Source organism: Cherax quadricarinatus, chromosome 7 (assembly GCF_038502225.1).
Source record: "Cherax quadricarinatus isolate ZL_2023a chromosome 7, ASM3850222v1, whole genome shotgun sequence".
NCBI classification, from domain to species: Eukaryota; Metazoa; Arthropoda; class Malacostraca; order Decapoda; family Parastacidae; genus Cherax; species Cherax quadricarinatus.
Genome location: NC_091298.1, coordinates 8,254,407 through 8,309,286, shown reverse-complemented (window position 1 = coordinate 8,309,286; position 54,880 = coordinate 8,254,407). Strand labels below are relative to the sequence as shown.

Here is a 54,880-nt window from a genome sequence, read left to right as displayed (position 1 = left end):
AAGAGAACTGGAAAGAAGAGAGGTGAAATGAAATAGGAAAGGTGATGGAGAGGAATGGAAGAGAAGTGAAGTAGGGAAGATAAGAGAGGACAAAGAAGAAATGAAGAAAAGAAACAAAAGAGAAGGACTAGTGGGAAGAGAAGGGCACAAGTGCTGAAGATAACCTGTTTTACCTGTTCATGGAAACTGCTACAATATTGGCACCTACACAGCCCAATAACAATACTGTACAAACCTTCCTCAAATAAAGACACACCAACACAAAGTTTGAAGCCGATCAATGATACTCTTTAAAGCATTTATACTATCTAGACTGAAATACTGCTATACACTAAGCCTTTTAGGACAGGTGAAATTACAAAGCTGGAAAATGTACCGAGAGCTTTTACTGCCCATATCAATTCAGATAAATGCCTAAATTATTGGCAATACCTAAAATGCCTAAAACTTTATTCGTGGAATGCAGGCAACAACGCTGCATAATAATCATAGAGCGACAGATTTAAAATCTGCACAGTGAAGATACTCCTTTTGAGAATTTGTCTAAACAGATGGCACAAAATACCCCACTGAAAAAGGGGTGCAACAAGTATATTAAGAGACAAGTGTAAAGGGCTCAAGACTAACACCTTCCTTTTAAATGCTGCATTACTGGAATTACCAATAGATTGCCTAGCTGTCTTCAAGACAGAACTTAAATTACACAAGTCGGTTCCAGATCAGTTGTGCCATGGTGACATTTGAATGTGTTGCTAACACCAGCATTTTTTTTTATCAGGCTATCAATACCTGAAATCAGCAACAGGAAGGACCAAGACAAAGTGAAAAGGAGGTAGATTACATGGAAGGGGTGCTGTGTGATGCTGCTCCAAATCTACCATGCCTTAGGGCCCAGTGCCCAGCCCAGGGATGATCCAAAACTTGTGCCCCACCTGGGTTATAACCTAGTGATCCTTCACCATCCCTTGACCACCTTGGTAGTTCCTTACCTCAGTGGATGCCTCACCCTGGGAGGTAGGGAGGAGTTTCCTATTATAATGGAGAGGTATGGCATTCTGCCTCAGTAATGCCTTCAGCAATGGTGCCCTGCCTACTCACGAGCTGCCACCCTCAGAAAAAGCCTCAGTGCCTGACCCCTCACCTTACCACCCACCTGCCCTGTGCAGAGCATAGCAGCTGCTCACTTCACTTGCCTGCCCAACTGTTATCCTCATTGTACTCACCTGAGTAGCCGAGTATCTTGCCTGTCCAACCACTCACTCACCATGCTGCCCAATAACCACCTATCGACAGAGCTGATTACCATCTACTACCATGCCTTGCTGTAGGGCAGCAATCATCACCAGCTGCCCAGTATCAAGGTGCTGGAGTCCCTAGACAGAGTGGGTGTCTGCCTTCTTCCACCCATGGTTAAAATCCCAACTAGGAATGGAAAGCTCATGGAGTAAGGTGATGTCCCCCTGTAGACTTCAACCTGCCAGGGTGGAAATGTCAGCTACCTGTGTAAGCAAGATCACTGTGATACTGAATCGGTTGTCCAGGTTACCTCAAATAATCAAGCCAGAGGATTCAAAATGCACAGGTAGTAGTGTGACTGTGGCCTCCTGATTCATTCCCTGGTTGATGTGCATGGTGGTGGAGCAATATGACTTCCTACTGTGAAGATGTGCAGATGTCTAGTATCTTGAAAGAATGCTGCCCATAAGAGATGCTCTCTGGTATAAGTATAATCCAACTTCAAATGACTAGGCCTAACTGATAAATTAGTAAGAGTAGGGCAAGATGCTGGTGCCCCATTTCTAGTAAAGGGAAGTAATGGAGTCATCTGGATGCAATATGGTCTGTAACTTTAAGGGGTTACACACCTTAGAATCACCTTTATGTTGGTTCACCTGTGAAATGCATGACATGTGCTAAAACCAGATCTTCATCGGGTTCAAAGGGCTGGGAGACCTGTGTGTGTGTGAATGTATGTATTGAGGCAAGGAAGAACTTGTTTATTTATAAGGCACAGAGAAGTCTGCTTACTGAAGAAACCAGAAAATTAAAATTTTAAGGGAGCTTTGTAAAAAAAAAATAAAAGGCAAGATCTCCTTAGGGTTTGATGAAAGTTTAAGTAATCCACTTTCGTATTTAAGAAATTTTTTTATATTCATGCTTTTAATTTTGTTAACTGAGCTATTGCCATTGATGCTCATTTCCTGGGAGGCACCTGCCTTGTTATATTAGGAAAGTCAATTTTTTTTTTTTAATGTTGAGTGTCTTTTAAAGATAGAAAATGAAATGGGAATTTAAAAAATGACATTAAAGTTTAAGAAAATCATCAATTCTCCTAAATTTTTTTTTTAGAGAGGAGAGAATGTGATGTGTAAACCATACCAATCCAATGGGAGGACATGCTAGACAGATGGAAGGGGGCTCAGCTTTGGCCATAGGTAGACCAACAGATAAATGGACGCTTATAAATTTTAACAAGTTAACTGTGGAGGACTAACTACTGTAATTGTAAGTGTACCTTTCACCAGTTTAATTTGTTTTCCCATTTCTCATAGTTATGGAACAAAGACTAATTTGATTATAGTATACCCAAGGTATAGGAAAGTCAAACTGGCGCATGGATCAAGTGAATGTAACCCTAATCTTACTGATAACTACCTCGTTAATACTAAATGTCAACATCCCCACTCAGGCTAAATATACTGACATGCTGCCTAAGCAAGACATAAGAATACTGAGGAACGTACGTGTGTCTCGTGTCAAAATGTGGTGGGTTGTCTGCAAGACATGAACAGGCCCTTACCTTGAGGGGTAGCATGATGTGTGCCAAGGATCACAAACTCACCTGCTGTTCCTTGTTCATACGTTCATTCACCCAGTCCTGGACAGCAGCAAGATCAGCTCCAACCTTGATCAGCCCCAGTTTCCCACGACGCTTGATGAGCTGGTCAGGTTTCACTACCAACTTCTGCAGCACAATAAAACGGAATAAGAAAAATTTCAATGCAACAGGTTTACTAACAAATGTAAGCCAGGTTCTGCTTATACTTACATTTTTAATCATGCTTGTACCCAAAACATTCCTAATTATTTGTTTAAAAGGAATACCTTTACAGTACTGTATATTTAATACATTTACAACTGTAAAGCTCTCCATAAACAGTATTAAGACCCACATATTGTACTACGTGTCCCTCCATTGTTACAAGGGCAGTCTCAACCTCCTAAGTATCACACAATACATATGACCCCTACATGTTACATTGTTTAAATCACCTCTCCCCAATGTGCCACAACATCCAACAAACCATTTACATTACAGACATAACACCCCTCACCTGTTTAAAACACCAACCTCTCCATGTTACACATGCATCACACACCCCCTTACTGTACCATAACACAAAACATAATCACTCCATGTTAAAATACCATCACTCCTATACTATAATAAGCTAAAGTTGTGATACAAGGTGTGTAGTCAGCACATCCTCAAAAAAAAAAAATTAAAATTTGAAATCTATGCTAAAACCATTAAAAAAATTTGAAATCCATGCTAAAACTAGAGAATGCCTTTTCTAATCAGTTTCAAACTTCTGCTGCTGGTGTGCATTCCTGAACACATGCTTCGCTTTGTTTCCAGTCTGCACAAGTCCCAATTTGTCATATGTTATATAAAGTAGATCATTGATTTCCATTCAATAAATAAGAATATTTATTCTGATCAGCTTCAAACCACACTGATACATTTCATGAAATGGATTATAACCAATAAATTTATAGTTTGTAGGTATATACAGTGGACCCCCGCATAACGATTACCTCCGAATGCGACCAATTATGTAAGTGTATTTATGTAAGTGCATTTGTACGTGTATGTTTGGGGGTCTGAAATGGACTAATCTACTTCACAATATTTCTTATGGGAACAAATTCGGTCAGTACTGGCACCTGAACATACTTCTGGAGTGAAAAAATATCGTTAACCGGGGGTCCACTGTATTTGTAAATGTACAAATACAGTTGATGAAAACTGGGAATCGCTGGTTAACTGGAGGATACTTCCTCTGATCGGCTTCAAACTTTCATCATTAGTGTCTTGCTTAGTAGATCTAATACTGTATTGTATTTCATTGGGCTTCATAGCCTCTAATTTCCCATGGTTATTAATCAGATTTTAAGAGTATCATACTTATTCTTCCAGACAAAAAAAATAGGGCTATCAAACTGAATAATTAAAGTAACAAAAGTTTAAACCTACACTATGTAAATTTTTATGTAATTTTCTTTAACCATTTAGGGTCAATTTTATGTTAAACTTTGCAGTACATTATTAGATAGTGAGCAAAATATATTGTTATTATACACTATTTTCATTGGGAAGTGCCAGAACCATAAGTGTGATACTAATATGTATAGTGCTTGGGGAATGGAAAGCAATCTTGCTTAATCCAAGGAAGGTGGAAAACAGCTCTTAATCCTTGGTTTATAGCCCTTCACCAGCATCGAAGCACTCACTTCCTTGAAGGAATTCCTTTCCAAATAATATATAAAAAAGTCAGAACAAATGGATTTGTCAGTTAAAAATAGGAGAGGAGAGTTATTAAATGGAGAGTTAGAGGTATTGGGAAGATGGAGGGAATATTTTGAGGAATTGTTAAATGTTGATGAAGATAGGGAAGCTGTGATTTCGTGTATAGGGCAAGGAGGAATAACATCTTGTAGGAGTGAGGAAGAGCCAGTTGTGAGTGTGGGGGAAGTTCGTGAGGCAGTAGGTAAAATGAAAGGGGGTAAGGCAGCTGGGATTGATGGGATAAAGATAGAAATGTTAAAAGCAGGTGGGGATATAGTTTTGGAGTGGTTGGTGCAATTATTTAATAAATGTATGGAAGAGGGTAAGGTACCTAGGGATTGGCAGAGAGCATGCATAGTTCCTTTGTATAAAGGCAAAGGGGATAAAAGAGTGCAAAAATTATAGGGGGATAAGTCTGTTGAGTATACCTGGTAAAGTGTATGGTAGAGTTATAATTGAAAGAATTAAGAGTAAGACGGAAAATAGGATAGCAGATGAACAAGGAGGCTTTAGGAAAGGTAGGGGGTGTGTGGACCAGGTGTTTACAGTGAAACATATAAGTGAACAGTATTTAGATAAGGCTAAAGAGGTCTTTGTGGCATTTATGGATTTGGAAAAGGCGTATGACAGGGTGGATAGGGGGGCAATGTGGCAGATGTTGCAAGTGTATGGTGTAGGAGGTAGGTTACTGAAAGCAGTGAAGAGTTTTTATGAGGATAGTGAGGCTCAAGTTAGAGTATGTAGGAAAGAGGGAAATTTTTTCCCAGTAAAAGTAGGCCTTAGACAAGGATGTGTGATGTCACCGTGGTTGTTTAATATATTTATAGATGGGGTTGTAAGAGAAGTAAATGCGAGGGTCTTGGCAAGAGGCGTGGAGTTAAAAGATAAAGAATCACACACAAAGTGGGAGTTGTCACAGCTGCTCTTTGCTGATGACACTGTGCTCTTGGGAGATTCTGAAGAGAAGTTGCAGAGATTGGTGGATGAATTTGGTAGGGTGTGCAAAAGAAGAAAATTAAAGGTGAATACAGGAAAGAGTAAGGTTATGAGGATAACAAAAAGATTAGGTGATGAAAGATTGAATATCAGATTGGAGGGAGAGAGTATGGAGGAGGTGAACGTATTCAGATATTTGGGAGTGGACGTGTCAGCAGATGGGTCTATGAAAGATGAGGTGAATCATAGAATTGATGAGGGAAAAAGAGTGAGTGGTGCACTTAGGAGTCTGTGGAGACAAAGAACTTTGTCCTTGGAGGCAAAGAGGGGAATGTATGAGAGTATAGTTTTACCAACGCTCTTATATGGGTGTGAAGCATGGGTGATGAATGTTGCAGCGAGGAGAAGGCTGGAGGCAGTGGAGATGTCATGTCTGAGGGCAATGTGTGGTGTGAATATAATGCAGAGAATTCGTAGTTTGGAAGTTAGGAGGAGGTGCGGGATTACCAAAACTGTTGTCCACAGGGCTGAGGAAGGGTTGTTGAGGTGGTTCGGACATGTAGAGAGAATGGAGCGAAACAGAATGACTTCAAGAGTGTATCAGTCTGTAGTGGAAGGAAGGCGGGGTAGGGGTCGGCCTAGGAAAGGTTGGAGGGAGGGGGTAAAGGAGGTTTTGTGTGCGAGGGGCTTGGACTTCCAGCAGGCATGCGTGAGCGTGTTTGATAGGAGTGAATGGAGACAAATGGTTTTTAATACTTGACGTGCTGTTGGAGTGTGAGCAAAGTAACATTTATGAAGGGATTCAGGGAAACCGGCAGGCCGGACTTGAGTCCTGGAGATGGGAAGTACAGTGCCTGCACTCTGAAGGAGGGGTGTTAATGTTGCAGTTTAAAAACTGTAGTGTAAAGCACCCTTCTGGCAAGACAGTGATGGAGTGAATGATGGTGAAAGTTTTTCTTTTTCGGGCCACCCTGCCTTGGTGGGAATCGGCCAGTGTGATAAAAAAAAAAAAAAAAAAAAAGCAAGATCTAAGTACATAAATCTTTTGTTATCTGCTAAATTACACACATTGATAAGTTAGAAAATGTCCAAAGAGCTACAAAATGCTTACCTTACCAAGAGTTAAAAAATTTATAAAAATTAAGTTCAATTAACTTTTTTTTAATTTCTTATGAGCCATACAAAAGTTCCAGTAGATATACATTTCAGTTGATTGCATTTTTGATACAAAATAATCTGATACAAATGTAGGCACAAAGGAAAGCCACTAATTATGCAATGAATTTCATTCAAGCTAATCAAAAGTGTTACATGCTACGTAAATCTACACCTAGCGCATTATTTAAGACACTGAGTACCAGTACAGCTTGAGTAACACACAAAAAAAACCATACCACGGGCGGGATTGAACCCGGTACACAGGTACAACAAGACAGGTTAATGTCCGAGTTGAGTCTCCTGTAGACATAGCCTGCACAATAGAAAGGGTGAATATTTTGTATGTTAAGCAAATCTCAACTTTTGAATAAAGGGGCGTGTATTGCCTGGAGCCTGAATGAGTGATTATTCTGAGCTGATTTTTTACCAAGTAACAACAGGTTTAAAGTCATTATGTGTTGATCCCCTTGTACATATACCACAGGTGAGGTATGGATAGAATAGGGTAGTACAAAGCAAGCTGGGATGCTTTGGGAATATAATAGCATATTCCTTAGAGAATGACCACTGTTTCAGAATTTTTTTTAGAAATGTTCTGAATGTTTGTGCTGAAATTTTAGTTTGCTGTCCTGGTGTATTCCCAAGAATTTACCCTTGTCCAGCCTATAATTATTACATTAAAGTGGGAGCACTAAACCCATGGGGGTCATAGTGCCTTAGGGAATGGAAGGCGTTTAGACTATTTAGGTAATTCGAGCAAAGGTCCAATTTCATTGATCAAGAGCCTCACTTGCAATAGCTGTGAGCTATGTAATCTCTTATCACTTGTTTGGTTTTTAATGGGCAGTGCCTACTGTAGAGGCTGAGTGCCACTATAAAGGGGTAATTTTGACAAGCTGATGACTAGGAAGGTGGGGTAGTGATTGGTAGTATTGTCTGTGATATGCCTTCTGTTTGAGGACCTGTTGCAGTAGTCTTAAGTTATTTGTATAGGCTTGGTTATCGACAGGATTAGCAAGCAACTGTACATATTATTCAGGGAGTGTTTCTTGGGGTTTTCTGATTGAATGAGGTTGATACTGAAGTCCCCAGCAAATATTAAGTCGTGTTTATTTAGTTTTTTCTTAACATTTATTTACACATCAGGATTTCCACAAAGTTGGTTATACTGTTACGTAGCAACCTGCGCACACCACCTGTAGAAAGTACTATAGGTTTATAGGAGAAAGAGGAGACATAACCATATACAGTGGAACCCTGAGTTTCGACCACTTCAAGTTTCGACTGCTTTTCTCGGCTAAATTTTGTCTCGAGTTTCGGCCGGTGTACCAGACCTGTCTGCCTGCCCACGCCTGCATGCGTCCATGCGCAGGTGTCGTGAGCCAGTCTAGCTTTGTTTATCCTTGAGTGAACATTACCCTGCGTGCTTATCCAAACATTTCACAATAAATTCATTGTGTTTAATGCTTGTTTACTGATTGTGACTGAAATAAGCCACCATGGGCCCAAAGAAACTTCACAGTGGCAGCGAGGCAGTGGTGGAGGCAATAATAAGTCCTCCCTCTCTCCTCCTCCCTATCTTCCAGATGCCAAAGAGTCTTCAATAAAGGTATATACATGTGATTTTAAATGTTTATTTACATGTTTATTTTTGTATTGTATTACTCATTTAATACTACGTATATGTATGTTTTAAGTACTATATGTATGTTAAACTATATTATTATTATAATCAAAAAGAAGCGCTAAGCCACAAGGACTATACAGCATGTTAAACTATAGTTATTCTTCAAAAATGTATTTTTTGTGAATATTTTTGTGGGTCTGGAACAGATTAATTGTATTTACATTATTTCTTATGGGAAATATTGTTTCGACTTTCGGCCATTTCAAGTGTAGGCCTAGCTCCTGGAAAGGATTACGGCCAAAACTCGGGGTTCCACTGTATTTCATAAAAGGACATGAAATATTAAAAGACTTTTCATACCTGTTTCAGGTAACAAAAGGCAATAGATGTAAATTGGAAAAAAAAAAAAAAGCCAAAGGGATACCAGAAAGTCAGACTAATGGAATAAATTAAAAGAGTGGGTACTAAGTACTGTAATCTTACCTAATGCAATAGTAAAGAATTATGTGATAAATCTGTAATTTTTTTTAAAGAATGTAACTATTTTACCCATATGTTCTTTGTTTCACAATTTTATGCTACAAGCTAATGTCCAGGAATGTAACACCACAGGGAAGTGTCCTTGGCCCTCTTCTCTTTCTCCTATACATAAATGACCTACCAAATGCTTCTCAATTACTCAAACCCACACTTTTTGCTGATGACACAACATACGTCTTCTCCCACCCGAGCCCAGTCACGCTAGCCAATACTGTAAATACCGAATTACAGAAAATATCTACCTGGATGAGTACTAACAAACTTACACTAAACATTGACAAAACCTACTTCATTCAGTTTGGTAACAGAGCTACAGATGTCCCTCTTAACATAATGATAACCGGATCACCTATCACAAAGCTAACAGAGGGAAAATTCTTAGGAATCCACCTTGATAATAGACTCAAATTTCATACACATATACAACAAATTTCTAAGAAAATTTCCAAGACTGTAGGCATACTATCGAAGATACGGTACTATGCTCCACAGTCAGCCCTCCTGGCCCTATATCACTCTCTTATTTACCCCTATCTCACCTATGGAATTTGTGCATGGGGCTCAACAACAAGTAACCATCTCAGACCACTAATTACCCAACAAAAGGCTGCAGTTAGAATGATAACAAATTCTCACTACAGGCAGCACACTCCACCAATATTCAATACACTCAACCTACTCACCATACAAAACATCCATACTTATTACTGCACCTATTACATACATAGAACACTCAACTCTGATATTAACCCTCCCCTCAAACATCTCCTTGCCAACCTCAACAGAACACATGACCATAACACAAGGCACAGATCACTCTTTGATATTCCTCGTGTCCATCTCACGCTATGCAAAAACTCAATGCACATAAAAGGCCCTAAAATCTGGAATTCATTACCTGTAAATATAAAAGAAACACTACCTGTTTATAAATTCAAGTCTCTTCTCAAAGATCACTTACTCACCCAAAACCAAATAAATACTGAATAACTGAACCTTATAAATTGTATATCTTAAATGTTTCTCACAATTATATCACATAAATGTTAAACCTAAAACCCAATCTAACTTTATTATTTTTTAAATACACTACCTAACAGAATACAGTGGACCCCCGGTTAACGATTTTAATCCGTGCAAGAGGGCTCATCGTTATGCGAAATAATCGTTATGCGAATTAATTTTCCCCATAAGAAATAATGGAAATAAAATTAATCCGTGCAAGACGCCCAAAAGTATGAAAAAAAAATTTTTTTACCACATGAAATGTTAATTTTAATACACACAAACTGAAAAAGGCATGCACAATTACATGACACTTACTTTTATTGAAGATCTGGTGATGATTGATGGGATGGGAGGAGGGGAGAGCATTATCTTCTTACTGTTTAGAAGGGGAATCCCCTTCCATTAGGACTTGAGGTAGCAAGTCCTTTTCTGGGGTTACTTCCCTTCTTCTTTTAATGCCACTAGGACCAGCTTCAGAGTCACTGGACCTCTGTCGCACAACAAATCTGTCCATAGAGCTCTGTACCTCCCGTTTCTTCAAGACTTTCCTAAAATGGGCCATAACATTGTCATTGAAATAGTCACAAGCACGGCTTGCAACAGCTGTGTCAGGGTGATTTTCATCTATAAAGGTTTGCAGTTCAAACCACTCTGCACACATTTCCTTAATCTTTGAAGTAGGCACAATGGATTCCACAACTGGCATAGGCTTCTCAGGGTTAGCCCCAAACCCTTCAAAATCTTTCTTAATTTCCATACTAATTCTCACCCTTTTTACCACAGGGTTGGCACTAGAAGCTTTCTTGGGGCCCATGGTCACTTATTTTCCAGAAACACCACCGAAAACACTGTAATAATACGAAATATTCCGAGTGTATGCTTGGATGTTACCGCGGAGGCTGGCTGGTAAACAATGGGACGGCCGGCACATGTGAGGGCACATTGGACGCGTCTCGGACGAAAATCGGTATGCGGGTTTTTAATCGGTATGCGGGGCAAAAATTTTGCGATAAAAGTAATCGTTATGCGGAAAAATCGCTATGCGATGCCATCGTTATGCGGGGGTCCACTGTACTCCATTCTACTGAATTTACAACAATGCATGCAACCATATGACCTGTCTTTGTAATACTCACTTGTGCTTTATAGTAATCAGTTTACATTAATGTTTTTCACTGATTTCATCATTGCTTAGTTAATCTTAAGTTAATTTTAAGCCAGCCCGTAATGCTATGCATAGTATAAGTGGCTTTGGCATGCTGCTCTTATCTGTATTTTTTTGTACCTCTGTAAGTGTGCTCAAATTATAAATAAATAATAAATAAAATAAATAAATAAATGGTATACTCACAGAAAGCACTAAATCTATTTGGGTCTTTCAGCTCTAGAAGGAACTGCTATAAGGAGAAATAGTAGTAGTATACATTCACAAAGAGCTAAACTCACTTGGGTCATTCATCACTGGAATGAACCACTCTACGAATAAACTAAAATCAAGTGCAAGCAGCTCATACGAGGCATGTAATTCACTTGTCTTGTAGGCAATATACAGATGCCTGTCTTATGCACAATGGGACAGTGTAAGGCAAACTGCTTTGAATGCACATATTGGGTGGAGGAGTTATATTCACCAAAGCTATTATATACAGCTGGCTTGTCATTTATAAACTACAACAATGAAACAATGCTGTCCTTCACCTCCCTGCCTATGATACAATCAGCCACCTTAACACTAATTTTGGTCTTTAGCTTAACTCTGTCAAAAAAAACTGCACATTTAAAAAGAATGCAAGACCGGTCACTACTTGCACTGTGTCCACAACTGCTTTCATGGTCTATAAATGCTAACATTTTAAGCGCTGTATATTCAGCAACATATTCAAGACATGCACATACTGAATCATGGGGGAGCACCAAACCTGCAGGAGTCATAGTGTCTGGGGAAAATGGAGGCAATCATGCTTGGGCCAAGGAAATGGAGGATACATCAAATTCCAATCTTCTTATGAGCATCAAGGCACCCCTTAACCCTTTCAGGGTTTCGGCCGTACTAGTACGGCTTACGACCCAGGGTTTTTGACGTACTAGTATGCCTAAATTTTAGCGCCCTTAAATCTAGTGAGAGAAAGCTGGTAGGCCCACATATGAAAGAATGGGTCTATGTAGTCAGCGTGCGCAATATAAAAAAAATCCTGCAGCACACAGTGCGTAATGAGAAAAAAAACTTTGACCGTGTTTTTGGATTAAAACAGCGACTTTGCACTGTATTTTCGTATGGTATTTATTGTTGTATTCTAGTTTTCCTGGTCTCATTTTATAGAATGGAAGACATATTACAGAAATTGAGATGATTTTGACTGATTTTACAAGGAAAAGTACCTTGAAATTGAGCTCAAACTAACAGAAATATTCGATTTTTACCAAAGTTCAAAAGTAAACAAATCATGCTAAGCGTCCAATGCACGTCAACTGGTGAGTCTAATATTCTTTCACAAGTGCGCTGATATTATTTATAATATTTTTTACACTAATGCAGTAGTCTGCATAACAGTAAATCTTCTATTTTTTGTGAGAATAAAAATTCAAAGTGGAAAGCAAAAGAAAGTACGAGGGGCGTTGGGACGTGACTAATTAACAGAGGAAATGTCATTTTAGTGCCGGGAATGTCTTTCTTGTTTATTCTGGACCCTATTTGGAAATTGGCATCTTTTGAAATTTGTGTGAAATTGGCAAAACTGCTAAATTCTGACCACTGTATTGGATAGTTGAAATCGGTAAATGGGTGGTTTCTTACACTCATTCGATAGAAAAAAATGGAGTTCTAGCGAAATATTCATGATTTTTGTCGACTAGTACAGTGGAATTGGCCGAAAATGGGGCTCGAAGTGGGCAAAATCGCAGATGAGTAAACATTGTCAAGACCGCTAACTTCGCGAAGGCATAATTCCGTAAGTTTTCCATCAAATTTCATACTTTTGGTGTCATTATGATCGGGAAAAGATTCTCTATCTTTTCATAAGAAAAAATAATTTTTTTTTCTGAAATTTCGGTGACCCTCAAAACAAGTCTCTGAGAGGGCCTGTCGAACCTGAAAGGGTTAATGCCAAACAATTTTTTTTTTTTTTTTTTTTTTTACAATGTAAATGTTCCTTTGGCTTGGCCAAAGATCCTTATCAAGTGAAAACCAAGTGCAGAATCTTATTGAAAACATGCTCACTGATTTCCAATGCATATATCTTTAAGCCAAGCTTCCTTAAAAAATGCCAGTATTGAGGCTAAAGCAAAATTTTAGAGATGAGGCCTCTGCAACACAAAAATTCAGATATGAAACAAAATTATATGGACAATATTTTGTTACTAGCAATTTCTAGATTTCACAAGAAACCCGCATTTAAAAAATGCAAGTGCAGTATTTTGGCATATCGAGATTTATTCTCTACTTTCTAAATCTGCTGGGACCTCTAGGAATTTAACCTCAAATTTATAGGGAGCAATGTATACTACAATACTTCACTCTAGTTGAACAAGCTTGTATGGTTGATTGTGCTTTAAGTTTTGGGTGAAAGTGCAATACAGTATGCACTAAGATGCTTGTCATATCAAGAAATAAATATCTAAAGACCACAGTGCAGACCTAGATTTTTAAGTATCAATAGTAGAGAGCTGTTGAACCAAAAAATAAATGGCAACATAAGTTCCTCAACCTGTACTCCCTAGAATACAGGAGGGAGAGATACATGATTACATACACCTGGAAAATCCTAGAGGGATTAGTACCAAACTTGCACACGAAAATCACTCCCTATGAAAGCAAAAGACTCAGCAGACAGTGCAACATCCCCTCAACGAAAAGCAGGGGTGCCACTAGCACGATAAGAGAGCACAGTAAGTGTCAGGGGCCCAAGACTATTCAACTGCCTCCCAGCATACATCAGGGAGATTACCAATAAACCACTGGCTGTCTTTAAGTAGGCACTAGACAGGCACCTAAAGTCAGTACCTGACCAGGCGGGTTGTTGTTCGTACACTGGATTACATGCGACCAGCAGTAACAGCTTGGTTGATCAGGCCCTGATCCACCATGAAGCCTGGTCACAGACTGGGCTGCAGGGGCATTGACCCCCAGAACTCTCCGGGTATACTCCAGGTATACCTAGGAAAGTTTAATTTATTTTGTATAAAATAGCAAGTACAATACTGATGGTCATTTTCAAATTTGTGAGCCAATACTAACAATTCTAAAAGTACTGTACCTAGGCTAGGACATGGCTGCCGCCTGTGGACCAAGACTAGGATTTTGCCACCAAACTACTGACCCAAACTAGAACTTGACTGCCTCTATGGGACTGTACATGATCACCTGTACAGTTTCATTCTTAGTTAGGGGGGGTCTTGAGAAATAAATGAGAGTACACTGACAAATTTCATGGGGCAGGGATTACCATGAAAATGGTAGAGGGGTAAGACAACATAGCAAGCTTATTCAGAGATTCAGTTCAATAACTTCACATACTGTCTTTGCTCTACTGGTGCAATCTTCTTCATATCATTCATATTTAAAATTCTGATTATCTGATACAGGAGATTAGTGAAAAAACTGCACTTTCACAGTTATAGGTTTACAGAATTATGAGATAAGCTATCACATGTTTGATTTTTAGGAATTTCAACAAAGCCACCAGGTGGCCAGCTGAAATATTTAAGTCTTGTTCTACTCTGAGCATCACTGCCATTTTCATGGTTGTTTTGGGGGGCAATTACATCCTCTTCCCTTACTGGCTCTGCATATCAGTTTGGGCTCCAAACGTTTGTTACCATTTTCTGCACTGCTACTTCTGCATAGCTTTGGGGCTGAGGGGGAGGGAAGCTGATCTTAAGGTTGTATTTGAGGTTGTGTTTAAGAACACTTGCCCCCCCCCCCCCAGATTTGGGCAATACTTCCTCCCTAGAGACCAGGGATCTCAGATGGGATCTTTAAATCCCATCTGAGATGTTGGAGATTGAGCCTCCTGCATTACAAAAGAAACTATTGAATCCCTTATACTGTTTGAAGCAACTCTTCAAAATATTATATGACCTCTAGTCTATTAAAACATCAGCGAATCCATAAAATATTACTGTTTGAACCATTAACTGTAATATTATGTTTATTATGTGCAACTTCAAGATTATTATTCTTATAAACCTCCACCCTGACTACCTCACATTAGTATTAAGATAAAAAAAAAGATTTATTACAAAGTTTATCATTCTTATCTTGTCCAGACTTGGTTATTATGTACTATGATTAGTTTGCCTGAAATCCCCTGGCATGATGGTGGCTTTCTTTATACTTACCAAATCAAAATTGTAATTACACATTGTAATCTTCACAAAGAAATAAAATCTTTTATCTTTTAAGGTTCAGAAGAACTGTTTTCAAGCTAATGTTGTAGATACAGAATCAACTTTTACAACATCAATAAGAGTTTCTACCAGGAAGGGGGGAAGAAAGCACTAAAAATTTTATTTATTACATATTTTATTGGAAAACGTCAAAGTACCAATGCAAGTGATACAGCAAATAAAAAGCCTATGTTTAATCAACTGGCCAAGTTTGGTGCCTGTGGGACTTGTATGATGTACTGTACTGTCGATAGAAGGATTTCAGAGTAACAAACAACTGTCATTTAGAATGGAGTCAAAGGTACTGTAATCATATTTTCTATACATTATATTGACAAAAACTGCCTTCAAGTCTTGAACATGTACTCATTGGAGCAGAGGAGAGAAAGATACATGATATACCTGGAAAGTACTCGAGAGCTTGGTCCCAAATCTGCACACTGCCATAACATCCTGGAGTGAGATATATGGGAGGAAGTGCAAAATAAACCCAGTGAGGAGCAGGGGTGTGGTGGGAACAATAAGGGAACACCATCAACACTTGGGGTCCCAGACTATTCTGATATCTTACCAGAAGATATCAGAAACATGGCTGGAATAAGTGCAGAAGCCTTCAAGAGGAAACTGGACAAGTATCTTCACCAGGTGCCAGATCAACCAGGCTGTGATGGATATGTGGGGTGGCAGGCCTCCAGCAGCAACAGCCTGGTTGACCAGGCAAGCACCAGACGAGCCTGGCCCATGGCTGGGCTCCAAGAGTAGTGAAACTCTCGAAGCTCTTCAAAGGTAAATGTATGGCAACCTGTGTGGGTTATGTATCCTCTAACTTGGTATAACCTAGCATGGAGTAGCAAGCTTTATATGGTAAAGACTGTTGCAGGGGAAGCCTGTATTACTGCTACATTGTTTCATCTAGGGCTGAACTATCAAGTATGATCAAATCCAGCCCTAAATGAAACAGTGTAGCAATAATGACCCCAACAGAAACAGTCACTTTGAATTTTTTGGGTTTTCCTCGGTAATTTACACTATACATGATAATTGTGCTTATGTGTACCTGTGCCTAAATAAACTTACTTGCTTACTTACCCTCCAAAGTATATTATTTTCCACTTGTTGCTTCATGTCATCATTTACATTCAGATTAATATACCAATGAATAAGCTTATATGTAGTGAGGTATACCCACACAAAATCCTTAAGCTATAAGCTTATAACTATATGCCCTTCATTACACAATTACTGTAGAGTAGTAAATTTTTATTCAGATACTGTACAAAGATATGGCACATGCAAGTTGAATAGTACTTATAGTGTACATCATTACAATATTAGTAATAAAAAAAATATACAAAAAGAGGCATTTTGTGACAGCAATTTAAGATGCCCCTACGACTTTTCAAAGGCATTTATATCAATCTCTTTCAGTAAGTACAATGATACAGATCTTACATCCATATACGAGTCTAATTTTTTTTGTCAAAGCTCACAACCTATACCACACTTCCAATGAAACGAGCAAATTTGTACTATTACATTTATGGGGGAGTTCTAAACCCTTAGAGGTTATACAGCACCTGGGGGAATGGTAAGCATTCAGGTTCGGTCCACAGAAAAGATACAGCTCCTTAGATCAAGAACCTCTCACCGGCTTAAACAAGCAAAACACTTCAAAATACTACTAGAATTAACTCATCATAACTTGTCTGGAATGCTGACTCTTGTGATGGGTGTTCAGGGTAAACCAGTTAGCTATGGCTTTAACTTTCTAAAATTTTAGATATCTGGGTATCTGCAAAATACTAACTGCCCAACGTTAATAGCGCAATCCCTCACTGATTTTAATGAGGCATTCTAGATTAAAGCTAGATTATGTACTATATGTCCTCCAATCCATAAAAATTTCTGCTACTCTTCGTAAAATCAATTATAGATTGTCCTAAAAAAACTAACTTGGTAATAAAATACACGTATTCGTCATTTGATCTTAGTTTAGCAAAACCATTAAGAATTCTACGTCTATATCCTGAATATGCTTGCAGTATAATGCATATACAATGTATAAATTCATAAATTACATATTTGCAGGAAAGCCAACCCGAGATGCCGGGTTTTGAGTGTCAGATGTTACACAGTAGTCAATATGTTACACTACACACAGCATCATTCTACCACGCTACACACAAACACCCATGTAACACACCTTACCGGTTATATAGGAGGGTATAAAGGTGCACAATAGGAGGGTGCGAGGCGACGTGAGGTTAACAAGAGCAGGCAAGACACCAACAATCCCTCTCGCTGACTACCTTACACTGATCAGCCACACACACACACCCTGCTACACACACCCACACACACACACATACATACACACACCTCTTCTACTACCTGCCTAATTTTAACCACATACCAGTTCATATTGTATTATACTTTTGTCATGCATTGAAATAAAAAATATATACCGTTCGCTTGCTTGCTCATGGTAAAAGTTTTTTTTAAGCCTGAGTGAAAATGTTATTGTAAACTATTTTCTGCCATTTCCATTCACATATTTTCAAGCAATTTTTGAAGTTCGTTCAGTATATAAAATGTATTTTATTATTTACTTCAAGGCACACATACATACATACTAGGACCCCGGTGTTACTAGGTATGACAATTGTACTTAAGTATATGTATACCTGTACCTAAATAAACTTACTAATGACTTCCTACAAAATCAATCTAATGAACCCTTGGCTGCTTTTAAATGCATACGATTGTTGCATATCTAAAATATGGGAGTCCTCTAACCATTGTATAAATTTTTACTACTACCTTGGGCCTGGTCATGCTGAGGAGCCAATGCCGGGTCACCTTTTGGTAAAGACCCGGGCCGGGGCAAGACCAGCAAACCTACTAGAACTAGAACCTGGTCATGGACCGGGCCGCTGGGGCTTTGACCCTCGGAATACCCTCCGGGTATACTCCAGGTTAAACCCCCTTTCAAGGCAGGCGAAACTGCAGACCTGGAGAATATTCAGAGAACTTTCACTGCGCGTATAAGTACAGTAAAGCAACTACTTTACTGGGAACAGTTGAAGTCCCTTGACCTGTACTCTTCGAAACGCAGGCGAGAAAGATACATGATAATATACATTTGGAAAATCCTAGAGGAAATAGCCCCAAATCTACACGTCGAAATCACTCCCTATGAAAGCAAAATACTCGGCAGGCGGTGCAGTCCCCCACTGAAAAGCAGGGTGCCACGAGTACGATAAGAGACAACACTAAGCATCAGGGGCCCCAAGATTGTTCAACTGCCTCCCAGCATACATAAAGACTATTACCGAAACATCCTCCAGGTATATATGCAAAAATAATGTATTTTTTCTGAATAAAGCTTATATTAGTTTACTGCTAGAAGATATACGTATTTAGGTTAAAGCAAATTCTCAGCTGAGAGAAATACACCTCTCGATAAGTAAGTTACTGCACGTATAAGTTCTGTCAAGCACCTTAACTACTGGGAACGCTTGGAAGCACTTGAATTGTGCTCGTTGGAACGCAGGAGGGAGAGATATATCATAATCTACACTTGGAAAATCCTGGAAGGAATGGTCCCAAATCTGCACACAGAAATCACTCCCTACGAAAGTAAAAGACTGGGCAGGCGATGCAAAATGCCCCCAATAAAAAGTAGGGGCGCCATTGGTACACTAAGGGAAAACACCCCAAGTGTCCGGGGCCCAAGACTGTTCAACAGCCTCCCATCAAGCATTAGGGGAATTGCCAATAAACCCCTAGCTGCCTTCAAGAGAGAGCTGGACAGATACCTAAAGTCAGTGCCGGATCAGCCGGGTTGTGGCTCGTACGTTGGACTGCGTGCGGCCAGCAGTAACAGCCTAGTTGATCAGGCCCTGATCCATCGGGAGGCCTGGTCATGGACCGAGCCGCGGGGTCGTTGATCCCCGAAATAACCTCCAGGTAGAATTACCTAAGCTAACCCACAAAAAGTCAGTGACATATAAATTGGGGTCCCTTTCAAAAAACTAATCATGCACAATCTTCGTCTTCGACTACTTTCTAATAGAAACTCTGAGATCTGGAACCCATACACGACCTTAGAAATCATTCATTTTTTTTTTTAGATTATATTTCTTACTGAAATGTGTACCTCTTCAGTACAGGAAAGACTGTGCTATAACTTAAATTGCCAGGCACACCATCTAAAAGGGACAAAAAGATACAAAACATCCAGGCCATGGGAAAACATGGGCAGCCACAGCCACTCAAGAGGGAGAGGTTTTTTAGTGCCAGGAAGGAAAAAAAACTGGCAGGAAATGGCAGAAATCGTACACCAAATCCAGTCATTCCTGGAGTGGAACCACAGTCGATGGCCTCCACTCCAAACTAACAGATACAGATAGTAATGCCGGGGAAAAAATCCCCCCCCCCAGTACCAACAATACCACCAGTCCGATGACATTCTTCTTTGCAAATATACAGGGTCTAAAGCCAGCAACAAACAACAAAATATCTTTCATCCGTGGACTGCTTGCAGAGGCAAAGGCAATGTTCGCGGCTTTCACTGAGACCCACATAAAGGATCACTTGGACAACGAAATATGGATCCCAGGTTACAACCTATACAGATGTGACAGAGTGAATAGGCAAAAGGGGGGGGGGTTGGCCTGTACATTGCAGAATCACTTGTTTGAACAGAACTGCTTAATGCTTCAAATGATGCAGTGGAAGTTTTAGCAGTAAAGGTCGAGAACCAAAACCTAGTCATTGTAGTAGTCTACAAGCCTCCGGATGCAACATCCCAGCAATTCCAGGAACAGCTGTTAAAAATTGACCACTGTCTGGAAAATCTTCCAGCTCCTGCACCCAACATCTTGCTCCTGCGGGATTTCAACTTAAGGCACCTAAAATGGAGGAATATAGCAAATAATATTGTTGCAGTAATAACACCAGGAGGCAGCTCTGATGAAAACTCACACTCACACGAGCTTTTAAATCTCTGCACAAAATTCAATTTAAACCAGCAAATAATAGGGCCTACTAGACTGGAGAATACACTAGACCTCATCTTCACTAACAATGATGATCTGATAAGAAATGTCACCATATCAAAAACAATATACTCAGATCACAACATAATCAAGGTTCAGACATGTATGCGTGGAGCCCCAGACCGACATAATGAGACTAGTCACGAGGGGAGCTTTCACCAAATTCAACTTCAATAACAAAAACATAAAGTGGGACCAAGTAAACCAAGTCCTAACCGATATAAGCTGGGAAGATATACTAAGCAACACAGACCCCAACTTATGCCTAGAACAGATTAACTTGGTGGCACTCGATGTATGCACAAGGCTTATTCCTCTAAGAAAAAGGAGGAGTAGATGTAAAATAGAAAGAGACAGGCGCTCCCTTTACAGGCGACAGAAAAGAATAACAGAGAGGCTAAAAGAGGTCAATATATCTGAAATGCGTAGGGAGACACTGGTCAGAGAAATAGCAAGCATCGAACTTAAGCTAAGGAATCTTATAGGAGTCAAGAATCGCGGGAAGAACTAAAAGCCATAAATGAAATCGAAAGAAACCCAAAGTATTTCTTCTCCTATGCCAAATCAAAGTCGAGAACAAGGTCCAGTATTGGGCCCCTACTTAAACAAGATGGGTCCTACACAGATGACAGCAAGGAAATGAGTGAGCTACTCAAGTCCCAATATGACTCAGTTTTTAGCAAGCCGCTGACCAGACTGAGATTCGAAGATCAAAATGAATTTTTTATGAGAGAGCCACAAAATTTGGTTAACACAAGCCTATTTGATGTTATCCTGACGCCAAATGACTTCGAACAGGCGATAAATGACATGCCCATGCACTCTGCCCCAGGGCCAGACTCATGGAACTCCGTGTTCATCAAGAACTGCAAGAAGGGGCTTTTCCATCCTATGGAGAGGGAGCATGGACACGGGGGTCGTCCCACAGTTACTGAAAACAACAGACATAGCCCCACTCCACAAAGGGGGCAGTAAAGCAACAGCAAAGAACTACAGACCGATAGCACTAACATCCCATATCATAAAAATCTTTGAAAGGGTCCTAAGAAGCAACATCACCACCCATCTAGAAATTCATCAGTTACACAACCCAGGGCAACATGGGTTTAGAACAGGTCGCTCCTGTCTTTCTCAACTATTGGATCACTACGACAAGGTCCTAAATGCACTAGAAGACAAAAAGAATGCAGATGTAATATATACAGACTTTGCAAAAGCCTTCGACAAGTGTGACCATGGCGTAATAGCGCACAAAATGCGTGCTAAAGGAATAACACGAAAAGTCGGTCGATGGATCTATAATTTCCTCACTAACAGAACACAGAGAGTAGTCATCAACAGAGTAAAGTCCGAGGCAGCTACGGTGAAAAGCTCTGTTCCACAAGGCACAGTACTTGGCAGACGATGCAACATCCCCCCAATGAAAAGCAGGGGTGTCACTAGCACGTTAAGAGACCATACAATAAGTGTCAGGGGCCCGACACTGTTCAACTGCCTCCCAGCATACATAAGGGGGATTACCAACAGGCCCCTGGCAGTCTTCAAGCTGGCACTGGACAAGCACCTAAAGTCGGTTCCTGACCAGCCGGGCTGTGGCTCGTACATTGGTTTGCGTGCAGCCAGCAGCAACAGCCTGGGTGATCAGGCTCTGATCCACCAGGAGGCCTGGTCACAGACCGGGCCGCGGGGGCGTTCACCCCCGGAACTCTCTCCAGGTAAACTCGCTCCCATCTTGTTCCTCATCCTCATATCCGACATAGACAAGGATGTCAGCCACAGCACCGTGTCTTCCTTTGCAGATGACACCCGAATCTGCATGACAGTGTCTTCCATTGCAGACACTGCAAGGCTCCAGGCGGACATCAGCCAAATCTTTCAGTGGGCTGCAGAAAACAATATGAAGTTCAATGATGAGAAATTTCAATTACTTAGATATGGTAAACACGAGGAAATTAAATCTTCATCAGAGTACAAAACAAATTCTGGCCACAAAATAGAGCGAAACACCAACGTCAAAGACCTGGGAGTGATCATGTCGGAGGATCTCACCTTCAAGGACCGTAACATTGTATCAATCGCATCTGCTAGAAAAATGACAGGATGGATAATGAGAGCCTTCAAAACTAGGGAGGCCAAGCCCATGATGACACTCTTCAGGTCACTTGCTCTATCTAGGCTGGAATATTGCTGCACACTAACAGCACCTTTCAAGGCAGGTGAAATTGCTGACCTAGAAAATGTACAGAGAACCTTCACGGCACGCATAACGGAGATAAAACACCTCAATTACTGGGAGCGCTTGAGGTTCCTAAACCTGTATTCCCTGGAATGCAGGCGGGAGAGATACATGATTATATACACCTGGAAAATCCTAGAGGGACTAGTACCAAACTTGCACACGAAAATCACTCACTACGAAAGCAAAAGACTTGGCAGACGATGCAACATCCCCCCAATGAAAAGCAGGGGTGTCACTAGCACGTTAAGAGACCATACAATAAGTGTCAGGGGCCCGAGACTGTTCAACTGCCTCCCAGCATACATAAGGGGGATTACCAACAGACCCCTGGCAGTCTTCAAGCTGGCACTGGACAAGCACCTAAAGTCGGTTCCTGACCAGCCGGGCTGTGGCTCGTACGTTGGTTTGCGTGCAGCCAGCAGCAACAGCCTGGTTGATCAGGCTCTGATCCACCAGGAGGCCTGGTCACAGACCGGGCCGCGGGGGCGTTGACCCCCGGAACTCTCTCCAGGTAAACATGGTCTTAACTGTTCCAAAACCAAGGGCTGGCATGCAAGACACTATGAGGTCAACGACATCATAAAGAGAACCCTTGCTACAGCTGGATGCCCAGCCGAGAGGGAGCCCCGATCACTAGCGGCCAACAATACCCACAACCCAGCAAACCACCCCGATGGGATCACCATCTATCCTTGGAAGAATGGTAAGCTCTTAGCATGGGACTATACCTGTGTGTCCACACTGGCTGACATCTACATCCATCACAGTGTTGGGCGACAGGGAGGAGCTGCTGACCACAGGGAGGAATATAAGATCAGCAAGTATAGGTACATACCTAACAGAATACTCCATTCTACTGATTACACAGCAACACAGTAAATGACCATATGACCTGTCTTTGTAATACTCATTTGTACTAAATTGTTATCTGTTTTACAATAATTTTTGTACCACTAAATATATCATTGCTTAGTTAATCTTAAGTTAATTTTAAGCCTGCCCATAATGCTCTGCATACAAGGGGCTTTGGCATGCTGCACTTTAAAAATTGTATTCCTTGTACTTCTCTGTATCATGTTCAAATTAAATAAATAAATAAATAAATACTGTTTGTACAGCAATGCGTGCAACCATACGACCTGTTTTTTGTAATACCCATTTGTGCTTGTTATCCGTTTAAAATAATGTTTTACCACTGAATACTTCATTGCTTAGTTAATCTTAAGTTAATTTTAAGCCTGCCCTTAATGCTATGCATTCAAGTGGCTTTGGCATGCTGCATTTAACTGTATTCTTTTGTACTTCACTGTATCATGTTCAAATAAATAAATAAATAAATAAATAAATAAATAAATAATAAATAAGGCAACAGTATCAATTTGTCCAAGTGGGATCAGAGACCCTGGGATCACGGGAAAAAAAATGCCACACGTTTCCTCAAAGAATTGGGTTCCAGACTCATAGACACCACCAAGGACCCAAGGGCAGCTACTTTCATGTTCCAGCGCCTCAACATAGCCATCCAGAGGGGAAATGCTTGCTGCATACTTGGCTCGCGTCCGGCTTCAGAGGAGCTGGAGGAAATTCATGATCTTTAATACATTGTACCATTGTATTCAATATATATATATATATATATATATATATATATATATATATATATATATATATATATATATATATATATATATATATATATATATATATATATATGTTATTCCTGCATGGTGCATTGATGTAAAAATCGCTTGTAAGGTCAAAACATACAGGAGGAGATTGAAATAGCTAAAACCCATGCTTGAGGCTCACTGACGTGCCCGGGCTGGGAAAGAAACATGACTTGTGAACCAGGCTGCCCAGCTTATGTGGCATTTAGGGCCGAATGGATAAGAGTGCTGCCTGAGAATGTTGTCCTCTCAGTAGCAGTATCGAGTCCTGCTGACTGCGACCCCCACCCCTCTCTCTCTCTCTCTCTCTCTCTCTCTCTCTCTCTCTCTATATATATATATATATATATATATATATATATATATATATATATATATATATATATATATATATATATATATATATATATATATATATATAACTTAATGAAGTGATTCCTCATAAAAACGCTTCCTTCTATAATATTAAGTTCACTGGGACCACAGCATGCATCCACAGTTTCTGTTCTTATTTTATTTCACATGAAATGTTTTGTTTGAAAGTATTCTATATTTATCAAACCATACTCCGGTCGGGATTGAACCCGCGGTCAGAGAGTCTCAAAACTCCAGCCCGTCGCGTTAGCCACTAGACCAGCTAGCCACAATAAGTGGCTAACGCGACGGGCTGGAGTTTTGAGACTCTGACCGCGGGTTCAATCCCGGCCGGGGTATGGTTTGTTTGCAATCGTGTCATTACGATTTCGTGAGTCATATTCTATATTTATATTTATGCCTCTGTAGAATGTTTCTGTAGTATTCTGAAACTTATATTTTTTCTCATGACATATGGTGGTTTAAATTTTATCTTCAAACACTCTATAATTGCTTTACATCTTGTAGTGATAAATTTAGATTATATACTTCAGTTGTTGTTGTGTATGATATCAACATTTTTGTGGGAAAGTTTGTGGATTTTATACAGTAACTGTTGAAGTATGTGCAACACAGCCTGGCCTGGCCGTGGCCTGTCTGGCAAAGCTCTCGCTTCACACACGGAGGGCCCGGGCTCGATTCCCTGCAGGGTAGAAACATTTCGACGCGTTTCGTTACACCTGTTGTCCTGTTCACCTAGCAGCAAGTAGGTGTAGTCGACTGGTGTGGGTCGCATCCTGGGGAACAAGATTTGAGGACCCCAGTGGAAATAATTAAGCAAGTTTATTCAGGTATACACAAATACAGTTACATAGATTATCATACATAGCAGCATATGTGTAGAGAACCTAGGATAACCCAAAAAAGTCAGACAGAGTGACTTAATTTCCATTGGGGACAGACAGTCCCCGATGACGCACATACTTTCTTGGGTTATCCTGGGTGGCTAACCCTCTGGGGTTAAAAATTCGAAGAAAATCTTATCGTACCACTTATTGAGGAATACAGAGACAGACAGTATAATAACCTATGTGACATGTCAAGATATCTTATTAATGAAAATAAGATACCAGATATACTAAGCAAATTTCCTAAATTTGCTTGTAACAGATAAGTGAACTATAGATATGTAGATATAAATCCATATGTATTCCTGTTAACCCTTTGGGGCCTAGTTCCTAGGCCTTTTGTGTATCCATATGCTCTCGCGCTACCGTCCACAGGATGGATATGGGGTGCACAATAAACTAGCCACTTCGGTGGCAAAATCTAAAAAATCTAAAAAATCTTATCGTACTCGCCTTATCTTTATAAGAAGTGGCGGAGACGTGAGTGACAGCACCGGGACTCAGGATAAGTCGTCAGTAGCCCTTCACACCCAGCAACAAGTGGAGTTGTGGACCTTGTAAGACAAGTTTGCTGATTCACTTGGGATGGAGTTCCTTCGCAGTTCTATCAGCCCACACTGGGTTTCTGTGGATTACTTTACCAGAGGCTTGGGGTTCTTCCTCAGACAAGAACTTAAGAATCTTCTCTTGCTGTGTTTCATTAGTAAGTGACGCTCATCATCAGTGCACTATTATTGACGAGTCATGCATACGTTGCAACAAATAGAATCTAGGTTTAATTTGATTATAATTTAGTAATATAACCTTTCTTCAGTAAATGTTTATAATGACATTTTTGTTTAATTATTATTAATGGATTTTTTGGTTTATTTGTTAGATTTAACCAAATATTTAGTGTCTTTAACTGTTTGTTATTATAGTATTACTACATACTGTACCCCATAAAGTATCCATTGGTGCTGGCATTATTACTGCTGTTAATGAATTATTATTTTTAAGCGACAGTAAAATCACCAGTAATATATACTCGTTTTAATAAACGTGATGAAGATTTTGTTAATCAGGAGGGCGTTATTAAGCAGAAGTGTTAGTAATCTAGGATAACTGAAAAAAAAGCCATGTCATCAGAGATTCTGGCTTATTTCCACTGGGGTTGTTTAAAATTTAAAAGAATGAGAGCCCAAACCAGTCAGCTAATAATTCCCCAGTGCCTCATTGTGTGATCTGAGGTTGTTACTGATTAAGCCACTCATACAATATTGGTATGGTAATATCAGCAAGATGCGGGAAAAAAGGCACTTGCATATAGTTCAAGACTTTATTACAGGAAATGTTTCGCCATGAGTGGCTTCAGTCCTAATCCAGAGCTAACTAAGAAGGAGTTTGTAGTGGTAGGAGTCAGGTGGCAGGCTGCAAGGGAGTGGGGAAGGGGGGTGGGATAGGGGGACTTTAAAAATCCTCTGTGACCTCCCTTCACTATTCCTTTTGCGAGTAATGAGGTAGAGGAGGTTAGTCTTATGGAATATGGAGCTACCTTTCTCAGACCTTGCATCAGCCAAAATACAGTGCATCGATTGTTAGGTAAGACACTATGCAACAGTTAGGTATCTTTATTTCGAAACGTTTCGCCTACACAGTAGGCTTCTTCAGTCGAGTACAGAAAAGTTGATAGAAGCAGAAGAGACTTGAAGACGATGTAATCAGTCCATCACCCTTAAAGTTTTGAGGTGGTCAGTCCCTCAGTCTGGAGAAGAGCATTGTTCCGTAGTCTGAAACAATATGGAGTTGAAGTGACAGGATGGAGCCTTATATAGCGCCAGGAGGTGAGACGTAGGTCACTTTGGGAGGTCAGGTCCCTCTCAAATCCAGCCGTTCTCACTAGTAGAGGTTGTCGAAGTTGATTTTAGGTCTGTACCAAGATACCCTTGTGTTGCAGTGTCTGACAGATTGAACATCCGACAGGTTGTTAGGTAAGACACATATGCAACAGTTAGGTATCTTTATTTCGAAACGTTTCACCTACACAGTAGGCTAACAACCTGTCGGTATTTTATACCATTTTAATGTTCAATCTGTCAGACACTGCAACACAAGGGTATCTTGGTACAGACCTGAAATCAACTTCGACAACCTCTACTAGTGAGAACGGCTGGATTTGAGAGGGACCTGACCTCCCAAAGTGACCTACGTCTCACCTCCTGGCGCTATATAAGGCTCCATCCTGTCACTTCAACTCCATATTGTTTCAGACTACGGAACAATGCTCTTCTCCAGACTGAGGGACTGACCACCTCAAAACTTTAAGGGTGATGGACTGATTACATCGTCTTCAAGTCTCTTCTGCTTCTATCAACTTTTCTGTACTCGACTGAAGAAGCCTACTGTGTAGGCGAAACGTTTCGAAATAAAGATACCTAACTGTTGCATATGTGTCTTACCTAACAACCTGTCGGTATTTTATACCATTTTAATTACGAGCTGACTAATGGTTAGGGTGTGTATAGTGTAGCAAAAGGAGAGCTTTTATTAAGACATTTGTTACTATCTTATTTTGGACATCATGGATAATGCTAATTTCCAATATAAAATCTCCGAAGAGCATACTAATAAAGACAAGTTAATCACTGCTGCTTTCACAGTGACTTCAGAACACAAAAGAGGCATGATCATAGGTTTTATTTTTCTATGCACATTCAGGATCTCTAGAAGTGAGTTCCTTCTTAATTTACAAACATTCATAGAAAGAGCTTCTGCCTTGCTATTTCTCAAACATCATCCTCACTTGCAAAATCAAAACCCCTATCATCTTTGTCTCAAAGAGTACATCACTGCTGATTGCCAATTAATTTTACCCACTGGACAGACAGTGGCTTCCATTGCCCCTTTACTCTAGTCAGCTGTCATTGGCATTGTGGTTCTCCCCACAAAAACTCTTAAAGAATTCACCAGGGCACCCCACCCAGGGAACGGGAAAATAATTTCCTTTGTCATCTCTTCAGCATTGTGGCTTTGCAAGTTTGATAGTTTGATAGTGTTTCTTCCTCTGAATCTTATAATACAATACTTTTTTTTACTGTACCTCTTAAAGCCGTGGTCATAGTTTGCTATACTTTTTCCATCTTGTTCTTATCTTAATTGTGCTTTACTCTAAGAGCCTCACAGATATTAGGTGTATCCATTTACCAGTTGTCTGCTGATGCCACAACAGTGCCAATGCCAAGACGGGGCTGAAACACTAAAAATTCAATTATTATCCCCAAAGCCTTCTCAAATAATAACACACCGGCCATCTCCCACTGAGATAGGGTGACCCAAAAAAGAAGAAACGTAAAGTTTTTCTCTCTTTTTTACACTTAGTAATTTATACAGAAGGGGTTACTTGCCCCATGCTCCCAGCATTTTAGTCTCCTCTTGCAACATGCATGGCTCGTGGAGAAAGGATTCTCTGCTTTCCCAAGGAGAATAGTAGTAATTGTAATTAAAGTATAATTTTTATTAATGCTTTAAGCCAAGTCCACTAGCTCCTTCTTTCAGTCAGATTACCACTTTTACAACCCTTCCTATATAAAACTTTGGGACCTGTCCCTTCATCATGACATTATTCTTTCAAAGGATTTCCAAAGTTTAGGTTAAGTTGAATTATTTCCAGAAAGTGATTGAGAAATATGTGAGAATATTTAACTATTGTTTTTATATTATAGTATGTCCATATAATGAGTCACAAAATTGAAAGCTGATCACATTCATTCATTTTTTTTTTTTTGCAACTCTATTAAAAGCTTAAAATTATAAATACTAAATACAGGACTGTTAAATTACACCCCCCTTCTCAATCACACTTTGTACATCTCTAACACACACCCACACTTCTAAACACACTCATTTTATCATAGATAAGTAGAAGAAAGGGGGGAAAGGGAAGGAATAATTACATTTTTATATAAGACTAATTATCTAAACACTTCAGATTTTATTCATTGCCAGTTTTATTCATTGCCATTGCTTAGTTTTATCAACTTTTTTAATATTTTTAGGCATCATGATGTGTCCATATATGAAGACTGAAGATGGGTTTGAAATGCAGATGGGCACCAACCACCTGGGCCACTTCCTACTGACCTCCCTTTTGCTGCCTTTACTGACGCACAGTGAACCTGCTCGCATCATTACTGTCAGCTCTCTGGGACATTCAAGTATGAAGTATACTCTAAATATACTTGGAACAACACCCTTAATAGCAATAAGTTACAGTATATTCCCAGTGAATAAGGTGTGAGTTAGATATATTTTGCAAAGCCCATAATTTTTTTCTTTTTTTTAACAAGTCGGCCGTCTCCCACCGAGGCAGAGTGACCCAAAAAGAAAGAAAATCCCCAAAAAGAAAATACTTTCATCATCATTCAACACTTTCATCTCACTCATACATAATCACTATCTTTGCCGAGGCACTCAGATACGACAGTTTAGAAGTCCCTCCAAACTGTCAATATCCTAGACCCCTCCTTTAAAGTGCAGGCATTGTACCTCCCATTTCCAGGACTCAAGTCCGGCTAAATCTATAATAACTGGTTTCCCTGAATCCTTTCACTAAATATTACCCTGCTCACACTTCAACAGCTCGTCAAGCCCTAAAAACCATTCGCCTCCATTTACTCCTATCTAACACACTCAGACGTGCTTGCTGGAAGTCCAAGCTCTTCGCCCACAAAACCTCCTTTACCCCCTCCCTCCAACCTTTTCAAGGACGACCTCTACCCCTTCTTCCTTCCCCTACAGATTTATATGCTCTCCAGGTCATTCTACTTTTATCCATTCTCTCTAAATGACCAAACCACCTCAGCAACCCCTCTTCAGCCCTCTGACTAATACTTTTAATAACTCCACACCTCCTTTTAATTTCCAGACTCTGAACAAAAGTTTGCGACCACTGTTAGCCTCAGAGTTATCTCCGAGTTCCCAGACCCTGCCACGTGAAGGCCAGTGGTTCGTCTTTAGCGTGCCATAATATACACAGCATTTTGAGCAGAACTCTGAAAGTAACACAAACACTTGTGTTAGGTTTATGGAGTATTTACTCAATAAATAATAATGTGTAACATATTGTGCAGAATTGTGGCCAGTAAACATGTGAATCAGTTTGTTACATAGGAAGCAACTATGTATTACAGTAGAAATAAATAATTAATCCTAATAAATAATAATTAATAATTAATCCTAATATGGATGAATTGAAACAATATCGGTAACATCAGATTTTTTTTTTCAACACGTCTACCATCTCCCTCTGAGGCAGGGTGACCCAAAAAAGAAAGAAGCACTTTCACCATCATTCACACACAATCACTGTCTTTGAGGAGGTGCCCAGATACAATGGTTCAGATGTCACCCCAAATAGCCAATATCCCAAACCCCTCCTTTAAAGTGCAGGCATTGTACTTCCCACCTCCAGGACTCAAGTCCGGCTAACTGGTTCTTTAACCCTGTGACTGTTTCCGACGTATAAATACGTCTTACGAGCCAATGTTTCTGACGTATTTATACGCACAAATTCTAGCGGCTTCAAATCGAGCGCCAAAGGCCTGATAGGCCTACACGGGAGAGAATGGGTCTCAGTGGTCGGTGTGCACCCTGTGAAAAAAATCTGGGACCTAGCGGTGCATTGTGGGAACGCCATGTTGTCAGTCCATTTTCACCATGCCTCTCGGTAAGAAGTTCCTCACTCCTCGGCGGATTGGAGGTCTTTTGTTCCCAAGTGATAGCTCTAACAGCGATGAAAGTGTCAGTGACAGTGAATTCAAGGGTTTTCAAGTGAGTGTTACCGAAAAAAGTGCCCAGGATAACGTAAATAGTGACGAAAACCCAGATGACCCACAACCTTCGACCTCTGGTGCTGTGCCGGCTTGTTCACGTTCACGTTCGCCTGTACCAGGACGAAAGAGGAAACTATTTGGTCGTGTACAACACCCTGATGATAGCAGTGATAGTGATAGTGATAGTGATAGTGATTTCAAGGTCATTGAAAGCAGTTCTAGTGACAGTGAGAGTGAATATTCCCCAGTGAAGCGCCAGTATGTACGACGTAGCATGCGGTCTGGTAGTGTTTCATATGTTGTTCCAAGGGGAAGGAGAAACTCTGGGAGCACATCCCGTGGCCCAACACCACGACCTGATAGTGAAGATGACGATATTGTAACGATGGGTATGAATGGTGACAGTGAGGGAGGAGGCAGTGGTGGTGATAGTGAGGGTGGCACGGCCCATGTGGCACCATCACCGGGCCACGCTACTAGCCACGCGGCTGACTCAGCAGAACAACCAGCCTCACCCTACCCCACACTGCCACAACCTGCACCACCACAACCTGCACAGCCACAACCACGGTACAATATCCAGACCCCACCAGCAGACCGCATCTGGGATTGGCAGGACGGTGACGAGTTTGTTCCCAGTCCCCATGACTTTGATGAAACACAAAGTGGAATAAAGCCATCTTGTCCACTTGGGAACAATGCCAGTGAACTGGACTGCTTTGAGTTATTCTTCGATGAACCCCTGATGGACATCATTGTCAGGGAAACCAACACATACTGTGAATACACCATGGCAAATACAATTCTCTCACCAAAATCACGGCTACACAAGTGGAAGGAGACAACTGTGGCAGAGATGTACCTGTTTTTTGCCACAATAATGCTTATGCCACATGTGTATAAGCACACTGTCACCACATACTGGACAACAGATCGCCTGATTTCAACTCCAGGTTTTAGTGACATTATAGGTGTCAATCGTTTCCTGATACTGTTGCGTATGTTACACTTTTCAGACAAAACCAGGCCTGACAGAAGCGACAGGTTATATAAGATAAGAAATGTGTTTATGTACCTGAAACAAAAGTGCTGCATGTATTTTTATCCCTTCAGGAAGCTTGTTATTGATGAGTCCTTGATTTTATTCAAAGGAAGACTCTCATTCAAGCAATATATACCAAGCAAGAGGAAACGCTTTGGTATAAAGCTATTTGTACTGTGTGATTGCAGAAGTGGTCTTGTTTTAGATATTATTGTGTACACTGGCAGTAATACTTTGAGAGATACCATGAAGTTATTGGGTATCTCTGGTGATGTGGTTCGAACAATGATGGAACCATATCTTGGTAAGGGGCATATGTTATTTACTGATAACTGGTACACAAGCCCCTTACTCAGTGATTTCTTGCGAGTGAACTTGACAGACGTGTGTGGCACAGTGCGTGGTAATCGCAAACATATGCCAAGGTTCGACGCTGGCACTCGCAGAGGTGAGGTGCAAGCCTTTGCTGCCAATGACATCATGGCATTTCGGTGGCATGACAAACGTGATGTCACATTGTTGACATCAGTTCACACAAACGAAATGGTACCCAGTGGCAGGGACAACAGAGAGACCAATGAACCCATTCTAAAGCCTGCAGCTGTCATGGACTACAACCTCAATATGCGCTTAGTGGACAAATGTGACATGCAGATTGGGTTTGCAGACTGTGTACGCAAGAGTTATAAGTGGTATATCAAACTTTTTTTCCATCTTGTTGATATCTCTATGCTAAATGCTTATAACATATACAAGTTGAAGACCAACAAAACACCAAAATATGGTGAATTTTGCCTGTCAGTAATCAGACAAATAATTGCAAAGTACAAAGGAGCAACTCCTGCAATAGACCAGCGCCCACAGACGTCATCTCGTATGAGGCCTGGTGATCACTACCCCATACAACTGCCTCCTACTACTGCCAAGAAAAATGCTCAGAAGAGGTGTTATGTATGTATGCATACCACAAAACGCCCACAAACACGCAGAGACACTCGTTTTATGTGTGAGGAGTGTGAAGTGCCCCTCTGCATATACCCATGTTTCAAAGAGTTCCACAAGCTGCAGCAGTTCTAGGAACGTGTTTAGTGACTGTACATATGTATATATATTATGGAACAATAGTAATAAACATTGTTTTGTATTGTTTGTTTGTGTAAACAAAGTGTATACACAAACTAATAGTGATAAAGTTTGTTCTGTTATTGTGTTGTAAATAATGAGTGTATATTTGAACAATGCACCTTACATTGGTCTCACAGGCCACATAAGTTACCTGGAAAAGAAAAATATTGAAAAATGCAAGAAACCTTTGAATTAGAGTAAATAAAAGAATACCGGGTGGGCGGCAGTCGCCGCTGTTGCCGTACGCACGTCAATTTCTGCAAACTTTGCGGCTCTATATCTCGGTAAGTACTGATGGCAAAAATTTTTTTTAGGCTTAAAACACTAGTAAAAATATTCCTAACATTTTCATAAGAAAAAATAATTTTTTTTTTTTTCGAATATTTGGCGACATAGAATGACAGTTTCAGAGAGGGCCCTGAAACAGTCAAAGGGTTAAAACCCAGATAAGCTGTGAGCTGTAAATTTGAGCCTAGATACGAGAGAATGGATCTACAGTGGAACCTCGACATACGAGTACCCCAACATACGAGTTTTTTGAGATATGTACGAGCCGTCTCTCAGTTGATTTTTTGCTCTGAGTTACGAGCCAAAATCCGAGTTAAGAACATAAGCAAGGAGGAACACTGCAGTAGGCCTGTTGGCCCATACTTGGCAGGTCCTTTACAATACCAACTCACCAACAGAACATTTACCCAACCTACTTTCAGTGCTACCCTAACATTAAGCTCTGACAAATCTATTTACTCACGTGCAAGTCCCACTCAAATCCAACCCCTCTCATTCATGTATTTGTCCAAGTTACAAGCGAGCTTTCCCCTCAAGGGAGAAGCTCGCTTGTAACTTGGTGAGGGGCTCTTGATCTAAGAAATTGGATCTGTGCTCCAGTTCTTTAAATTAAGCCTGAATACCTTACATGCCCTCCCTCCCACAGGCGCTGTATAATCCTATGGATGTAGCGCTTCCCCATAGTAATAATAATAATAATTTTTTTTTTTTTTTTTTTTTTTTTAAACAAGTCGGTCGTCTCCCACCGAGGCAGGGTGACCCAAAAAAGAAAGAAAATCCCCAAAAAGAAAATACTTTCATCATCATTCAACACTTTCACCACACTCGCACATTATAAACCATACCCCCGGCCGGGATTGAACCCGCGGTCATAGAGTCTCAAAACTCCAGCCCGTCGCGCTAGCCACTAGACCAGCTAGCCACAATAAGATTCATCCAACTAGGTATATTTCTACACCATAGGAAAGTTAGCACAGGCACCTCTGTGACCACAAATGCAAGTTTTTACAGACGAATCTCCAGCTAGCGTGGCCGTGACGAACTCTAGCTCAAGTCCCTTCACTGCCGTCAACATGACTTAAGAAATCGTAATGACACGATTGCAAATAAACCATACCCCCGGCCGGGATTGAACCCGCGGTCATAGAGTCTCAAAACTCCAGCCCGTCGCGCTAGCCACTAGACCAGCTAGCCACAATAAGATTCATCCAACTAGGTATATTTCTACACCATAGGAAAGTTAGCACAGGCACCTCTGTGACCACAAATGCAAGTTTTTACAGACGAATCTCCAGCTAGCGTGGCCGTGACGAACTCTAGCTCAAGTCCCTTCACTGCCGTCAACATGACTGACGGCATGTTGACGGCAGTGAAGGGACTTGAGCTAGAGTTCGTCACGGCCACGCTAGCTGGAGATTCGTCTGTAAAAACTTGCATTTGTGGTCACAGAGGTGCCTGTGCTAACTTTCCTATGGTGTAGAAATATACCTAGTTGGATGAATCTTATTGTGGCTAGCTGGTCTAGTGGCTAGCGCGACGGGCTGGAGTTTTGAGACTCTATGACCGCGGGTTCAATCCCGGCCGGGGGTATGGTTTATTTGCAATCGTGTCATTACGATTTCTTAAGTCGCACATTATCACTGTTTTTGCAGAGGTGCTCTAACCGGTTTCCCTGAATCCCTTCACTAAATATTACCCTGCTCACACTCCAACAGATCGTCAGGTCCCAAGTACCATTCGTCTCCATTCACTCCTATCTAACACGCTCACGCACGCTTGCTGGAAGTCCAAGCCCCTTACCCACAAAACCTCCTTTACCCCCTCTCTCCAACCCTTTCGAGGACGACCCCTACCCCGCCTTCCTTCCCCTATAGATTTATATGCTTTCCATGTCATTCTACTTTGATCCATTCTCTCTAAATGACCAAACCACCTCAACAACCCCTCTTCTGCCCTCTGACTAATACTTTTATTAACTCCACACCTTCTCCTAATTTCCACACTCCGAATTTTCTGCATAATATTTACACCACACATTGCCCTTAAACAGGACATCTCCACTGCCTCCAACCGTCTCCTCGCTGCTGCATTTACCACCCAAGCTTCACACCCATATAAGAGTGTTGGTACTACTATACTTTCATACATTCCCTTCTTTGCCTCCATAATAATAATAATAATAATAATAATAATGTAGGTAGTAGGTTGGTAGACAGCAACCGCCCAGGGAGGTACTACCGTCCTGCCAAGTGAGTGTAAAACGAAAGCCTGTAATTGTTTTACATGATGGTAGGATTGCTGGTGTCTTTTGTCTGTCTCATAAATATGCAAGATTACAGGTAAGTCTTGCTACTTCTACTTACACTTAGGTCACACTACACATACATGTACAAGCATATATATACACACCCCTCTGGGTTTTCTTCTATTTTCTTTCTAATTCTTGTTCTTGTTTATTTCCTCTTATCTCCATGGGGAAGTGGAACAGAATTCTTCCTCTGTAAGCCATGCGTGTCGTAAGAGGCGACTAAAATGCCGGGAGCAAGGGGCTAGTAACCCCTTCTCCTGTATATTACTAAATTTAAAAGGAGAAACTTCAGTTTTTTCTTTTGGGCCACCCCACCTCAGTGGGATACGGCTGGTACGTTGAAAGAAGAAGAATAATAATAATGAGCGAGCTTCAGTGCACGTATTTACCTCGTTGTGGAAGCATTTCTCTTGTGTTTTGCTTGCATTTTGTGCAGTTATTTTGCCAAATTTCTTTTTTCTAACCATGGGTCCTAAGAAAGTAAGTGCAAAGGACAGTGCTGAGAAGAAAAAGAGGATGATGGAATTAAAGCATGAAATCATAGATAAACATAAGCGTGGTGTGCGGGTTGTCGGTTGTAGCATTAAGAGTGTAGCAAGTAAATCAGTGGCAAAAAAGTAAAAAACAAATTGTATCAGCTAAGTTTAGCATTAAAGTGTAGCAAGTAAGTTAAGGGGTTAAGTGATAGAAAAAGGACAAACAAAACAAACTTATCCAATGTTGTTGTTGGTGGGGTTTATAGGGCCACTGACAGCATACGCCGCTCTGCCAGTATCTCTTCTCTAAGGTAAATATGTACGTACACTTCATAAAACCAGTGAATTTCTTTACATTCTGTTATATTTTATTATGTTTTTATACAATATTTCTTATTTATAAATACATTGTTTCAGTATTTTCCTTATGAAACTAGTGATCTAGTGCAGTTAGCCTCACAAACACTTTGTTTTCTCTTATAATAAGACCTCAGATGGGGAAGCATGGGAAGATATGGTTAGAGCGGGAGCAGGAATGGCAGCCACCACTATTCACATAATGACATGCTTTATTCATTCTAGAGTATATATAATGTTTCTATGTTATTTATATTGTTTGTCATATTAGATTACTTTTTTTTTTTTTAACAAGTCGGCCGTCTCCCACCGAGGCAGGGTGACCCAAAAAGAAAGAAAATCCCCAAAAAGAAAACACTTTCATCATCATTCTACACTTTCACCTCACTTGTGATAGATAAATAAGCCATAGAGTTGATATTAGCATTATATTGAAGTATTTTGTCCTGCCTCCCGAGAGCAGGAATTCCGCTGGAATGGGTTAACGGCATTTCATTTAATTTAAATGAGTTAAATTGATTTGATATATGTACGAGCAAATTGAGTTACGAGCTAGGTCACAGAACGGATTAAACTCTTAAGTCAAGGTTCCACTGTATGTGGTAAATGTGCACCATATAAAACAAATTCTGTAGCACGCAGTGCATAATGAGAAAAAACTGCGACCACCTTTTTGGATTAAGACAGCAAATTTATGGTGTATTTTTGTATGGTTTTTACAGTTGTATTCACATTTTCTTGGTCTCATTTGATAGAATGGAAGATATACAGTGGACCCCCGCATAACGATCACCTCCGAATGCGACCAATTATGTAAGTGTATTTATGTAAGTGCGTTTGTACGTGTATGTTTGGGGGTCTGAAATGGACTAATCTACTTCACAATATTCCTTATGGGAACAAATTCGGTCAGTACTGGCACCTGAACATACTTCTGGAGTGAAAAAATATTGTTAACCGGGGGTCCACTGTATTACAGAAATAGAAATGATTTTGATTGGTTTTAGTACTGAAAATAGCTTGAAATTCAGCTCAAATTATCAGAAATGTTCGATTTTTGTTGATGTTAAAGAGTAAACAGTTGATGTCACGCATCCAATACACATCAGCTGGTGGGTCTAATATGCATTCACAAATGCGCTGATATTGTTATTACAATTATTACAATATTGCATAACAGTAAATCTTCTATTTTTTGGTGTGAATTAAATTTCTTTATGTGAATAAATAATGAAAATGAAATTCATCTGTAAAGCCTGGAAACATAACTAATAAACAGAGGAAATGTTGTTTTATTGCCAGGAATGCCTGCATTGTTTATTCTGGACTCTATTTTGAAATTGGAATATTTTGAACTTTGTGTGAAATTGGCCAAATTACCAATTTCTGATTATTGGGTAGTTGAAATAGTTAATTGGGCAGTTTCTTGTGCTGATTTGATAAAATAGAAGTGATGCTAGTAAAATAGCTAAGAATTTGGTCGACTGGAATAATGTAATTGGCCTAAAATAGGAGTCAAAGTGGGCAAAATCACTGATGTGTAAATATTGCTGATGCAGTAAAATTCATGAGTGTAATTTCGTCAATTTTCTATCAAATTTGGTGCTTTTTGTTTTATTACCCTCAGAAAAAGATTCTCTACCATTTCATTAGAAAAAAAAAATTTTTGAAAATTCTTGGACCCTGTGGACAAGGCATAGAACTACACCGTGGCAAGGAAGGCACCAAAATAACTTTGCATTTAAGGCATGAATAATGTGTGTATCCCTGTATTCAAGGTTTCGAATCAGCAGCTGAAACATACATTGATGAATTCATTATATGTACTGGGTTGCTAATCATGGAATATTATTAACTGCAGTAAAAATTGTACTTTCGATACAATGGTGGCTAGTTTTGCAGATCTTGGAATAAAATTAACTTGATTTTCATGAAAAACTTTTATTTCAGGAGGTTGTATTCCATTTGATGACATGAACTATGAAAAAGGATATGACAGAGTTCATGCATATGAAAACAGCAAGCTAGCAAATGTTCTTTTCACCCGACAACTTGCAAAGATATTGAAAGGTAATTATTAAAGTTTGGTAATAAGTTCCTGCCAATTAGAAGTTAGATCCTAAAAGAGCAAAAAGATGCTATTCTTAAAATGCTAAACATAATGTGTACAGCTCATCATAAGAATGAATATCTTCTTACTCTATAAAACTATTTGATTCATGAGATTTTTTTTTTTATCTCTAAATATATACACTAAAGGCTGTTATCCTACTTCAACTCATTTCAAATCCTAACCGTATCTAAGATAAACCACCCTACTTGGATACAATCTACAAGAGTTGGTTAATACCCAGGTACTTGCTGCTGGATGAACAGGGGCAATAGGTATAAGGAAATACAGGAGGGCACCACTTATATGCGGGTTAGGTTCCAGTCTACCCCCGTAAAGCAAAATCACTCTTTTTTTTTCACTTGTAAATGCAATTTTTTTTTACAATTCAGAGTGCTTTGTAATATGCTGATACTCTTTCAGTCTTTGTACTTTATTTTTTTTATTTTTATTTTAACACATCATCGGTTTCCCACAGAGGCAGGATGACCCAAAAAGAAAGAAAAACTTTATTATTGTTAATATTTAAAGACTTGTAATAGATATGTGGCATATATGTCATCATCTCTGAAAAATCTAATCTTATGTTTAATCATGTTTCATATTTTACAGGGACAAACATTCAAGTCTTTGCTGTTCACCCAGGAGCTGTACAGTCTAATTTAGGTCGTCACATAATGGGGACCTGGTCAGCTAGTAATTTGAGTACCATCTTTTTTAAAAGCACAATTGAAGGTATTCAGACCACTCTTCACTGTGCATTAGAAGCTACTCAAAAGGAGCCTTACTATTACAGGTACTTGTTTGTGTTTTGATGTGTATGTATAATAATAAGTGTATACATTTGATTAAAAAGAATTTTTAATTGAGTTTGGTTTCACTGATTTTTTTTTTTAACATGCTGGCCATCTCCCACCATGGCAGGGTGACCCAAAAGAGAAACACTTTCTCCATCATTCACACTATCACTGTCTTGCCAGATATGTGTAGATACAACAGTTTAGATATCCCTTCAAACAGCAGAAATTCCAAACCCCCTCCTTTAGAGTGCAGGCACTATACTTGTCACCTCTAGGACTCGACTGGCTAACCGGTTTCCCTGAATCCTATCACAAAATATTACCCTGCTCATACTGCAACAACTCGTCAAGTTCCAAAAAAACATTTATCTCATCTCCACTCACTCCTGCCTAACACACACACACATGCCTGCTGTTCGTCCAAACCCCTTGAACATAAAGCCTTCTTTATCCCCCTCCCTCCACCCTTTCCTGGAACTACCCCTACCCAGTGTTCTCTCCACTAAAGATTGATACTCCCTCCAAATCATCCAATTGTGCTCCATCCTCTCTAAATGACCAAACCACTTCAACAACCCCTCCTCAGCCCTCTGAATAATACTTTTAGTAGCTCTACCCCTCTTCCTAATTTCCACACTATGAATTCATTCAAAGCAGGGCAATTTCTATGAATTCATTCAAAGCTGTGCAATTTCTTTGGGTCTTGCTGATTGGATGGGCGAGTACATGGATACTAATGACAGTGAGGACCATATCTGTTATTACATTCATATTCATACTACTTTTCTATTCCCAATTTAGTTATTAATGTGTTTAAATTTCTTGTTTTCTTTGAAACAGTGACTGTGGTCTTGGCTGTGCTAGTGCTGCAGCACGAGATGATGCAGCAGCAGAAAAGTTGTGGCAGATATCTGAGAAAATGGTTGGCCTTGCCAAAGAAGACTAAAAGTGGTGGTACTCACTAACTTTTTAGTAATTTTTTACGGTATAGTACAGCATTATAAAAACCAATCCTTCCCTGAAAAAAAAAAATTTGTTAGTTAAAATTTGATGGCTTGGAAATGTATGTGAATTTCATTGTTATATTTTTGACTTATAATGAATGTTTTTTTTTTTTTTTTTTTTAACGCCAGCCGTCTCCCACCGAGGCAGGTGACCCAAAAAAGAAAGAAACACTTTCACCATCATTCACACATAATCATTGTATTTTTAATTAAATAAATTTGGAAGATGTGCAGCAAATAACATTGAATTTTATTTTCCTTCTGGAACCTTGTGCTCTGCGAACACTAAAAAATATCCTCTGCAAATATCAAAAAATATCCTTTTACATAGTTCATAAGTTTACTCAGCTTATCCTAAGTAGGTTTGGGGAAAATTACATTTCCTCAGTATTGGTAAGTATTTTTTTTAGCTTCTGTCATCTTCCACTGAGGTAGGGTGACTCAACAAAAAAGACACTTTTACTGTCAGAAGAGCACTGACATCAGTTCAGATGACCATACAACATCATCTTGGCCTATTTGACAAAAGTTGAAATAATCAAGGAAGAGAACACAGGAACAAAGCAAAGAGGGGAAACTGCTTGAAAAAAAGGAATTTCCATAAAGTGGGAATGAGAAGAGGCAGAAAGAACTGAAGGAGGAGGTAGGCCTATGAATCATCAAGAAGCTGAGGGGTTTCAGGTAAAGATTGGTGGCAACTGAAACTTTTATAAAAATCTTTAATGAAACACCACTGAATCATGAAAGCTATGGACTTCTCATGGGAAGTGTATTGAAGATGGTGAAGGGCTCTTGATAAAAGAACTAGACTTACCCTCCCCTTCCTTGGATTGAACCTGAATACCTTCCAGTCCCCAAATGCTATGTGACTCCTAGGATTTAGTGTTTTCCATTGATTAAAAAAAACTGAAAGCTATGGAAATGAACTTGTTAATGGACACAATGGGTGTCTTGGCAATTTCACAATGATAAGATGTTGGGTTTTGCATGCAGACTTTAAATTAGGGACAGCTGAAAAGCCCCAAAACATTTAAGTGCAATCCTTGAGAATGAATAATGTTGACCCCAGAGAGAGTAGTGTGTTTGCCAAAGCAAAGGAATATACCTGATGTCTGTTGTCTAGGTCTTCCTTCAAGAAAGGTGACAAAGCCAGTGAAAAACTCTTAATCCAAAGAGAGTTACTCTCCCCTTGGATCCCCTCAAGGAAGGTTCCTTGACACTGGTGAGGGGCTCTTGATCTAGGGAATTGGATCTGATTACCTGGAGTTTACCTGGAGAAGGTTTCAGTGGTTAATGCCCCCACAGCTCGGTCTGAGACCAGGCCTTGTTGTGGATCAGGGTCTGATCAACCAGGCTGTTACTGCTGGCCGCACGCAAACTGACATACAAACCACAGCCCGGCTGGTTAGGTACTGACTTTAGGTGCCTCTCCAGTGCCTTCTTGAAGACAGCCAGGGGTCAATTGGTAATCACCCGTATGTATGCTGGGAGGCAGTTGAACAGTCTTGGGCCCCGGACACTTATTGTGTTGACTCTCAGTGTACTCGTGGCGCTCCTGCTTTTCCTTGGGGAAATGTTCCATCTCCTGACGAGTCTTTTGCTTTCATATGAATTGATTTTCGCAAGTTTTGTACTAATCCCTCTAGGATTTTCCAAATGTATATTATCATGTATCTCTCTCGCCAACGTTCCAGGGAATACAAATCAAGCGCCTTCAACTGTTCCCAGTAATTTAGTCCAGGTCAGCAATTTCCTCTGCCTTGAAAGGGGCAGTTAGTGTACAGCAGTATTCCAGCCTAGAGAGAACAAGCAATTTGAAAAGAATCATGGGCTTAGCATCCCTAGTTTTAAAGATTCTCTTTATCCATCCCATCAGTTTCCTAGCAGATGTGGTAGATACAGTGTTGTGGTCTTTGAAGGCGAGATCCTCTGACATTATTACTTCCAGGTCCTTCACATTACTTTTTTGCTCTATTGCATGGTTATAATATGTCCTATACCCTGATACAGTTTTAATTTTCTCAAGTTTTCCATATCTGAGTAGATGAAATTTCTCTTCACTGAACTTCATATTGTTTTGAGTGGCCCATTTGAAGATTTGGTTTATGTCCGCTTGGAGTCTTGCGATGTCTTTGATGGCAGTCACTGTCATGGCAATCTGGGTGTCATCCACAAAGGAAGGCATGGAGCTATGGCTTACATCTCTGTCTATATCAGATATGAGGATGAGAAACAGAATGGGAGCGAGTACTGTGCCTTGTGGGACAGAGCTTTTCACCATAGCTGCCTGGGACTTTGTTTACTATTATTCTTTGTGTTCTATTTGTCAGGAAATTATAGATCCACCTACCAGTTTTTCCTGTTATTCCTTTATCATGCTATAACACCATGGTCACACTTGTTAAATGCTTTTGCAAAGTCTGTGCATACTTCATCTGCATTTTATTTGTCTTCTAGAGCATCCAGGACCTTGTCATAGTGGTCCAGTAGTTGGGACAGACAAGAGCGACCTGCTCTAAACCCATGTTGCCTTGGGTTGTGTAACTGATGGGTATCTAGATGAGTGGCGAGCTTGCTTCTTAGAACCCTTTCAAAGAATTTTATGATATAGGAAGTAAGCGCTATCAGTCTGTAGTTCTTTGCTATTGCTTTACTGCCCATTTGTGGAGTGGGGCTGTCTGTTGTTTTTAGCAGATGTAGGATGACCCCTGTGTCCATGCTCCCTCTCCATAGGATGTTAAAAGTACATAATAGGGGCTTCTTTCAGTTCTTGATGAACACAGAGTTCCATGAGTCTGGGCCTGGGGCATAGTGCATGGGCATGTCATTTATCGCCTTTTCGAAGTCATTTGTCATCATGGTAATATCAGATAGGTTCGAGTCTGCCAAATTTTGTCTCTCATAAAAAAATCATTTAGATCTTCGACTCTTAGTCTGGTTAGCAGCTCTCTAAAAACCGACCCCTCAAGGAAGGTTCCTTGATGTTGGTGAGGGGCTCTTGATTTAGGGAATTGGATCTGTGTTCCAGTTCCCCAAATTAAGCCTGAATGCCTTCCACATCCCCCCCCCCAGGCGCTGTATAATCCTCCTGATTTAGCGCTTCCCCTTTGATTATAATAATAATAATAATCTAAAAACCGAGTCGCTCACTCATTTCCTTGCTGTCATCTGTGTAGGACCCATCTCGTTTAAGTAGAGGCCCAATACTGGATGTTGTTCTCTACTTTGATTTGGCATAAGAAAATAAATGTTTTGGGTTTCTTTCATTTTCATTTATGGCTTTTAGTTCTTCCCGCGTTTCTTGACTCCTGTAAGATTCCTTTAGCTTGAGTTCGATATTCGCTATTTCTCTAACCAGTGCCTTCTCTATGTATTACAAATATACTGGCCTCTTTTAGCCGCTCTCTTATTCTTGGCCTGTGCCTGTATAGGGAGCACCTGTTTTTTCAAATTTAAATTAAATTTTTATTTCTTTGCATAGTTTACTATATGTGACTGACATGTTGTAAAAAGTCTATTTCCATGCATAGTTTTCAATGTACTTTGTATTGGACTGATGAAGCCACTGTATGGCGAAACGTTTCTTCAATAAAGATTCCCATATGTTGCATAAGCGTTTCAATTCTTCAAGCTGTCGGTTTTCAAAACCATTTATCACATATATATTATAGCTGATTCGAACTGAACATTGTTTTTTATATATCAACAGAGGTAGTAGCGGTTTCATAGTAATTAAATTGACAAGTAGTTAAATAACAAGTTATAGAACTATATTTTAGTATATTATACATAATGAGATTGAGACAATTTTAGTTTTGAAATAGTTCTATAAAAACTGGCAATTTTTGAGTTGATGGTGGCGATAGCATATAGTGTTTGTGTTGTTAGTTTTGGGAGATGAGGTGATTTCTAAGTAGTGCCTTGAACTGGTGTGCAGGCAGGGGCCCTTTTATATTTTCAGGCAATGAATTCCAGATCTTAGGGCTCTTTATATGCATTGCATTTTTGCACAGGGAGAGATGGACACAAGGGATATCAAATAGCGTTGTGTGTCTTGTGTTATGTAAATGTGTTCTATTGTAGTTCTCGAGAAGGAGTTCGAGAGGGTTTATATTGGAGAATAATGTTCTGGGTATGTAGCAGGCACAATAGTATAAGTGGATATTTTGTATGTTAAACAGATTCAAGCTCTTAAACAGTGGTAGGGTGTGTTGCCTGGCGCAGGAGTTTGTAATCATTCTCGCAGCAGCTTTCTGTTGTATAATTAAAGATTTAAGTTGATTTGCTGTGGTTGAACCCCATGCACAAATACCACAGGTGAGGTAAGGGTAGATGAGAGAGTGGTAATGAGCAACAAGTGCCGTTTGGGGCACATAGTACCGTATCTTAGAGAGGATGCCTACTGTTTTGGGGATTTTTTGGGGAAATACGCTGTATGTGGGGTCTAAAATTTAAGACAGCTGTCTATGTGAAGCCTTAGAAATTTTCCGACAGTGTGTCTTGAAATGGAGGAACCATTTATCGATATGTTTAGCTGAATATTTGCAGCTCTGTTACCGAACAGAATGAAGTAGGTTTTGTCGATATTGAGAGTAAGTTTGTTGGTCGTCATTCAAGTGGATATTTTTAGCAGCTCATCGTTTACTGTGTTTCTAAGTACGGTTTGGTTTGGGTGAGAGAAGATATAGGTAGTGTCATCTGCAAAAATAGTTTGGAGGCATTTGGGAGGTCATTGATGTAAATGAGAAAGAGAAGTGGTCCCTGGGGGACTCCAACTAAAACAGGTTGTGTGGTGGAGGCAACACCATTTGTGTATACATACTGGTGTCTATTGCTAAGATATGATTTAAGGTCGTCGAGTGGGTGTCCTCTGACCCCGTAATGGTCAAGTTTTAGGTGCTAGAGATCATGGTCAACTGTATCAATGCTTTCCGTAGGTCTATGACGAGGCACAGTTGAATTTCCTTTTTTTTTTTTTCAGTGCCGTATGTAGTAGCTCGAGCATATGTATAATTGCATCATTTGTGCTTTTTCTTAGCCTAAATCCAAACTGGCAGGGGTTAAGTATGTTGTGGGATACACGGTAGGAGTAAATTTGCTTGTGTATTATTTTTTCGAAAATTTTAGGCCTATAGTTATTTAAATGAGTAGGATCCCCTCCTTTGTGGATTGGTGTAACCCTTGCTGTCTTGAGTAGGGATGGGAAGGTTGAAGATTCAATGGACTTGTTAAAAAGACCCCAGGAAGCAGCTCAGATGAAGATTTACACACGATTAAATCTCTGCACCAAATTCACCATAAACCAGCAAATATTAGAGCCTACAAGACTAGAAAATACGCTGGACCTCATCTTCACTAAAATTCAACTTCAAAGATAACAAAAGAGATATAGACATGTATGCACAGGAACAAAATGTCAACCATGTAACAAGAACTATAATGAAACAAGCTGGGAAGATATCTTAAACAACACAGATCCGAACATTTGCCTAGAAAAAATGAACTCTGTGGCTCTTGAGATCTGCTCAAGACACATTCCATTAAGAAAAAGAAAGTGAAGATATAAACTAGAAAGAGAGAGACGTTCCCTATACAGAGAAAGGCGAAGAGTCACAGAACTTTTGAGAGGGGCCAATATATCTGAAATACCAAGGGAGGCACTGGTCATTGAAATTGCAAACATCGAACTTAAGCTTAAGGAATCTTACAGGAGATAAGAATCACAGGAAGAACTAAAAGCCATAAAGGAAACTGGAAAACAATAATACTTCTTCTCTTATGTCAAATCTAAGGGAAAAACAACATCCATTATTGGGCCCCTGCTTAGGCATGATGGGACATACACAGATGACAGCCAAGAAATGAGTGAAATTTTAAAGTCCCAATACGACTCAGTATTTAGCGAGCCCCTGCCCAGACTAAGGGTCGACAATCCAAATAAATTCTTTATGAAGAAACCCAAAATTTGGTCATCCCAAAAATCTCTGATATTATCCTAACTCCGCAAGACTTTGAAAAGGCAGTAAATGACATGCCCATGCACTCTGCCCTAGGCCCAGACAAATGGAACTTCATGTTCATCAAGAATTGCAAGAAGCCCCTGTCGCGAGCATTCTATGGAGAGGGAGCATGGACACAGGGGTCATCCCACACTCACTAAAAACAACAGACATAGCCCCACTCTACAAAGGTGGCAGTAAAGCAATTGCAAAGAACTACAGACCGATAGCACTAACATCCCATATCATAAAAATCTTTGAAAGGGTTCTAAGAAGCAAGATCGCCAACCACCTAGATACCCATCAATTACACAACCCAGGGCAACACGGGTTTAGAGCAGGTCGCTCCTGCCTGTCCCAGCTACTGGACCACTATGACAAGGTCCTGGATGCTGTAGAGGATATGCAAAATGCAGATGTAGTATACACAGAGTTTGCAAAAGCGTTCGACAAGTGTGACCATGGTATAATAGCGCACAAAATGAGTGATGAAGGAATAACAGGAAAAGTTGGTAGATGGATCTATAACTTCCTGACAAATAGAACACACAGAGTAATAGTAAACAGAGTAAAGTCTGAGGCAGCTACGGTGAAAAACTTTGTTCCACAAGACACAGTACTCGCTCCCATCCTATTCCTCATCCTCATTTCTGACATAGACAGAGATGTAAGCCATAGCTCCGTGTCTTCCTTTGCGGATGACACCCGAATTGCCATGACAGTGACCTCCATCGAAGACACCGCAAGACTCCAAGCGGACATCAACCAAATCTTCAAATGGGCCACTCAAAACAATATGAAGTTCAATGAAGAGAAATTTCAACTACTCAGATATGGAAAACTTGAGGAAATTAAAACTGTATCAGGGTATACAACAAATTCTAACCATACAATAGAGCGAAAAAGTAATGTGAAGGACCTGGGAGTGATAATGTCAGAGGATCTCGCCTTCAAAGACCACAACAATGTATCTACCGCATCTGCTAGGAAAATGATAGGATGGATAATGAGAACCTTCAAAACTAGGGATGCCAAGCCCATGATGATTCTCTTCAAATCGCTTGTTCTCTCTAGGCTGGAATACTGCTGTACACTAACTGCCCCCTTCAAGGCAGGCGAAATTGCTGACCTGGAGAGTGTACAAAGAACTTTCACGGCACACATAAGTACGATAAGGCACCTAAATTACTGGGAACGGTTGAAGTCCCTTGATTTGTATTCCCTGGAATGCAGGCGAGAGAGATACATGATAATATACACTTGGAAAATCCTAGAGGGATTAGTACCAAACTTGCACACGAAAATCACTCCCTATGAAAGCAAAAGACTCGGCAGGAGATGCAACATTCCCCCAATGAAAAGCAGGGGCGCCACGAGTACACTGAGAGACAACACAATAAGTGTCAGGGGCCCAAGACTGTTCAACTGCCTCCCAGCATACATAAGGGGGATTACCAATAGACCCCTGGCTGTCTTCAAGAAGGCACTGGACAGGCACCTAAAGTCAGTACCTGACCAGCCGGGCTGTGGTTTGAACGTCAGTTTGCGTGCGGCCAGCAGTAACAGCCTGGTTGATCAGACCCTGATCCACCACGAGGCCTTGTCTCAGCGTAATACAGTTTTTGGCCCTTCGTATTAGATTTGTAAGCGTCGACGAGTATCGTTTTGTCTGTTCCTTCGTAATTTGACCCAGTCAGTCTGTACTGTTTTTCGTATACATGTTTTTTGTCAATGGAAGTGAGGATGCTGGTTCTCTTTCTAGTTTACATCTCCTTTTCCTTAAAGGAATATGCCTTGAGTATAAAGGCACAATACCCTGACCGGAACAATACACATATATCCCTCACATAGGATAATAAAACTTATGTGTATACCATATATAACTTGAAATATGAGATAGTAAGTGCTGCAGCCATTGGAAAAAATGTGATAAAACAATTAACGAAGACGGAACACCGCGAGCATAGCTCTGGTCCCGTGGCTACAAATAAGTAATTACTAAAGGTAATTACAAAGAGGTAATTGCAATGTTAAGTTAAACCATTGACAATCTTATTTTAAGTTAAACCAATTACAGTGTTAAGTTAAACCAAGCGCTTCATGTACTGTGATGTTCCAGCAATGTCCAATCACAAACAGTTCACAAACATCACTTATTTATATCATAAATAATAAATAGATATAATAAATAGTTAACACTTTACTAAGCATATATCACATTACTTGTATGGTATGTAAACGAGGGAGGTGTTAGTGATTTTATAAGAGTATATTGTAGAGGCGTGGCAAAGAGGGATCACCTGTGAAGGCTGTGTTGTTGTCTCTGAGTTGACAGGAAGTGAGTCTGTGAGTCACATCACACTTTATCCTCCATTAGGTAAGACACTACCTTCCACCCTTTATAATTAATGTTATTAGTATATATAACTCATATTTTGAAGAAAATATGAAGCAGTGTTGTGTTGCGTTTGAAGTAAATATGTGTAGTCTGCAATGGTAAGTGAAGGCTCGAGTTAGAATTTCCGATAAAATCTTGGCTGTTTCATTAGGTGTTTGAAGGATTATTGCTTTTATTATGACAGTGTCAGTTTGCACAGTAAGTGTCATGGTAATGCATGTGACACACAGGAAAGAGTGTCAGTGCATGACGTTCCGTCCTGGTCTATCTGTTGTTAAGATAATATTGATAGTGGAAGATCCAGCTAAAATAACCTCTTTTTAACCCTGTGTAATTAATCTCTGATCACACTCCAATTAGTCAGTTTGGTACGTGGTAAATGGGGCATATGTCCTTCAACATATTTTCTTTGTGTAGCAGTCAGCTTAAGTGTAGTTAAGTCTTGTCAGTTTTAGGAATGTCGTTTAATTATTGTTAATGCAACATATATTTGGCACACTTTCTTTACCACATTCTTATTTCTTAAATTGGTAGTGAAATTTTGAATATAGAATACATTATCTCGTAAGGTAATTTTTTTCAATTGTTACCCCATATCTCTTCCATATTTGATATATGCAAGAAATGGAACAGCATTAAACTGTTCTAAATAAATAGTAATATTATATATCCTTAATGGATTTATAAAATAATTGAATTATTGAAAATTAGTTTTACCCAAAATGTGTACAGTATTATGAAATTTTCAGATAATGGTCCAGTACAACCATCAAATTAAAATTCTGTTAAAATTTACAGAATTTATTAATGTACTTTCTAGAAATTCTAACTGAATATGGTTATTAAAATTTGATGACAGAATGTGGTTATTTGGTTGGTTCAAGTGGCAGTGACCGGGAATCCTTGGAAATGTAGGTTAGGAGGAAAAATAGGGTGGTATACCTCCACCAGTTTCTTATGGTGTTAGGTGTTGTAGGTAGAGTTTTGTGAAATCTATGATGTCTTCTATATCTAACCCTCTGGAAATGGAAAAATGGGGACTCATAGCAATGGATTAAAGTGGGACAAATTTAGATTTGGAAGGCTTTCTTTTGTGCCTACTATTTTACTTGTACATCTACCTATGTATCTACATTATTTATATGGCTCATTGAGGATCCCAGGAAGTGCTGATTTATCTAGAGTTGTAGATGAGTAGAATAAACTCCAAGTTGCATCACTGAGTTGAGAACTTTGGTCAGCTACAAATATAGGTTGGACAGTTATGAGTTTGTGTGAATTGGATTTGCTTAGCATGGGCCAATAGGCCTACTGCAGTATTCTTTCATTATTTTCTTAAGACGAATGATCCATTATCAGTTGTATGGTAGTTGCTCATTGCACTGTTAGTTGACTTAATACAAACTGTTAAGTATTTTTGTTTAACTTGTCTTGTTAGTGCTTTTCATTCCATGAAGTATGCCAAGACTACATGGTCTTGTTTACTTTTGTGCATCAGACACTGAATGTGTTGTGTGGAATGTTGCAATGTTGAAAGTGTATATTTTCTTATTCAGGGTATGGTATGAACAAGTAATTTGTCACAAGATGTTTAGCAACACTTATAGTAATGTGACAGAAGAACTAGGCCGGCTACATCTGGGAAGTCCCACTTCACAGCAGTATTCACCTGGAGGTGGGAAAAAGGTTGCACCACTTGTTCCTCCAAAACCCAAAAAAAGCTCTGGACAGCCAGCATCCCAGCTCTCATTGCATGTAAGTACAGGTACTAAATCTTTTATCCTAAAGAAGTAAAATTTATGAACTCAATTATTGTTAAGTGGGTCCTTCAAGGTTTTACGGATGAAGGGACACAAGTACATACACTTGGGATATTTTTATCAGATATGTTTGGTCCTGGGGCCTTGACTTATTTGTAGTGATCAAGATCCCAGGACTGTCTCTTTCATTCATATTGTTGGTAATTAACTTCTGCCTTATGGTTTTATATAGACCGGTAATCTACTATACATAACAGAAAGTTAGTTTGAGTAATGTAATAACCATACCACAGATGGGGCTTGAACTCGTGGTGAGTCGTAAAACTCCAGATTGATGCGTTAACCACTAGGCCAGCTGGCTACAATAAGATTCATCCAGCTAGGTATATTTATACACCATAGGAAGGTTAGCATAGGCACCACTATGACCACAAATGCAAGTTCTTATAGATGAATCTCCCGCCAGTGTGGCCGTGATGAACTCAAGTTCAAGTCCCCCTCAAAGCAGTCATCGTGACCCACGAAATCGTAATGACACGATTGCAACAAACCATACCAAATGGGATTTCTACTGTCATTTAATAAAGTATTTTTTAAATTGTAAATATTAAGTATGGCTAAGCATCTACTTTTCTTGTACATTTCTCATTTACATTCAGTGTATTGTCTGAACTTGTCAAAGCAGGTAAATATTGAATACAAATGTTAATGTTTCTAATTATTTTTCACCTTGACTTACCATCAGCACTGTCTTGTGATGTCCAGAAAGCATTGCTATAAACCTTTCATGATTTTAGTGTAGATAAGCCTTGAGCCTTAAAAATTGCCATAAAAAGTAAAAGTACTGTATGTTACTCATGGAAATTTAGTGGTGTGATGGGTGCTTTAATATTTTTTACTTTATTGAATACATGTAGTGAGGTACTACTTGGGAAATGTAGTGTTATGCTAACATACTGCATAGAATGGCGCTCTGCTCTTTTAACCCTTTGAGGGTCGACAGGCCCTCTCCGAAACTCGTTCTCAGGGTCGGCCAAATTTAAAAAAAAAAAAAATTATTTTCTCTTATGAAAAGATAGAGAATCTTTTCCCGATCATAACGACACCAAAAGTTTGAAATTTGATAGAAAACTTACGGAATTATGCTCTCGCAAAGTTAGCGGTCTCGGCGATGTTTACGGATCGGCGATTTTGCCCACTTTGAGCCCCATTTTCGGCCAATTTCACTGTACTAGTCGACAAAAAACATGAATATTTCGCTAGAACTCCATTTTTTCTATCGAATGGGTGCAAGAAACCACCCATTTATAAATTCAACTATCCAGTACAGTGGTCAGAATTTAGCAATTTTGCCAATTTCACACAAATTTCAAAAGATGCCAATTTCGGAATAGGGTCCAGAATAAACAAGAAAGATATTCCTGGCACTAAAATGACATTTCCTCTAGTCATTAGTCACGTCTCAAGGCCCCTCTTATATTCTTTTGCTTTCCACTTTGAATTTTTATTCTCACAAAAAATATAAGATTTACTGTTATGCAGACTACTGCATTAGTGTAAAAAATGGTATAAATATTATTGGTGCACTTGTGAAAGAATATTAGACTCACCAGTTGACGTGTATTGCACGCTTGGCACGATTTGTTTACTTTTGAAGTTTGGTAAAAATCGAACATTTCTGCTACTTTGAGCTCAATTTCAAGGCACCTTTCATTGTAAAACCAGTCAAAATCATCTCAATTTCAGTAATATGTCTTCCATTCTATAAAATGAGACCAAGAAAACTAGAATACAACAATAAATACTATACGAAAATACACTGCAAAGTCGCTGATTTATTAAAAAAAAATGGAAAAAGTTTTTTTTTTCTCATTATGCACCGTGTGCTGCAGGATTTTTTTTAGACTGTGCACACTGATCACATAGACCCATTCTTTCATATGAAGGCCTACCAGCTTTCTCCCACTAGATTTGAGGTCGCTAGAATTTATGAGTACTAGTACGTCAAAAACCCCTACGCGTAAGACGTACTAGTACGACGAAAACCCTCAAAGGGTTAATCTAAATCTTAAGATGCTTTAAACCTGGCTTAATGTGATGTCTGTCCTTCCGTGGAGTGGGCATCTCGCTCTACTCAGGTATAGGCAGGGGAAGTCCATTGTGCCTAATTGGGGAATATTTGCTCCATTTTTATTTCTCTAAAGGAATCTAATAATATTATGATCTAGCTTTGAACAATATATACTGCAGGTCCTTACCAAGGGGTAGGTCTTGGTACAGCATAATCCTTGGTGGCCCTTTAAGCTCCAACAATTAGCCCCGAACTAATGTAGTTGATCACTACCTATTTACCATAAGCTACTTCCTTACCACTAGAACTTGAGCTTACACCCTCGCAACACATGCATGCCTTTTGAGGGAAAATGATCCCACTCAATGCATATATGCCTTTTAGGGTGACCCTTCTCACAGTGCTTATGCACCCTTCTGGGGGACCCATTTATTCTTGTCACCCACCTATTATCTTGTTCCCCTTCCTTCCCCATCCATTCCCCAGGCCTTCACTGTTTCCCCTTGTATTTTCAGCTGCAATATTTTTGAGTGCTTGTGTGCATTTATGTGTGAACATCAGTGTTGATGTGAAGAAGGGGAGGTACTAAGTTCTATTCTAGTTGAAGGTCTTGGGAGAGATGAGAAAGCCCAGTAAGGTCAGAACATGTGATGACCAGGGAAACCTAGGCCACATAACCCCCTTTAGCAGTTTTGCAGTCCTCACTGGTCTTGTGATAGCCTGTCTTAGTTTTGTCCCTATTTACTGTCTGATTCCCATGTGTGCTGCACCTGTCCAGTATGCCTCTGTTTACCTAAGTCCAAAAGATCCAAATATGGTTAGCCCATCTCCTTGCATGGCATTCAGCAGTTAGTTTCCCTAGATATGGGGTGCCACTCCCCTTGTTTTTATCAACATGGAACAACTTAAACCCCTGTACATGGCATTCGGCAGGCATGTCCCAATGTTCGTATTAAACCATATATCAGTGGAGTGCCATTGTTGTCCTGAGAAATGAGTGGGCAGAGGCAAAGGCTGCTGTAACAAACTCTATATAGTGTAGTCTGTACCTTAGTGACCTCAGTGTTTTGGAAGTTTGCAGGCCTGGTGGGCCCAACAAATGAGAGGGAGTTCAGCAGGTTGTGGTAGTTTGCCCTACCCCCTCCTTTTAACCCTTAAACTGTCCAAGCAGATCTACGTTCACATGCTTAGTGCTCCAAAAGGAGATCTACATTTCTTTTACATATTTTTCAAATATAACGAAAAAAAAATAGAGCAAATTTTTTTTTACACGTTTTCAAATGTAAAAAGGAAAAAGATCTACTTTTACATACAGTGGACCCTCGACTAACGCTATTAACCCTTTGAGGGTCGACAGGCCCTCTCCGAAACTCGTTCTCAGGGTCGGCCAAATTTAAAAAAAAAATAAAAAAAAATAATTTTCTCTTATGAAAAGATAGAGAATCTTTTCCCGATCATAAGGACACCAAAAGTTTGAAATTTGATGGAAAACTTACGGAATTATGCTCTCGCGAAGTTAGCGGTCTCGGGGATATTTACGCATCGGCGATTTTGCCCACTTGGAGCCCCATTTTCGGCTAATTCCACTGTACTAGGCGACAAAAAACATGAATATTTCGCTAGAACTCCATTTTTTCTATCGAATGGGTGCAAGAAACCACCCATTTATGAAATTCAACTATCCAGTACAGTGGTCAGAATTTAGCAATTTTGCCAATTTCATACAAATTTCAAAAGATGCCAATTTCCGAATAGGGTTCAGAATAAACAAGAAAGACATTCCTGACACTAAAATGACATTTCCTCTGGTCATTAGTCACGTCTCAAGGCCCCTCTTATGTTCTTTTGCTTTCCACTTTGAATTTTTATTCTCACAAAAA

General features: G+C 39.8%; 2 protein-coding genes and 1 long non-coding RNA gene across 4 annotated transcripts in view; 2 read left to right on the top strand and 1 right to left on the bottom strand.

Annotated features, from left to right (window-relative positions):
- ATPCL (ATP-citrate synthase) overlaps positions 1-3,076 on the bottom strand; it is a 391,624-nt gene extending 388,548 nt beyond the window's left edge. For both annotated transcript variants that reach the window (XM_070082262.1, XM_070082263.1), the window contains exon 1: positions 2,843-3,076. In XM_070082262.1, the coding sequence (XP_069938363.1) occupies positions 2,843-3,061 (219 nt within the window). In that variant the 5' untranslated portion in view covers positions 3,062-3,076. The remainder of the gene's footprint in view (positions 1-2,842) is intronic.
- A 26,387-nt stretch (positions 3,077-29,463) lies between these two features.
- Positions 29,464-41,013, top strand: LOC128686764 (retinol dehydrogenase 12). The gene is made up of 4 exons (XM_053773806.2): positions 29,464-29,645; positions 38,809-38,928; positions 39,581-39,764; positions 40,609-41,013. The coding sequence occupies exons 1-4, from the start codon at positions 29,492-29,494 to the stop codon at positions 40,712-40,714; spliced, it is 564 nt and encodes a 187-aa protein (XP_053629781.2). The 5' UTR covers positions 29,464-29,491; the 3' UTR covers positions 40,715-41,013.
- A 7,957-nt stretch (positions 41,014-48,970) lies between these two features.
- Positions 48,971-52,018, top strand: LOC128686708 (uncharacterized). The gene is made up of 2 exons (XR_011391661.1): positions 48,971-49,148; positions 50,726-52,018. It is a non-coding gene; the product is annotated as an uncharacterized lncRNA (long non-coding RNA).
- The last annotated feature ends 2,862 nt before the right edge of the window (positions 52,019-54,880 follow it).

Excerpts from the sequence above, each read along its gene's own strand:
- LOC128686764 (XM_053773806.2), top strand. The coding sequence starts at position 29,492 with ATGATGTGTCCATATATGAAGACTGAAGATGGGTTTGAAATGCAGATG. Across the intron at positions 29,646-38,808 it reads CAGCTCTCTGGGACATTCAA|GAGGTTGTATTCCATTTGAT; the intron begins GTATGAAGTATA and ends CTTTTATTTCAG. Across the intron at positions 38,929-39,580 it reads ACTTGCAAAGATATTGAAAG|GGACAAACATTCAAGTCTTT; the intron begins GTAATTATTAAA and ends CATATTTTACAG.